Source organism: Gopherus evgoodei, chromosome 3 (assembly GCF_007399415.2).
Source record: "Gopherus evgoodei ecotype Sinaloan lineage chromosome 3, rGopEvg1_v1.p, whole genome shotgun sequence".
NCBI lineage: Eukaryota > Metazoa > Chordata > Testudines > Testudinidae > Gopherus > Gopherus evgoodei.
In genome coordinates, this window is record NC_044324.1 from 76,858,214 (window position 1) to 76,930,302 (window position 72,089).

General features: G+C 44.0%; 1 protein-coding gene across 1 annotated transcript; it reads left to right on the forward strand.

Annotated features, from left to right (window-relative positions):
- Positions 1 to 13,070: 13,070 nt before the first annotated feature.
- On the forward strand, positions 13,071 to 51,822 carry HTR1E (5-hydroxytryptamine receptor 1E). Its single transcript, XM_030554216.1, has 2 exons — positions 13,071 to 13,522; positions 50,365 to 51,822. Exon 2 carries the CDS (start codon positions 50,546 to 50,548, stop codon positions 51,638 to 51,640), a length of 1,095 nt encoding a protein of 364 aa, XP_030410076.1. The 5' UTR covers positions 13,071 to 13,522; positions 50,365 to 50,545; the 3' UTR covers positions 51,641 to 51,822.
- Positions 51,823 to 72,089: the final 20,267 nt, after the last annotated feature.

The window sequence follows — 72,089 nt, forward strand, 5'->3', positions numbered from 1 at the left end:
GGAAGGGGGAGAGAAAGGTTATTTCTCTCTGTGTTAGGATTACTTTCTCTCTCAGGGAGAGTCTGGGAGGGGGAGAGAGAAGGAGTGGGGAAGGTGGATTTTCCTCTCTGTTTCAAGATTCAAGGAGTTTGAATCACAGTGATCTTCCAGGGTAACCCAGAGAGGGGAAGCCTGGGAGAGGCAACGGTGAGGGAAAGGGTTTACTTTCCTTGTGTTAAGATCCAGAGGGACTGGATCTTGGGGGTCCCCGGGCAAGGCTTTGGGAGGACCAGAGTGTACCAGGCACTGGAATTCCTGGTTGGTGGCAGCGCTACAAGTACTAAGCTGGTAATTGAGCTTAGAGGAATTCATGCTGGTACCTCATCTTTTGGACGCTAAAATTCAGAGTGGGGAATTATACCATGACATAGTGTGCAGCGTGTAGGATAGATAGATAAGATAGAATCCAAAAGCCAGTGAGGCTTTTATTTCTCTCCCTGCTAGCTATCTGCAGGCAGACTGAGGTTTGGGTTTAGAAGCAAAAGCCAGTAGGATTTTTTCTTTCTCTTTCCCTGCTAGCTGTGTGTAAAGCAGGCTAGAGGAGATTGTTTTTAAAAGCAAAGGTCTGCAAGTTTTTTGGTCTCTCCCTTCTGAGTACTCTGAAGGCAAAGGCATTAGGGTTTAACAAGGATCTTTGTTAAACAAAAGGACTCCAGTTGTGAGTCACCATACACCAGCAAAACACATTTGCAAATGAATGGTTTTTTTTCTTTCTAACTCTGTCGGGATAGCTAGTTAGAAGGAGTTAAAAAATAAAAGACTCTGTTGCTAAGCAACCCAAATAAGGTAACAGAAAAGCAGCATTTCAGGCAGTAAACACCAGAGGGTGCCCCAACACAAGAAAGCAGAAACCATGACTAGCAAGGACACCCTGAAACAGGAACGGGCAAAACTGGAGGCAGAGGCACAAATCAAAGATGTGGACCACAAGCAAGACATGGAAAAGAAACAAAAAGAACTAGAAATAAAACAAAAAGAGATGGAACTGAGAGAAAAAGAAATGGAGCTGAGAGAAAGAGAAAGAGAGGCTACCCACAGGAGAGAGCTGGAGATAAAAGAAAAAGAGAGGGAAAGAGAGAAGGAAGAGAGGGAAAGAGAGAAGGAAAGGGAGAGGGAAGAGACAGAAAAAGAGATGGAACTGAGAGAAAGAGAAAAAGAGGCTGCCCACAGGAGAGAACTGGAGAAAAGAAAGAGAGAGAAAGCATGAACTGGAATTGGCGCAGGCTAGGCAGCATGCTCCAGCCAACCCTAACTACCCTTCTCCAGTTATTGTTCCACATCCCAAGAAATTTCCCACCTACAAGGCAGGTGATGACACTGAGGCCTTCCTAGAAAATTTTGAAAGGACCTGCCATGGGTACAGCATCACTGAAGACCAGTACATGATAGAGCTGAGGCCACTGCTCAGTGGACCCCTACCAGAGGTGGCGGCTGAAATGCCTAAGGAGAACATGAACGATTATAAACTTTTTCAAACCAAGGCCAGAATCAGAATGGGGCTAACACCTGAGCATGCCCGTCGGAGGTTCAGAGCCCTAAGGTGGAAACCAGATGTGTCATTCATCCAACACACCTACCACATTGGAAAGAATTATAATGCCTGGATATCAGGAGCCAATGTTAATTCTCTGGACGACATGCACCTCCTAATACAATTGGAGCAGTTCTTACAGGGTGTTCCTGAGGAAATAGAAAGGTACATCCTAGATGGGAAGCCCAAAACTGTAACTGAGGTGGGGGACATTGGAGTCAGATGGGTGGAAGTGGCAGAAAAGAAAAAAGCTACTATCAGGGGAGCAAATATCACAGGGGTCACACCGACAATAAACCCTATACCCGAGGGCAACCCAAGACCCCACCTACAACCCAAGGAAAGCTGCCAACACCCTATTCTCTCACCTCACTAACCTCCAGTAACCCACCTCGGCCCAGTGACCTGACAGCTGGGTGCAGCTTTAAGTTTAATGAACTGGGACATACAAAGGCCAACTGCCCCAAGAATGCCAATCAAGTGCAGTTCATTACATCACCATCACACCAAAGATCCCCAGGACCAGATGCCTCTCAAATACCCTTGGAGCAAAGGGAAATTTTGAGAGTGGGCGGAAAGAAGGTTACCGCGTGGAAAGACACAGGGGCACAAGTGTCAGCTATCCACTAATCCTTAGTGGACCCCAAATTCATCAACTCAAAGGTCCAAGTAACAATTTACCCCTTCATGTCACAGGCTGTAGACTTGCCTACAGCTGAACTGCCTGTCCAGTACAAAGGCTGGTCAGGAATGTGGACTTCTGCAGCCAATGACAATTATTCCATCCCCATGCTACTGGGGGAAGACTTGGCCAACCAGGTAAAGCGGGCCAAGAGGGTGGGAATGGTTACACGCAGCCAAGCCAGGCAAGCCTCCGGACCCATCCCTGTTCCTGAAGCATCCACAGAGGCCCCGTTTGTGTTAGCAGAGACCCAGAGAGAGGTAGTGGACCCGGATCCCCTGCCTACGACTACAACATCCACAGTACCTCCAGTCCCAGACTCGAACCTGGAAACGCAAGCAGCATCAGAACCATTGCCAGCACTAACGCCAGCGCTTGCAAATGCATCTTCAACCCCAATGCCAGCGGGCACCAGCGAACCTGAACTGGCAGAAGCAGCAAACAACCATTCCCAAGAGGCTCATCCAGAGCCTGAAATACCACCTGGTGCACCAGCGGAGAGCGGTTCATCAGCCACGAAAACAACCCCATCACCTACATCGCTTCCCGAAGGACCAAGCCCAAGTCCACAGTCTAAGGAAGAACTGGTGTCTCCAGCCTCCAGGAAACAGTTCCAGACTGAGCAGGAAGCAGATGACAGCCTTCAGAAAGCTTGGGCAGCGGCACGGAGCACCCCACCACCTCTCAGCTCTTCTAACCGATCCCAGTTTGTTATAGAACAAGGGCTTTTATATAAGGAGACTCTTTCTGGTGGACACCGGGAAGACTGGCATCCACAAAAACAGTTGGTGGTTCCAACTAAGTACCGGAGGAAGCTCTTAAGCTTAGACCATGATCATCCCAGTGACCATGCTGGGGTGAACAGAACCAAAGACTCCCAGAGGAAAGCAGTACATACTGACTTTGATGGACTTTGCTACCCGATGGCCAGAAGCAGTAGCTCTAGGCAACACTAGGGCTAAAACTGTGTGCCAGGCCCTAATAGACATTTTTGCCAGGGTAGGTTGGCCCTCCGAAATCCTTACGGATTCAGGGACTAATTTCCTGGCCGGGACCATGAAAGAACTGTAGGAGACTCATGGGGTGAATCACTTGGTTACCACCCCATACCACCCATCAAACCAATGGCCTAGTCGAAAGGTTTAATGGAACTTTGGGGGCCATGATACGTAAATTTAGTGAACGAACACTCCAACGACTGGGACCTAGTGTTGCAGCAGTTTCTCTTTGCCTACAGGGCTGTATCACATCCCAGTTTAGGGTTTCACCGTTTGAGCTTGTGTATGGCCACAAGGTTAAAGGGCCATTACAGTTGGTGAAGCAGCAATGGGAGGGGTTTACACCCTTTCCAGGAACTAACATTCTGGACTTTGTAAGCAATCTACAAAACACCCTCCGACACTCTTTAGCCCTCGCTAAAGAAAACCTAAAGGATGCTCAGAAAGAGCAAAAGGCCTGGTATGACAAACATACCAGAGAGCGTTCCTTCAAGGTAGGAGACCAGGTTATGGCCTTGAAGGCGCAACAGGCCCATAAGATGGAAGCATCATGGGAAGGGCCATTCACGGTACAAGAGCGCCTGGGAGCTTTTAACTACCTCATAGCATTTCCCAATTCCTCCATAAAACCCAGAGTGTACCACGTTAATTCTCTCATGCCCTTTTATTCCAGAGCCTTACAGGTTTGTCAGTATACAGCTGTCATAAACAGATAGTTAAGGGTTAATGTCTCTTTTACCTGTAAAGGGTTAACCAACAGGGAACCAAACACCTGACCAGAGGACCAATCAGGAAACAAGATACTTTCAAATCTCGGTGGAGGGAAGCCTCTGTTTGTGTTTTTTGGGTTTGGCTTTGTTCTCTCTGGGTCCTGGAAGGGACTAGATGTGCAACCAGGTTTCTTGCCAATCTCCCTGCTACAGTCTCTTATATATTCAGAATAGTGAGTATTTAGTAAGAAAGGCGGTTATAGTCTTTTGATTGTTTTCTTATTTGCAAATTTGTATTTGGCTGGAAGTATTTTAAATTGTATTTCTGCTGAAGGAGGCTTTTTCTCCAGTTTCTATAAGCTGACAGACCCTGTAACTTTTACCATCTAAATTACAAAGATGACTTTTACTTTTTTCTTTCTTTTTTTATTAAAAGCTTTGTTTTTAAGACCTGTTTGATTTTTCCCCTTGTTGAGGCTCAAGGGAATTGAGTCTGTACTTAACAGGGAAGGGGAAGGGAGGGGAGAAGGGGGAATCCCTTTGTTTTAAGATTCAAGGAGTTTGAATCACAGGTAATCTTCCAGGGTAACCCAGGGAGGGGAGGTCTGGGAGAGGCAACGGTGAGGAAAGGGGTTTACTTTCCTTGTGTTAAGATCCAGGGGGTCTGGGTCTTGGGGGTCCCCAGGGAAGGTTTTGGGGGGACCAGAGTGTATCAGGCACTGGAATTCCTGATTGGTGGCAGCTTATCAGATCTAAGCAGGTAATTAAGCTTAGAGGAATTCATGCTGGTACCCCAACTTTTGGACTCTAAGGTTCAGATTGGGGAAAGATACCAGACAACAGCCCAGGGAGGAGATGATGCTGAGTGGCCTGATAGTGTCTACCATGAAGGAAAAAGTTATAGTGGCATGGAAGAGGGGAACCTCTCCACAACCTGGGAACGTCTGCAGCAGCAACAAATCAAGGAGTTGATGCACTCTCCCGTGAAAGTTTCCCAAAATCAACTGGCTAAAAATTGTCCTTACAATGTGAAGAATCTTGTAGTTGTACATAATTAGTAGCATACGTAAGGGTGCATGTGTTTATTGATCTGTTTATTCTAGAGAGAAATCACTGCCAGTGTGGTTCCACACTGTCAGCGATTTGGGGGGCATGTCATAAACAGATAAGTAAGAGTTAATAGAACAGAAGTACTTCATATCTCTTTTGCTTGTAAAGGGTTAATAAGGATCAGTGAGCCTGGCTGTCACCTGACCAGAGGACCAATCAGGAGACAGGATACTTTCAAATCTTCAGGGAAGGAAGTTTTTGTGTGTGCTGTTAGTTTTTGGTTGTTGTTTTCTCTGGGTTCTGAGAGTGACCAGACGTGCAACCAGGTTTCTCTCCAATCTCCCTGATACCGGTTCTTATAGATTCAAAATACTAAGTACTAGGTGAAAAGGCGAGTTAGGCTTATGTTTGTTTTCTTTATTTGCAAATGCGTATTTGGCTGGGAGGAGTTCAAATGTGTATTTGGCTGGAAGGAGTTCAAATCTGTATTTTGCTGAAAGGATTTTAATTTGTACTTGTATACTTAGGCTGGGAGGGTATTCCCAATGTCTATAGCTGAAAGACCCTGTAATATATTCCATCTTAAATTTACAATGATAATTTTTACTGTTTTTTCTTTCTTTAATTAAAAGCTTTTCTTGTTTAAGAACCTGATTGTTTTTTTATTCTGGTGAGACCCCAGGGGACTGGGTCTGGATTCACCAGGGAATTGGTGGGGAGAAAGGAGGAAAGGAGGAGAGAGAGGTTAATTTTCTCTCTGTGTTAGGATTACTTTCTCTCTCAGGGAGAGTCTGGGAGAGGGAGAGAGAAAGAGTGGGGAAGGTGGATTTTCCTCTCTGTTTTAAGATTCAAGGAGTTTGAATCACAGTAATCTTCCAGGGTAACCCAGGGACGGAGAAGCCTGGGAGAGGCAACGGTGAGGGAAAGGGTTTACTTTCCTTGTGTTAAGATCCAGTGGGTCTGGGTCTTGGGGGTCCCCAGGCAAGGTTTTGGGGGGACCAGAGTGTACCAGGCACTGGAATTCCTGGTTGGTGGCAGCGCTACAAGTACTAAGCTGGTAATTCAGCTTAGAGGAATTCATGCTGGTACCCCATCTTTTGGATGCTAAGATTCAGAGTGGGAATTATACCGTGAAACAAGGCATCAAAAAGTGAATGATTCTTGTATTCTCTTGCAGGTTGCTTGCTGAGAAGAGTCTAAAAGGATCTACTACAGCTCTCTCTTCCTGGGCACATTTCCTAGCAACCCTGAATTAATTCAATATGGGCATATGGTAAGCACCACAAGAACCCAGTTACAGTATCCATCTACCATTACAGGCCACTTCAACACCATCACAAGGGGACCTGCTACCTTTCTGCCTCTGTTCTGGATCCCTGAGAACAGAGCTTCAAAAGTACCTCTACATTTTCAGCTTGAGCAGACATACCCAGGGTAGCTCTGATGGAGCTAAAGCTCTCAAAACCACAGTGTAGCCATGGTGGTATAAGGAGCAGGAGGGTCTAGCCACCTGAGGAGGATCCCGTCTGAAATCCTTGGTGCTTATTTGGGAGGCTAGCCCCACCTGCTGCTGTGGCTACATTTCTACTTTTAGCATGTTAGCTCAATCAGCTCTAGCATGCAGATGCCTACCTGAGCTGGGAATTGCACCTCCAAGCTCCAACACAGAGGAACCTTAGAGCAGCCAGGCTAGCTTACTGCTACCCTTGGCTGAGTGTCTGGCACCCTAGCAGGAGCACAGAGTGTCCAGCAGAGACTGACCTCGCCAGGACTGGACTTGCTTTCACCACCGCCTAGGTACATTTAACCCCCATGGAGGTTACAAGTGATGGAGCAATAAAGATTCCAATTGCCAAATGGCATTCTCAAAAGAAAACTGAGTTCATAGTTTGACCAGCTATCCCCACGGTCTGTTACTGTCACAGATTTCTCTACTTCTCCCACTCCTTCCATGCTTACTGGCCATATTTGGCTATTATTTGAGCAAGTTTCATCCCATCCATCCCTCACAGTGGAGAGAAGGCTATGGTCTCATATCTTCTGTTTGAAATAAGTATGACGTTTCCAAACACTACTATGTATATAAAGAGCAGAACGTCTCTAATGCTGTTTCAGCTTTCCCCTGACTTCACTTGGCAGTATACCACTGAGAGATGTTTAAATTTCAGACAATATGGGCGTGAAACAGAACAAGTTGAACCCTGGGCTGTTTATCAAAGGACAAATTCTGTCCATAGCTACATAAATGTTGCTCCCCCTGATGTCAATAGGAACTGCACGAGTACCCATCGGCTGACTACCGTCCTAAAGTGTTGTATAAAACACTTTGACAATTTAATCCTTTATATCCATCAAAACATGATAATTTCATCACAAATTCAGCTATATCAACTTGAAACAGATCCTGTAATGAAATGGTAGAAAAAACAATGGGTAAGCAAGGGTAAGCGGAAATGTCTAGACACATACAAGTAATAAGAAATTGATCAAACTACGAATACAACAGGGTGAAATAAATTAAAATAGCTCCAAATCATTTTTTAGAAAACTGTACAGGCACAAAAAAATATGCTGAGTAAAACAAAGCAGGCATTACTCATTGGTTCAATTACAAAGTAAAGGGGCATTTTTGTTCCAGGTACAGTTTTTATTCTTATCAAACATGAATACAAAGTTATTTTCTTATAAAAAACTTATTATTTTTGTAGCTATTATAAGTATAGCTATGTTACCTAATGTTCTTATTAATTTGATCTTTCCTATCTACTTTTTAAAAAATTAAAGCAGATGCTAGTCCAGGAAGGGATCTAACAATGTTGTTTAGGTGCTTTAGCCTGGTTTACACACTGACTCTAGAAATCTTGTTTAGCCTGTGCTAGAACACATTTTTTTTAAAAATGGGTCATATTCTCAAATACAAATCAGCTTCCACTGATTTCACTTCAGCTGAGCACAATTCAGCCTCTGAGTCCTGTTTCTGTTCTTCACTCTTCACTCACTCACTCTGCCACTCTTCACTCACTCACCCTTCAACTGAACTGTTGTTTTTGCCAGTGATATCATTCCCTACCTAGACACGCCCTATCTGGAGGATTAGGAACAGCGGCATAGATACTAAGTTTAGGGCTTGGCTACACTTGAGAGTTGCAGCACTGTAAACCCACCACCAGTGCTGCAACTTACTCACTGTCCACACCTGGAAGGCACATACAGTGCTGCATCTCCCTAGTTGCAGTGCTGGCCATACTCCTGCTCTGCCTCGGGTATAAGGATTGCAGCTCTGGTGATGCAGCGCTGCTCCGCAAGCGTGGCCACCAAAAGCACTGTAATTGGCCTCCGGGGTATTGGTAGGTATCCCAGAATGCCTGTTCAGCCACTCTGCTCATCAGTTCGCACTCTACTGCCCTGGCCTCAGGTGACCCACCCTTTAAATGCCCCGGGAATTTTAAAAATCCCCTTCCTGTTTGCTCAGCCAGGTGTGGAGTGCAATCAATCAGTGAATCTTTCCAGGTGATCATGCCTCCACGCGCCAAATGAGGTGTGGAGTGCAATCAATCAGTGAATCTTTCCAGGTGACCATGCCTCCACGCGCCAAACAAGCCCCAGCATGGAGCAATGGTGAGTTGATGGACCTCATCAGTGTTTGGGGTGAGGAAGCTGTGCAGTCACAGCTGCGCTCCAGCCGTAGGAATTACGATACCTACGGGCAGATCTCAAAGGCCATCCTGGAAAGGGGCCATGACCGGGAGGCGGTGCAGTGCAGGGTTAAAGTAAAGGAGCTGCGGAGTGCCTATTGCAAAGCCCGTGAGGGAAACCGCCGCTCGGGTGCTGCCCCCACGACCTGCCGTTTTTACAAGGAGCTGGACACGATGCTTGGGGGTGACCCCACTGCCAATCTGAAGATCACGATGGACAGTTCATAGCAGGGAAAGGAGAGGGAGGGAGAGGGGGAGGAAACCGAGAGTGAGGGTACTGGTGTGGAGGGAGACACCCCAGAGTCCCAAGAGGCATGCAGCCAGGAGCTCTTCTCAAGCCAGGAGGAAGGTAGCCAGTCACAGCAGCTGGAACTTGTTGGTGAAGGAGAATCAGAGGAGCGGGGGTTCCCGGTAAGCAGCTTTTATTTTCAGGGTGGAAATGTTTCGGGAGAGGAGGGAGGGTTAAGGCTGCATGCATGCATAGATGTGGAATAGCCCATTGATGTGGTCTATCACGTCGCAGTAATCGGCCTCGGTAATCTCTTCAAAAGTTTCTGCCAGAGCGTGGGCAATGCGCTTGTGCAAGTTTATAGGGAGAGCCACCGTGGTCCTTGTCCCAGTCAGGCTAACGCGTCTGCGCCACTGTGCCACGAGGGGTGGGGGGACCATTGCTGCACACAGGCAAGCTACATAGGGGCCAGGGCGGAATCCGCATTGCTGTAGAAGACCCTCCTGCTCTTCCCAGGTGACCCGCAGCAGCGAGATATCTTCCAGGATTAACTCCTGTGGAAAATGTTGGGAGAGTGTTCAGTGTAGGTCCCCCTGCAGCACTTTGCTTTCCTCAATGCAATGAAACCCCAGTACAGCCCTGACCCAATCAGTCCCCCTTCCCAGGTGACCCGCAGCAGCGAGATATCTTCCAGGATTAATTAACTCCTGCACTCATTCCCCGTTACTCACCATTTCTTCGCTGCTGTGTGTTCTCTGTGCTCTGGTTGGTACATGGAAAGTATGCTAAAGTGATACTGTAAACTCCTTCACTGTGATTATACACAATGGTGCCTCTCTGTTAAATGTTTCAATTTTTGTCTTTCTAATAACAGTGTCCTTGAATACCGCACTGGCTGGATCAGAGACTGCTGAAAGGCTACAAAACCTGAGAAAGAAGCCACAGAAAAGCAAAGAAGATATGGTGAAAGCAGTTATGAATCAGTCTGCCAGAGAGAGTAAAAAACTCCAGGAATGAAGGGAAAAAATGCAGCACTGGAGGGAAAGAGAAAGGCAGTAGCTAAGAAGAAAAGCACCAAGCAGCTGATAAGCATCCCGGCGCGCCAAACGGACTGTATCCAGTCACTCGTAGCCATGCAGGCAGAGCACTACCGTGCGCCCCACCCCCACCTCCCAGTCCCAAAGCTCTTTCCCTTGTGCCCCAATGTCAGCTCTAAACTCCCTTCTCCAGCATCCAGGTTATTACCACCAGCAGCTGCCCCCAACACCTGTACGTTCACCTACCAGCCTTGAGAACTACAACCCTTACCCTCTGCACTCAACCCCCATCACCATGGAGCATTTTCATCCTGAAGTGCAGCAGTCATTGCACAGCACTCCAGACAGGACATATTCAAACCTCTGACTGTACAGTTCACCACCCCACCCCCCTGCCCTTTTAGTTATTTTCTTTTCAACAAATGAATTCGTGGCTTTCAAAACAGTGTTCTTCATTGCAGAAAGTGTAAGATACCGTAGCCCAGTAAAAAAACAGGCACTGCAAATCATTGTAACCACTGCACTTCACTCCTGTGCAAGGCACCAAACATTACTGTTGGCTTTCAGCCTCAAATTCCTCCCTCAAGGCATCCCTAATCCTTGTAGCCCTGTGCTGGGCCTCTCTAGTAGCCCTGCTCTCTGGCTGTGCAAATTCAGCCTCCAGGCGTTGAACCTCGGAGGTCCATTCCTAACTGAATGTTTCACCCTTCCCTTCACAAATATTATGGAGGGTACAGCACGTGGATATAACCGCAGGGATGCTGCTTTCTCCCAAGTCTAGCTTCCCATAAAGAGAACGCCAGCACCCTTTTAAACGGCCAAAAACACACTCCACAGTCATTCTGCACTGACTCAGCCTGTAGTTGAACCGATCCTTGCTCCTGTCAAGCTTCCCTGTATACAGTTTCATGAGCCAAGGCATTAATGGATAAGCGGGGTCTCCAAGCATCACAATGGGCATTTCGACATCCTCTACTGTGATCTTCTGGTCTGGGAAAAAAGTCCCAGCCTGCAGCTTCCTGAACAGGCCACTGTTCCGAAAGGTACGTGCATCATGCACCTTTCCAGGCCATCCTGAGTAAATGTCAGTGAAACGCCCACGGTGATCCACAAGCGCCTGGAGAACCATAGAGAAATACCCCTTCCGATTAATGTACTCAGATGCTAGGTGGGGTGGTGTCAGAATAGGAATATGCATCCCATCTATTGCCCCTCCACCGTTCGGGAAACCCATTTGTGCAAAGCATCCAGAATGTCTTGCATGTTCCCCAGAGTCACGGTTCTTCTTAGCAGGATGCGATTAATGGCCCTGCAAACTTGCATCAACATGATTTCAACGGTCGACTTTCCCACACCAAACTGGTTCGCAACCGATCGATAGCTGTCTGGAGTTCCCATCTTCCTGATTGCAATAGCCACCCGCTTCTCCACTGACAGGGCAGCTCTCAATCTCATATCCTTGCGCCGCAGGGTGGGGGCGAGCTCCTCACACAGTCCCATGAAAGTGGCTTTTCTTATCCGAAAGTTCTGCAGCCACGGCTCGTCATCTCAGACTTCCATGACGATGTGATCCCACCACTCAGTGCTTGTTTCCCGAGCCCAAAAGTGGCGTTCCGCGGTGCTGAGCATTTCTGTTAATGCCAAAAGCAATTTATTGTCACGCGCATCAGGTGATTCGATATCATCGTCGGACTCCTCACTGTCATTTTGGAGCTGAAGGAATAGCTCAACTGCCAACCGTGATATGCTGGCGACACTCATCAGCAAAGTCCTCAGCAGCTCGGGCTCCATTTCCCACAGAAATCGCGCTGCACAGAAACCGTTGGGAGACTCACAATGGCGCCAAATGTGGACGGAAAAACAGTGACTGCTGGGATGTGAAGCGATGCACCACGGGGCGTTGGGACAGGAAGCAGAATGACCCGCACCCTTCCGACCCCTTCCCACAACCCACGGCGCCAAAATGGGATGAGGTGCTCTGTGGGATAGCTGCCCACAATGCACCACTCTCAACAGCGCTGCAAATGCTGCAAATGTGGCCACACTGCAGCGCTTTCCCTACACAGCTGTAGGAAGACAGCTGTAACTCCCAGCGCTGTACAGCTGTAAGTGTTGCCATACCCTGAGTCCTGTTTCTGCTCTTCACTCTTCACTCACTCACTCTGCCAACCCTTCAACTGAACTGTTGTTTTTGCCAGTGATATCATTCCTTACCTAGACACGCCCTGTCTGGAGGATTCGGAACAGCGGCACAGATACTAAGTTTAGATGGGAAAACTGGGGAGTATGCAGCCAAAAATCAGCTGAATTTGCAGGATACAGGTGCCAAATCAAAGTTTCCAGGATGTGTCAGGGTCCAGTTTTCTGTTTCTTTTGTTTAATAGTAAAAGCAACACTTGTTCTCATTTTGATGGTTCCTAATTTACAATTTCCAGGTTTCGGACCAAAATTTGGCTGGATCCAGATGCCAGCGCAGAGTTCTTGTGGTACTGCTGTGAGGAGGGGGTCCAAGTTTTTAAGAGGCAGTAGGAATGGCTAGAGACAGTCTGTGGCTTAGGCATGCCAATTTGGGGGAGAGAGTCAAAATCTAGCAGGACCCAGATAATGCATTTGTGTGCAGCTCATGTAGCTGGACCAAGAGTGGCTAAACTCGTTCCCCGTTGAAGCAGTGGATTTGGGGAGAGGGGATCCCCAAAGTGGTCAGGATCCTGCTGTCACTCAACCATGGATTTGCATAGGGGGACTGGAGTTGTTGGGTGCACTCAGAGCAGCTGGGCTGTTACTGACTTAAGAAATGGAATTGAGGGGGTTGGGGTAGGGGCTGGCAGGACCCTGCTTTTATCTTCCCCTCCAACCAAAAACCTGCCTCTCTGTCTGCGCTGCTCAAAGATTCAAGCGGGAGCTTTGCATTCTCTGCCCTGGGCAGCTCGGCTCTGTGCAGGCATCAGCGATTAACCCGGGACTGGCCCTGCCGCTCTCCTCCTACCCGTATTGGACGGGAAGCGCTGCCCCCTAGTGCCCACGGTGGGACTGGCAGCAGCTGGTACAGGCTGCCCTGGCAGTTCTCCTCGCAGCCTGAGCAGCTAGAGAGAAGTCAGACCAGCAGCGCCCCAGCTCGCTGCTCCTCTCCTCGCTGGCACTCACATACCCACACTACCTCTCCCTTTCCTCCTCCCGCTCCTTTGCCTTTTTGCGCCCCTCGGTCCCCTCCCCTTTGGCAGCTGGCTCCCTTTTCCAGCAGAGACTGGGATCAGATTACACTGCTACTTCCCAAGTGGATGTAAAAGGCTTCCAAAAACCTAACTCGCTGTAGGAAGCTCCATCAGCTGCTGGGCTGCACCCGCTGCTGCTGCAATGCCTCGCTCCTAGGACTGCTACAGAACTAGAAGATCCTGGGAGGTTCTGCTTGGAGGGATCTGGCTTTGGGAGACTTGAGCTGAAATCAGCAAGGAGAGGACATGTCACTTTAACAGCAAAACAGATCATGGGGTTGTGATGAAAGCAGCGCGACTCAAGCCAGCGGGAGCCTTGAAGAGCCTTGGTTTTCGAAGGTGAGTAACACGCAGGGTGTGTAATATCAAGCAGGTTACTGTAAAAAAATATATCTCGGATCGTGGCTTAAACAGTTGATACAGCAGCACTGTGTAATCAGGCAGCGTTGGGGGGTGTGCTGGTTGTCTGACAGCTGGAGAGCCTTCAGCACAAGACATTTCACTTGCTATAAAGTTCCTTATGTTCTTAGCCTTATGCTTTGATTTGTGAGGCGGGATTCGTGGAATTAATGTGGCATCTAAAACTCAACCGAGAAAATGCTACTGAAAGTGTGAAAGTTCCTCACTGGCAGGGAGGGAGGCTCCATGATCTAATAGGTTTTGTCCTTTCCATCTCCAAAGTCGGTGGTCCTGTGAGATGGGAGGTGTGAGGAGACTGCACTTCGATCATGCTGAATTTGTAACACCCGTAGCCGAAAAGAGTCGGCTAACTCCAAGTTAAGGGGAACACTGAGATCCTCTTAATTGAGTCACCCAGCCATGAAGCAATGGAATGTCATGTCAGTTTTACCTTGCAAGAACACTCAAGGGCACATGTGTTAAGGACGGCTTGTCAGCCTGGATAATTATAGTTGAACAGCGCCACTGTCATCTTGCTGCATTTTGAGAGAATGGTTAGAAGATTGTTGAATATAAGGTTGCTAGAAGTTGTAAAAATAATGTGTTGGATCCGTATTTAGAAAGAGAACAATGAATAACTATATCTGAATTCTAAACTAACACTTGCATTTCTCACATTGTACTCATACTATATATTTATCGAATATAGGTAATACATAGGGTTTCAGAGACAACATAGACACTTCTGTATGGAATGGGCACAAAACCAGATAATAGCTAAAAGTAATACAAGGTGGAAAGACACACAAAAAGTCCTGCATATTGAATTTTGCTCCAAGCAGTACAAATGGCTTTGTTTATTATTCTCACCAAGGGGTTCGGAAAGAGACATCAGGAGAGGATAATAATGGCATAGCTAATGGCCACCCCTTTGAAAGCACTGTGAAATTCTCTAGCTTTGCATCCATTCAGCTGCTGCAAAATACTACTTTGGTCACAAACTACAGGGGACAAGCCATCAGTCCACAGTTAGCCAGCAGGCTGCATTGCAATTTCCTTTGAGCTGTTTTTATTCCATTTTGTTTTCCAGTGGTGGCTTGCCTATTCTTATACCTAGATGAAGTGATTATTCAATATGAAAAATAAGTGGCAGTTTTCCTTTAATTGAGCATCCCTACCAGCATAGGTGCCAAGACAACAAAAGTGAAATAGCTGAATGGTGTGCCGCAGGTGAAAATACTGATACCATTGCTCTAAGTACACCTCTACCTCGATATAACACTGTTCTCAGGAGCCAAAAAATCTTATCGTGTTATAGGTGAAACTGCATTATATCGAACTTGATTTGATCCGCCAGGGCACGCAGCCCCGCCTCCCCAGAGCACTGCTTTACTGCGTTATATCCAAATTCGTGTTATATCGGCTAGCGTTATATCAGGGTAGACATGTACTTTCTGAGCCCTATCATCCACTTGAGCCATGAAGGAATATGTAGATGAAGAATGACATGCAAAAATGGTCCAAAATCTGTTAAGTCCAAAGGCCCAAAATGAACATCATCCCCCACTTCCTCAGACACTCTGGGGATCATTTCATGGTAGCACAGAATGGGGCAGAAGGGAATCTATGGATTTAGTGGGATATGGATATATACGGCAGAATCTGGACTGGCAACTATTTGTTTTACATTCAATATTGCCACTCCTGTATTCACAAATCATGAGTCAGACTCCAAAAATCATGAGTGTTTTAAGGTAAAATACATTTTGGTTTCTTTTTATTCACCTTCTGGTTTTTGAGCCCCTAGGGTTCACATTTTCAATCTTTTCTGACACGTTTAAAAAAGAAAGCTGAGATTATCATGTAGTCACATGACTCCAGGAGCTGGGGCTTTAAAAAAACAACACATATCACAAGACTGACAATGAAATCATGAGAACTGGCAACACTATACATCATCCTATGACAAATCCACAGAGAAATACTTCATGCCTCAATATGTATCTTAAGTACATGCTTAACATTAAGCACGTGCTTAAGTCCCATTGACCTCAATAGGTCTGCTCACATGCCTGAAGTTGAGCATACACTTAAGTGCTTTGCCTAACCAGGTCCTGAATCCTAATCCTATAAGCATTAATTTCTACTCCACACATTCAGAAGCTCTTGACAAACTAAAGACCAGGCACATATGGGACAGTATTGCCAGCCTGGCTGCATACAGAGCAGTACTGACCGAGGTTCTAGGAACTGTCATGAAGCAGCAAACCATCAACATAGACAATGGATTTTCCTTGCAGATCTTAGGACACATGAGGGTGTGGAGGACCATGTTGCTGACCACTCCCTGGGAAGGAAAACATTATCTCCATCCCCACTACTACAGGATTTCTTGCTGTCAACAAGCAAAGCCAGTAAATTGTCTCCTGCAGTTTTTCCTACATGATCTATCCCAGGAGATCTCTTATTTGGTAAAATTAATCTTCACTGTATACAAATACCAGTCATAAATTAATGTCAACAATCTAAATACCCGACATCTAATTTTAAAGGGACACTGTAGTGGGGCAGACTGCCCCACTCCCTGGGAGGATGGGCTGTGGCAGGCCAGGGAGCCTGCACAGCCCAGGAGCCAATCAGAAAAGGGCTTATGGGGAGCCAATCAGGGCCCAGATTGGAGGGAACCAATCAGGGCCAGGATCACCCATATATAAAGGCTGCCCAGAGCAGGTGTGGTCAGTCTGTCCCAGGCCTTTGACAGGGGAAGGTCAGACTCCAAGGGGGAGACGGGCCGGGCCGGGCCGGGCCGGCTCGGCTCGGCTCGGCTCGGCTCGGCTCGGCTCGGCGGCTCTAGCCCATAGCTGCCAGGCTGCAGGCCCTGAAGAGAAGGGCCTAGTGGGTGCAAGGGGCCATAGGAGAAGTGGATCAGGGGAGCAGACAGAGGAGGGGAAAGAAAGAGGACAGCGAGGCTGATGCCAGAGGGTCGCTGGGCTCGGACCCAAAGTAGAGGGTGGGCCTGGGTCCTCCCCCTTCCTCCTTGCAGTACACCCAGCCATTAGCTGTAGGGAGTGGCCATTATAGACTATGCCCAATCCCTGACAAGAGGGATTAGACTTTGGGGTGTGTGGTTGCACATGGTGGCCAGAGTGGAGGACTGCTGATCACCAATCCCCGGAAGGGGGTCCCGATGGACTAAGGGACACTGCCAGAGAGCAGCGGCCTTAAAGAGGACGCTGCTGAGCAAGGAGCAATGCGGGTCCAGCAACAGCAGTGAAGAGCAGAGGGCAGAACAATGGATGGGACACCACCAGGAGGGGGCGCTCCACTGGAATTGAGCTAATTCCTGAAATCACCAGCAGGAGGTGCTGTGGGTGGTGAGTCCCAACCTGTTTAGACACTATCAAAGCTGACAGGTCCAAAAGGTAACATTTATTTCTAAATCTCCTGATTCTGAAAAGGAAGCTATGAGCCCCTCTAAAATTAAAATTGGAACATTATTAAGCTGACTTCTATTTTCCACTCACCAACAATATATCTGGGATCCAGAATATATCTGTGATCCCTTTCAAGTCTCACCCCACTTTTCCCAGCTGCTCTGTTTTGGGGAGTGGACAAGATATTAAAAATCAGAAATACTGCTGACTGAAAAAAAAAATCTAATTTAAAGCATTTCACAGAGTTAAAAAAAAATCCAAGTTAGAAATAAAAGCAGTTCAGCTATATAGAAATGTCATCTGTATAAAAATACCCTTCTTAGAAGGGATTTGGACATTTTAAATGGTCAAGATACTCACTGAAACAAATTCACTATTGGCATTAGTGTGTGCAACTTTTTCATTCAGGGACCACATCTTCTTAGTGTCTGTAAGGATCTCACACACATTTGGGTACTTGTAACAGGATAGTCTTCTGCTGTCCTACCCTGTTAACACATGTCAGAAGAAACCTGCATAAAGCTGTTGAAATGTTGATGACTGACTCGTGGCAAGTGCAGCTCCATTCTCTCACAGAGAAGAGGAAGTCCCAGATGGAAATCCTAGGGCCAGCTCAGAGAGGAAGTTCAGGCTGAGGTTTATATTGTGTTATTGTTCTTGCATTCCCGATGAAGCAGCCAAAATCCAGGAAGGGAGCAAGTTCAGACACTGACTCGGGACAGACTAGGGACTCAGTCCATTCACAGCAGTATATTAATAACAAGAAATATTTTATTATGCCAATAGTGAATTTGGCCAACTACGTCCCTCCTACCCACTTCACAGCTGCCATATGTGATTCTAGGTTTGCTCCTGCATGCTTGTGCATTCAGAATGTCCACTGGAGCCAATAAGTATTTTGGCAGCTCTAAAAATACTGAGGCAAACTATTAGTGTATCTTTAAAGGCAGCTCTAAAAATACTAGATTGAATTATTAGTGCATCACTGGAAGAGGAATATGCTATTGCTAATTATATCTTCCCTAACTCTAATTGCTTAGCTTTCCTTACGTAACTACTTTTATAGATCTAATGGTAAGATTATTAACTTGGCTTTTTTAATACACTGTACATCTTTTCTTATAATTTGGGGAGTTTAGATGTATGTGGGTGTGACAAACTGGGAAAGTTCTTAATGTTTTCTCTGAATACTGTGTTGGTGCCTCAGTGTCCCCATGGCAGTTCTTAAGTATCTGGCAGAGCAAAGGGCCAGTGCACCTAAATGCCTGACACTCTGTCTCTTAGCAACTGATGGCCTGGGCCCCTCCTCTGCAAAGGTGCCAGCTGAAGCTGTTGGGGACAAAGGGATCAGGTGACCTCCTGGACCGGGAGAGGGGCTGAGCAGAGAGGAGGGGCTAGGGGGGGTTGTTAGTCTGGAGCTGGCTGAGGGCAGACGTGGGGGTCTGGCTCACTGACCCCCAGAATGGACCCGGCTGAGGGGTCCGGTTCTCTGTACCTACAAGCTCTGTTTTAGACCCTGTTCCTGTCATTGAATAAACCTCTGTTTTACTGGCTGGCTAAGAGTCACGTCTGACTGCAAAGTGGGGGTGCAGGACCCGGTGGCTTCCCCAGGACCCCGCTGGGGTGGACTCGCTGTGGGAAGCGCACGGAGGGGCAGAGGATGCTGAATGCTCCAAGGAGAGACCCAGGAGGTGAAGACATGTGAGCTTCTTGCCCTGAACAAGTCTGCTCCAAGGGAGAGGAGGCTCCCCAAAGTCCTGCCTGGCTTGGTGGGGAGGAGTTCCGGAGCATCGCCCGGTGACTCCGTGACAATGGGCCCAAGCTCCTTCAGGTCTATTCAGATTTGAAGATCTTGTTGCACACACTTTCATTGACAAGCTCATTTTCCCTGGATTGCAAAGATCTGATACAAACTACATGTCCTGACAATTAATAGGCCAATATACATCCCTCACATGTACCTTCACTGATGTGATATATTTTAGACCAGGTGACATCAATCCTGCCTTCCCCTGCCCTACATCTGTGAACATAGAGGCCCACAACCACTTCTTGTTCCACTGAGCAACATGATGTTGAGATTCAAAACAGGGAGCCCACAAACCCTCTTTTTCACAGAGTGCCAGAGGGCTTGCATGTACTCAGCTTATAGGGAACTAGAAAGGAAGGTAAGTGGAAGAAGTAGGAGGGGCCAGCACACCTGTGATTGTGGCATTGCAGTTTATACTCCAAACCCTATTGTAAAGAGAGTTTAAAATGAGTTTCTCATTTTTTTTAATGTGCAATGCAGCTTCATTTTACCTGTTCTCCTTTGGTTTCTAGTGAAATGCATGTTCTAACCAGCTATTTTATACGAGGTTCCTGTAAGATTAAGAGCCAAGGTAAAATAGTCCTATCAGAGCTAGACTTGTAGCCAAGAGTCTTCTCAGCAACACCATAGCAGGGAATGATTTTAATACAAGGGTGGCATTTACAGTAATAAAATTTCCATAATTTCATATCTGAGCTTTTGTTTTGCAGCTAGGCACACAATGGGCATTATACTAGGAAAACCAAAAGATATTATAGATGTCACCTTAAAACCATTATATATTGTGTGCATGTGATATCTGTTCTTAAAGAAAGGCTGTGTATATTTAACCCCAAGCAGATGTCGCTACCAAAGCCCGTCTTCAGTCTATTATATATGTTCTCTTGGAAATTGAATTTTACATTGATATGCACTACCGTCAATAAGCAAATCATGCAAGTAATTTTTATTTTGGGCATCTTAAGCAGATAGTGCATAAGCTGTCAGTGCAAGAAAGTCACATTTTATGTATTGGCCTTTGAAGAACCTTACTAGCTAGTACAGCTATAGCAACAAGTTTTCATTCTGGGCTAGATACTAGATACTATCTTAAGCTATTGGTAGGAAGAAGAAAGCTTCTATGTACATTATGGCTATATATGTATCACAGGATAAATTAATGCAGCATGAACTTTAAAGTGATGCTGAAAATGTATAGGCTTAAAGTTTCATTTACTTTGGAATTGCTAGAGTCTGATAGGGAAAGGCCACTGGATTTTAGGGGTCAGTTGATTTCAAAAGAGATTTGGGATGGGCAAGGAATGCAGGATTGGACCCTAAATAGCTAGGGCCAGATTCTCCCAGGATCCATGGGAGCCTAAGTCCATTATTTTGGAGGCTCTGTATGCTGGCAGCCTCCTCTTTCCCAGCAGTGTAGATCCATTAATCCATGCTGCCAAGAACTCCTCCTTAGCTGTGATGGCTCTGAGGGACCAGAAGAGAACTCAATGGAAAAGCTAATACAGCCTTCTGCCTGAAAGAACATGAAGCTGGAGGTGGGACAATGTGCATGTCCCCTCTCCTCTGACCTGACTCTACCCCTTTCTTCTGATGGAGCCTGAACCTTACCGAAAACTGTCTGCAGGGAGTGAGGGGGATGAGAGGAGGAGTGGATGGGACCTTAGCAGCCTCTTCTGCAGAGAGGAGGCAGGGTACACACACAGAGGACCCCTTCCTGCAGAGATCAGAATTAGCAGTTCAATGCTATTCACTGCAGAATTTAGACAGGCATTGTCACAAGTTTCTCCAAAGTGCTCACTCTTCTGAAAATGGGTTATCCAGCTATTCAGAGCTACTGTCGGACTGGTAGTTAACAGTTCTCCCTCAGGAAGTGGTGTCTGGAGGAGACCACAAACAGGTAGGAGCCTCCAGAGGAGCAGTGGAGGGCACAACTACCAGCTGCAGAGGGCACTTCTCCAAAAACAGCTCTGTAATCACCTCCCATTGCTCAGTGGGGCAAGGAGAAACAAGGCCACTTTTCCCCACTACCCAGACACCCCCCACGAGATCACTGAGCAGTGCTGGCAGCACCTTCCTTGTGCTCAGGTTGTTCATGCTATGGGTGACCATGACAATAGCCCACTCAGGCCGGCATCAGCTAAGGCACTTGATACTTCAGTCAAGGTAAGGTGGGCTCCACTACTTCTTGTCAATAGTTGGCTTTTTGACACGATCATGGAATTCAACTAAAACCTCCCTCACTGAAACAGTGGGAAGCACTCCTTGTAAACAGGTACCCATAAGAAATGAACAGAATTAATTCCCTCTCCTGTGGCCACACTCTCTCCTTAAAACCCATTGTAACATATTCCCATGACCTGTGAATGCTAACTCCAATTCGTATGCTAGTTTTTGCTCTAGAAATATTGCCACTATTTCCCTTAACTCCCACCAGGAGAGAAACAAACACTGAAAACACAGACACTTGAGAGATGAATGGAATCATTCAGGTGCTGAAGTGATGACAAAATGAAGACTTGTTCCTAACTACAAAAACAAACAAAAAAACCCAACTAATGAGCAGTTTTCAGATGTTCCATTTGGTAGCAGCATTAGTATCAATTATCCTCTTTTGGTAATATTACATCCTTTAAGGTTCAGTAATGTTGTCATTTCTCAATACTAATCTGACAAGCAAAGGCCTCTTCAAAAGCATTGTCTTACTGCATCAATTTCTAACATTTCAGGCTGTCGATTACTGACTGATATGTCGTACAGACTTCAGCACCTGACAATTCCACTAATCTCAAGTGTCTGTATGTCAACAATTTCTCTTTTGGTGGGAGTCTGGGATAAAAGCAACAATGTTTCCAGAGCTAAAAGGTATCATAAAGTCCTCAGGTCAGAGGAACATGTCAAAGTGTGCCGGGTAAACTGTGATGTTGAGTTTTAAGGAGCAAGCATAGCTGCAGGCAATTTAATTCCTTTTCAGTAAGGAATTAACACTGTGTCTGCATCAACACTGCTACTGCTTCAGGTCAGAGCCACTGTTCTAAACAATGAACTGCCATCCTCTGTATTTCCAAAGGTGAAAGATTGTCATTTTGGTATACTATGGTGCAAAGCCTGCTGGTTTTATAAGATCTGAGTTGTAATCCTAGCACAAACTTCTTTGGGCATTTAACAAGACCTAACACTTTCTGGGTCATTTGGTTTTCCCTTTGCTGAAACAGGCTTTTGCCAGCTTCTTCATGGTGCCCTTCATGGTATGAGCTCACAACTTCTGATGCCCTTGATCAGGTATTAAAACCCTTGCTTCGCTTCTGATTCAGCCTCTTCTGAGCTCCAAGTTCAGTTCCTTAACGGATCCTCACAACTGAATTGTGCTCCAGCTGAGATTTACAAAGCTGACTAGAGGATTTGGACACAAATGTGTGTCTAAATCTCTGAAATGGCTTTGAAAATCCAGTCTCCACACGCAACTCTAGTGATTTTAAATAAATTCATAGAATGACAGGACTGGAAGGGACCTTGAGAGGTCATCTAGTCCAGTCCTATGCACTCATGGCTTAAAATAAAAGCAGATTTTTAGTGGCACATTGCAGATGAGAACAGGAACAGAACAAAATAAAGTCTGAATAAGCATAACTATATTTACTCAGTGGGTCTTTATGTAGCCCTCTCCTGGAGCAGCCCTCCTCTCCAAGCTTGATAGTCTACTTGCTCCTTTGTGGCTCTGTGCCCCATCCTGGCAGCAGTGGGCTTTAGGCTCATTGTTCTCCTGGGGCTGATGGCAGGTGTTACTATTTGCTTACTGGCAATTGCAACTAAACAGGATTTTTAGTGTGTGCTGCCTCCACCTAGTGGCCAGATTTACAAAGGTATTTATGTGCCTGAAGAGACTGTACATAGATGCCTGGTGGGATTTTCAAAAGTGCCTAAATGAGATAGGCACTTAACTCCCATTGAAATCAATGAGAATTAGGCACCTTAACTAGTTAGGTGATTTTCTAAATCCCTATAGGCACCATCTGCAGGTCTAGGCATCTAAATATCTTTGTAAATCTGGCCCTTTCTTCTGCCTCAGGCAACTGAGCAGACAGATCTTTGAGGCCTCTCTCTTCTTTGGTATCTCCAAAGTACCAGGCACTACACTACTACCCCTTACTCAGATGAAAATATGGAGGCTAAATTATGTTGCTCCTATTGAAATTAACCATTTTTTTCAATGGGAGCAGAATCAGGTTGACGATAAGCACTTTTGAATCTCCCACCAAATGGGAATAATGTGCATCATCTTAAAATTCACTCCACCTACGCACTCCTTCTAAATGATTTGTGATGGACAGCACCAGTGCAGATTGCCAGTTCTTAAGCCAAATAATGTCCTGCTGTGCGATGCAGTACAGAGCCTGTATGAGTTCTGTGGTTGATGGAATTGAAAAACTGTGCTACCTGGTAAAGTTCTCAGGACTGTATAACATATATTTTAAAAGGTTACAAAATCCTGCATTTTTGCAGAAAGTCTGGATGATTGAAGGCCTAGTAGGCTGGCACTGTAATCCTGTAGGAGACATACATCTGATGTAACATCATCGTCACACTACATGTCGGAGTCATTCAAAGTGTGAGCTGCTGCTACACAATGGTCTTGAATGGCACAAAAAGAAATAGAAAGATGCATTTAAAATCAATTACGTGCTGAATGCCCCTTCTGATCTGATCAACTGGAGCATCCAGAATGTAATTTTGAGCTTGGTAAGGTTTGTGCAGGGGAGTTAATGAAACATTTTCAGGTCACCTTTAAGAGGCTGAAATACCCTGCAATTTACTTTACAAGCTTTTTAGAGTAATCTGTGTCTCCTTTATCCTGTCACACCAATCATTTGGCGTGATGATGGGCAATGGAAAAATGTCAGATGCTCCCAATAAAAACCAGTTTTCATGTGATGTACAAAGAGGAAATTCAATTAATTTAAGATGCAATTCAAAATAGGTATTGAAAAGGGTATCTGATCATCGGGAATCTACCAGTACATCTCCTGAAGGACATACAAACAAGATTTTAAGGTGTTTGGGGAAGGGATCATTTTTTTGTGTCTTTATGCAACACATTTCCTTGCTGAATGAGTAGTTCCATTGACTTCACCTGGAATTACCTGCACACTAAAAGTTGAGTACCTGCTTAAGTGCTTGCTCAATTGGGTCCACAGTGCAGCAAAGCTCTGACCCAAAACTCAGTGAAGTCAGGGGGAGTCTTTCCATTGACATCTATGGGCTTTGGACCAGAGTCCAAGAGAATATATTAGGGCAGGAGTTGGCAACCTGCAGCACGCGTGCCAAAGGCGGCACGCTGCTGCCAGCCGGGGTCCCAGCAGCCGCCCCCACTCAGCCTGCTGCTAGCCTGGGTGAACGGAACCCCAGGCCAGCAGCGGGCTGAGCGGGGCCAGCAACCAGGAACCCAGCTGGCAGGAGCCAGCAGATGGAACATTACACCCAGGTAGGGAAGGCTGTGCGTCCCCAAACAGCCTGCCCCCTATCTTCCCCCTCTCACTTCCCAGCCCCTGATTGCCCCCCTCAGAACCCTTCACTCATCCAATCCCCCCCTGCTCCTTGTCCCCTGACCACCCCCTCCTGGGATCTCCCACCCATCCAACCCCCCCTGCTCCTTGTCTCCTGACCGGCCCCTTCTCGGAGCCTCCATCCCTATCCTTCCCTCTGGCACCCCACCTCCCCCATCCAAGCCCCCCCTCTCCCTGTCCTGACTGCCCTGACCCCTATCCACACCCCCAGCCCCTGACAGGCCCCCCAGGACTCCCACACCTATCCAACCACCTATGTTCCCTGTCCCCTTACCATGCCACTCAGAGCATCAGGACTGGCAGCCATAAGTAGTCACTGTAAGTAGCACATTCCTATGGGGAGCAACTTAATACACTACAGTGATGCTGTATCCAATGTACTGTGGTTTTCAACAGTGTTGCTGTGGACGTTCGTTGCATTTTTTTCCTACAGTTACAATTGGGATGCTAGATACCAGTTGTTTTAGATCACCTTCAATGGAGATTTAATATAAGGTTTGGAACAACACCTATTAATGTAATACAACATAGCAATGGCCAAAGCTATGGTGAGACATAATAAAATGAGAATCTGAGCAGTGTAATGGCAAAATTTGTTCTCTTTTATGTTTTGTCCCTGTACTAATTTCCCAAGTGCAACTGCACTGATAATTTTTGCTTTGATTGAGGAGAGGTATCATCCAAATGAGAGCAGACAAGAAAATCCAACAGGCACTTGAATGAATCACAAAAAGGAAACCTTTCAGAATGATGTAGTCATTGATGACATCACAGTTCACGTACACAGAAACAAGAAAATATGCTTTAGGAGGTTCTCAAACTGTGGTCCGCAGACACGAGCTCCATTCAGGTGATCTGCGGATAGTTCCCTCTAAGGTGCGTGCCTGGGAGGCGGCACCCAAGAGAATGAAGGGCCACCCACCTAATTAGTGGAACCACGCAAGTGTGGCTCCACTAATTAGGTCCCTGGGGAAAACGCACATGTAAGGTGAGGCGGTGGCCTTGGGGGGCTTAGGAGGTAGGTGGGAGAGGACAGTGGGGTGAGAAGAGGGGGTGGGGGAAATGTAGGATGTGCAGGGCTGTGACAGCCAGAGAAAAAGGCACCTTTCCCCAGGTCCAGAGCTGCAGCTGCCGGGGAGAGACAGCCCTCATTCCCAGCCCTAGCTTGGGGGCTGCCACGGGTGGGGGAAAGAGGGAGAGACCCTCCTACTTCCCAGCCCCGGGGCTGCCATGGCAGGGGAGAGACCCACCTCATTCCCAGCTCCATCTTGAGGGCTTCCATGGCTGGGGAGAAAGGGGGAGACCCCTGTTCTCCTGACTCAGCCATCCGCTCTGATCATGCTTAGTCCCACCCCAATGGGGGTAAACAAAGAGTCCACTAAACTAAACTCAGAAAAACATAACTTTTCACCCCTAGCCAGACTCACTCCTCTGCTGTCTATTCATCCGTTCCCAGGCTCTGCAGGGTTGTCCTCCTGCTCTTGCACAGAGCAACACCTCTCAGGGCTTTCTCCCAGGTGGCCCAGCTTCAAATTCAGCAGTCCTTCTTCTGCCCCTAGTGTCAGCGTCACTTTTCCCAATGGCCAGTCGGGGAACCCACCCCCTTCCTCTCCTCTGGGTGCCCTGTGGTGAACAGCTAAGGTCTGCTCCCCCTGACTTCTCACTGCTTCCCTGGACTTCTTCCTATCTTGGCTTTCTTTCAGGCCCTTTCCCACAGCTCCTCCCAGGGCTTACTGTACCTCTGCCTCTCTCTAGGCCTTTCCTCCACTCTGTAGCAGTCAAGGAGGAATGGAACAGAACTTCACTTCACTTTACTTCTCTCCCTGAAGCCCCCTTTTCATCAAGGCTTCCTTCCCTTATGTTCACCACTCAGCTCCTCCCCCAGCTGGGCATTGTCTTCACTTGGGTCTGGCGCATCCTCCAGATACACGCACGTGCCTTCATTAAGCTCTCTAGCTCCAGCTAAGCCTTTTAGTGCCACTGTGCAGTATATACCCCTCATACACCAGTACATCTGTAGCAGCTGGAATTCACACCTTAAGTTAAACTGAAAGAACTACTCAGTGTAGACAAGGCAAAACACTTGGTTTCAAAATAAGACAGGGATGGAGGCAGTCAATTTGAGAACTCAGCAACGTATATATTTTCTCATGTGACAGTGACTGTAATGATTATTTCTCTGTAAGCTCAAAGGCGAGCATATGAACTGAGACACACACCCTGAGCTTGTAGTGTATACATAACCATAGAGGGCACTGCAGAACCTCTCATATCCATTTTCCCATGTAAGCTAATCAGTTATTACAAGTACCATATGAAATAGTCCTAAAACTTCAGCCTGGTTAAACCATGTTAGTCCAATCAATATTTCCCCAGTGGTGTGTCCCATAGCCTACTATTATTAGACTAACATAATTGAAGACCCTCTGCTGCCCTTGCATATAAGAATTCTGTGCAGGGGAGTGGCAAGAGCTACCCAGCAAGGGAGAGGAGGACAGCAAATAGGGAGGGATTAGAGGAGCACAGAGTGAGGTGATCTTATCTCTGCATTTCCTGAGCCTTGTGGGTTTACAACTTTAGTGCTGTAGACTGCAGGATTGATTTCACTGCTGGAGTGGGTGTCTGGCACCGAAGGCACTCTATGTTCCAGGGAAACTTTTCTACACCCCAAAGCCTTTTTATTCCTATTCCTGAGCTCTACCCAGGGCCGACTCCAGCGTCTTTGCTGCGCTGGTGCCTGGAGCCGGCCCTGGCTTTACCTTTTCAAGGGTTACCCAATTTACACCAGTATTGAAACCAAGTTTCAGCTATTGTATGTTGGAAAGTAATATTGTGTGAAAGTGGGTCTGTCTCAGCAACAGCTAAGTGCGCTCAGGATTTTTATTGCAGTAAGTAGCATCCAACAATAAACAAATGTATTTGCTTGTTTACTGGTATGCTCATTATTATTATAGCATGTAACAACTACACTGCATATAGTTTCTCAGTATTTTACTTACTAGGCTTATGGCAAAAGGTGATTGAAGCAGGGGTTTCAAACATGCTTTTTAGAATGACATCTCTGTGAAAAGGACTGTGTAAAAATGGTAGCTTCTTACTCCAACCCATCTGCACCCTGAGGGTATTCCAAGGGATATGTGTAGACTTTTGAAAACAAAATAAATGTTTGTTTTTAATTCTTCTTGCATTGCAGAGATAACATAGCTAAGAGAGAGTGTGCTGGATTCTTGCCCTTTTTATGCATCAATAGAATTGTTTTCTCAATTCTAATCAGTTACACCTGTGTAAACCCACTGCTGGCAAACAGGGTTGTACAGGTGTCACTGAGGGCACACTGATGTATGATTTTCAGATCCCAGGTACAGTTTGCTCAGTAGATAGTAAGAAAAAACCTCTTCCTGTGAGCTGAGCACATTTGATATGGAAATCAGTGAAAGACAAATATAGAACCTGGGGTGCCACTCTTATCAGAGTTAGTCAAATAGAAAATTGAGGCACAAAATTATCCAGAAAAAAAAAGTCAACATTTGCAATAAATTATTCAGCTGGCTCTTATCATTATAGTTACTTTCCAGAGCAAGAGTACTCTTTCAGTGTTTAAAAAACTGAATGAAAGTAATGTATTTCTATCAGTTTAGAAATCTAAATAAATAATCACCTGATGCCCATCTTGTGCTCTTATAAAATTTAAAATTCACATCATATACAAAACATAATATATGTAGGTAAGAATGAATCATACAGGCACTCTGCAGGGGTGTGATTTCTAAGGCACACTAAGTTGTTGTGCATTAATTGGTCTGTGCAGACCCTGCCAGTGTGCTTTAACGTTGTGCTGTTTAAACCACTACTACATTAAAGCTTTACTGCGCACCAGCAGGGTCTGCACAAACCAATCAAGGCACAACTCATTTGTGTGCTTTAGAACTCAGACCCCAATAAAGCACATTACCTCAAGCATTAAGGCAACCCCACTATTATGACATTCTCATTCTTTTTAGTGCCAATATTTATTTTCTGTATTCTTTTGTTTTTCAGTATTAAATACATTGTTAAATCAGAGTCAATATTGCCAGTTGTTTGTTTACTTCAGGAATAGCCCAGGTTGCTATTATGGAAGTCTTGGATTTGTAGAAAAAACATTTCTCTCTGTTCTAAATCCCTTTATATGTGGTTCTACACAGATGGGGTGAGATCCTGTGCTGTACCTCTAAGAAGCACAGCACGAAACTTGCACCCCCATAGGCAGGGGCGACTCCAGGCACCAACATGCGAAGCGCATGTTTGGGGCGGCAAGCCACGGGGGGCACTCGGCTGGTCGCCGTGAGGGTGGCAGGCAGATTGCCTTCGGCGGCATGCCTGCAGAGGGTCTGCTGGTCCTGCGGCTTCAGCGTACCTCCCGCAGGCGTGCCGCTGAATCAGCGGGACCGGGGACCTTCCGCAGGCAAGCCGCCAAGGGCAGCCTGCCTGCCATGCTTAGGGCGCCAAAATACCTAGAGCCGCCCCTGCCCAGAAGTATAGGCCATAGTGGCTTTAAGCCCCCTTGCACCCTCCTGATCCTGGGCTGTTCTGTCGAGTGGCCCCCTGTGAAACTTAAGACAGCCCTGGGGGCCAGGGTAAGTTACAGCAGCTGCTCCAGGATTGGCTATAAGGCAACAACGTTGTCCAGAATGTCCACAGTGCTACATGCTGCTCTCCAGTCCCCAACATTCCCCCCCATACCAGGGCTTGCAAAGGGCTCCTCATAAGACAGCTTTATCATTGTCTTCTAGAGTGTATCTGCCTGGAGAATTTTCCCCTAGCTGGAATTTGGAGCTTTAAGGACCCTTTGCATGGCTCCAGCCCCTTTACTTAGCATAACCAAATGCATAATGATGCATTTCTAACCATCAGAAGAGTGAAGTCTTCTAGGAGGAGCAGTGCGGGCACAAAACCTAACTGACTTCGAGACTGAGCTTGATAAGTTTATGGAGGGGATAGGCTGATGAGACTGCCTGCAATGCCGTGTAGCTGATCTGAGACTGCCAGCAGCAAATATCTCCTACCACTGGTGATGGGTCACTAGATGGGGAGAGCTCCGAGTTACTACAGAGAATTCTTTCCCAGGTGTCTGGCTGGGGGGTCTTGCTCACATGCTCAGGGTCTAACTGTTCGCCATAATTGGGGTTTAGAAGGTATTTCCCCCCAGGTCAGATTGGCAGAGACATGCAGGTTTTTTGCCTTCCTCTGCAGCGTGGGGCACAGGTCACTTGCAGGTTTAAACTAGTGTAAATGGTGGAGTCTCTGTAAGGTGAAGTCTTTAACTTTAGTAACTCAGCCAGAGGTCAGGGATCTATTGCAGGAGCGGCTGCGTGAGGTTCTGTGGCGTGCAACGTGCAGGAGTTCAGAAAATATGATCCCTTCTGACCTTAAAGTCTATGAGTCTAAAGGGGGTGGAGTGGGGGGTGAGGATCTCACCCTTACTTATCATGGCTCTGATCCTGCAAACATTTGTGCATATGTTCACAGTTAAGTATTTGCATAAATATTTGCAGCGTCAGAGCCTATATGGATGCATGATAAAGTTAAGTGGAGTTAATCCAGATATACACAAGTTAAGTGGTATTAGTATCGGGCCCAAAGTGTCTGCTAGTAACTTACCCTGTCCAGAGGGCTTGCCCAAGGCCTATTATTACCACAGGAGACCCACTTAAGCCCCAGTATGAGGACGTCACACTTGGTCTAAAACCAAAAACAACTTCAGTATACGGAATATTGCATCCATGGCAGTATGCCATTCAACTTTTAGTATTACGATACTCAGTGTTGCCATTCTCATCATTTTCTTGTGAGTTTTGCAATATTTGTTGTTTTTCTTAAAGCCATAGCACCTCAAGTCATAATTTTGTGGGACTCTGATAAGGTGACCAGATGTCCCGATTTTATAGGGACAGTCTCGATTTTGGGGTCTTTTTCTTATATAGGCTCCTATTACCCCCACTCCTGTCCCAATTTTTCACACTTGCTGTCTGGTCACCCTAGGCTCTGAGCTTTCTTTTTTTTTTTAAAAGTAAGTTTCTAGCCTTTGTGGCTATGGAAAAAACAGGAACCAAGTGCCCCTCCAGGCTCAGAACCCAGAAGGCAATGAAGAATCCAACCTGTATTTTTTTTAAATCTCATTTTTTAAATTCAATCGCATGATTTTGGGGACTGGATTCATGATTTCTGAATGGTCAGGGTTGGCACTGTGGAATACATTAAGCATAATTCATTTTGATATTTCTTTATGGTTTATAGTTTCACTGTGTAAAATAGTAATAATGATCTCGGGCTCTTCCTGACAGGCTTGGAAGGAGTTGATTTTTATTGGCATACATCAGTAAACATTGATTTCACACCCACACACACACAAACCGACAAACCTATTTCCAGCAATAATGACCAAAATTAGACAGACAAAGTAAGAAAAATGCTGTTTGAGAACGGATTACAGTTTGATTAAAGGATATTTACTTTGTACATTTTGACGTGATGTTGACAATTCGTGTTTTAAGTTATAAAGCTTTCACTTTTTCAATCTCAACATCTACTGTCATTAAATAATTATTTAATTTCCTGCAACTGTGAAAACTTATATTGATAAAAATGGGGGAAAAAGGCTTACTAATATTGATATGATCTGTAAAAATTATGAAAGAATAAAAATTGAATTCTGCCATGTCTGCTGCTGGACTAAAGGCACAGAGCTTTAGTTCTCCCAATTGGTCATTAATTGCTGGGAAATGCCCTTCCTATCAGTTTTTATTCATGAATCTGGTTTTCATTTCAGACTATTTCCTTGTCTTGGTATCACCACCTCATTGCTACATCATTAGTGTCCCAAAGCTAAATTGCTCTGGCCCTCCGCGGACATATGGGGCCTTGATTTGCAGAACTCAGGCCTGTCTGTATTTTGTGCATCTGTTTGACGTGTGTTGTTGAATGTGCATGTGCAAACTTAGTATTTTGCATGCACATGTGACTGTCTAGCCCTGTGCATCTTCTGCAAGCGCTTTATGCAATACATCCACCTAATAGTCTATGCAGGGCTGGAGTCTGAAAATTAGGTGCCCCATGAACATTTTTGGAGAGAGAAGAGAGCATGTAACTGCATCCCAGGTTATTTTAGGACAGTACTTAGCACAATAGGACCTCACTCTTGACTGGGGCTTTTCTATGCTACTACAATATTAATTATTACTGGTAATAATAAAAAATATAAACAGTTATACCAATGTTTAAATTGGATTTGGCAAAGAAAAAGAAGTGAAGGGGGTTTCATATAGAGTCTGATCTTGGGTCAGCTCAAACAACATATCAGTTTTATGGTTACTTCATGGGGGTAGTGGTGTTTATGGTGGTATGGTCGCACGAAAATCTGATTGTACTGCAAGTTAACTTTCCCATGATGGCAGCAATGTTCAGGATAATGTAGCCCCGCCCAGCATCTCGTGAGAAACTAGATAAGATGGCAACGAGTACACAGCATACAGGAAACCAAGGTATTTGTGGGCATCTGCAAAATGTAATTTACTTGAAATCACTATTGTAAAATGAGCTGGGACAAGATGTCTTGTATGTTCTGTAAATTCAAATGTGTTTCTGCGCCACTGATTTTCAGTGCGAAAGATGACAAAACTAATAACGCTTGAATATAACAAAAGGGTTTCTGTTTTAAGCCAAAGCTGCATGAAGCACTTCCTTTGAATTTCACAGCATTTTGCAACTCATAGACAGTGTTTTAAAGCTGTAATTCATAAATGCAATCCATTTCTATGTGGAGCTGGGAAATCTTTCTCTGTTGGTTATGGTCAGAAGAAAAAAGTAGAAATGCAAAATAAAGTCACTCTCCTTTGTGTGTCTCCTATATAAATATTAATTGTGTACTATACTGAATCTTAGGCATCGTACAGGGGCTAGGTCATTTTGTAGAGGTTACAACAGAGGTAGGCAACCTATGGCATGCATGCCGAAGGCAGCACGCAAGCTGATTTTCAGTGGCACTCACATTGCCTGGGACCTGGCCGCTGGTCCGGGGGCTCTGTATTTTAATTTAATTTTAAATGAAGCTTCTTAAACATTTTAAAAACCTTATTTACTTTACATACAACAATAGTTTAGTTATATATTATAGATGTAGAAAGAGACCGTCTAAAAATGTTAAAATGTATTACTGGCGCACGAAACCTTAAATTAGCGTGAATAAATGAAGACTTAGCACACCACTTCTGAAAGGTTGCCGACCCTTGGCTTGCAACTTAATGATATCAAGCAAGTAAGGACATTAAGGAAAATATTAGTTCATTTTTACTTTTTCAAGCATATTGAGTGACTCAACTTTTTTAGAACAAGTGTGCTGCAAACTTTTGAGAACAGAGACTTGCATTTGATTAGAAAGATTATTATGGTTGAGATGTGATTTCTAATCTAACTTCTCTCCCTACAATTCTTCAGTTGCTTAAAACATTCTGAAACAGACTCCTTTGGGGGCTGGAATTTCCCATGTTTGGTTTCAGCACAAAAGCCTTAATTTTTTTTTAAGTTTGAACAAATATTTCAGCTCCTTCAGTTATATGAACATGGAAAAAATACACTTCTCCCAGATGTTACAAGTTAAAATGTTGGGCTTGCATAGCTCCAAAGTGTCTGAAGCTAGAATCTTCAAACTTACTGCATTTTATATTCCCTACTGAGGAAGGACAAACAAGGAAAGCTGAAAGAAATCAATTCTGTAAGAAGATTTTTAAAATGAAAATCCTAATACAACAAAATATGCCTGTGTCTTTCTGCAAGGTTATTATTCTATTCTGGATTCTATTTATTAGACATTTGACACTGTAGAACACATTTTTTTTTCCACTGAGAGTAGTTTGATTTCAAGAAGGAGTCAAACCGTTCCTTGTTGGGTGCTGGGATTGTGGGCCAGTTTTTCAAAACATGGCCTCCATTTTGGCAACATCCGTCTGTGGGCACAAAAAACTGTGGGTGCAGTTAATGTCACTTGGCTGTGGAGGTACTTGATTTGAGGTTGCTTTCATCCACCATGGCCCTGGGGAACCCTGGTGATCAGTGTCCATACTTGAAAGTTGTATGGATGTTCGGCCTGGTAAACTGCCTCCTAAGGAGTCTCAGGACCATTGTTCAGATAATGCACAGCATGGGATCCACTACTGTATACCCCACTAAGTTATCTCTGGCTGCAAAGCTGAGCAACTTGGGAGTCAATGCTCATCAGTGTATGTTATATGGGGCAGTCACACAAATTTCAAAGTTATTAAATTCAGCCCTTGTTGGGGGTTCTTCAGTACGGGGGCAGGGGGTTGTTTTGTTTTTAAAGACTTCCTCATATGTTTGATCAACTCAGGGTCAAATGGGGCAGTACAGTTTTAACAGTTATCAAACATACTCTGCATTTATCAAAAATTATTTAAGGAACTGTTTGGTCAAGAAGAAAAATCATAATAATCACCATATTTTCATGATATTTTGGAGGCATTTACTGGTAGATGTTGGTATGAACTTATTAAGATGGGAAAGCACCCGGCACTAATTTAAACATGAATTCCTTTATTACGTCCAAAGGCCAAATAGTATTTTATACCAGTGGTTCTCAACCAGGAATCCAGGGGTCCAGGGGGCTCCAAGCACATTTCAGGGAATCCACTAAGCATGGCCGGCATTAGACTGTCTAGGGCCCACGGCAGAAAGTCAAAGCCCCGCTATGCAGGACTGCAGCCCAAGTCCCCAAACCTCACCAACTGGGGCTGAAGCTGAAGCCTGAGCAACTTAGCTTTGTGATGCCCCCTGTGGCATGGAGCCCTGGGCAATTACCCTGCTTGCTACCCCTTAATGTTGGTCCTGGCTGTTATATGCAGAAAATCAGTTGTTCTGGCAGAGGTGAGCCATGGAGTTTTTATAGCATGTTGGAGGAACCTCAGAAAGAGAGGTTAAGAACCCGTTTTATACATTTGCGCTAAACATGGCTAACAGCTTGAAAATAGGCAGTCACTACCCCTAATTCAATAACAAAGTATTCATAAGCATGTGATCAGTACACTTATAAATAGGCCAGACCTAGGGAAAACTGTCTCATCATAGCATGCTCGGGCATGATCAAGTAGGATCTAACAAAGAACTTTCAGATTCACGGCTCTCTTTGTACCCTGCAGTTAGCTTGCTCGTTTTAGCAAAAAACTCAATTTGAAGCAGTTCTTCCTTGCTGTTTTCCTTTCTCCAAGGCCTTTCTTTCTTATCTCCTCCTTGCTTACCAGTAGAACAGTGGGAAAGTTTGTGCTTTTTTTTTTAAGACAGTTTTCCATTGTCTTATTACTGTAGCTTTTCACTTTTATCAATTACTTTTTGAACCATTTATCCTTCCTACTACAAATAAGTAATACTCACAACCTTCTTTACTTGCTGATTAGAGTCTTTTTCAGCTTACTAGCCATAAACTATAAAGCAATTATTTTTAACCACTCTTAATATCACTTTAATTCTTTGATTTCCTAACTATCTCTACAAAACTAGAGCATGCACTTTATAAATTTTTTAAATCATGTTCAATATTATAGTGCATTAATGAAAAATACAGCTTTAACTTTGGCCTTGATCCTGCAATACGTTCTGTGCAAGTGAGCCCCTGTATCCATGTAGAGTTCATTGCAAGATCGAGGCCTATCAGCAGATTGGTGTAAAAGAGGATGCATGCCCTGACCACTCCTTTCCCTCCTGTCTTCAGGGCCGGCTCCAGGCACCAGCCAACCAAGCACGTGCTTGGGGCGGCGCAGCGCTCGGGGTTGTTGGGGAGGGGGGTTGGTTCGGCGGGGTGACGCTGGAGCGTGTGTTTTTTCATCCGGGCGGTGCTCGGGGGGGGGTGTTTCAGCAGCATGTCACTTGGGGGGACTGGGGCTTCAGGGGGGTTCTGTGGTGCGGCACTAGGGGTGTTTGGCAGCATGGCGCTCGCGGGGGGGTGTTACGGCGGGGCAGCTCTCTTTTTTTTTCCTTTTGCTTGGGGCATCAAAAAAGTTAGAGCCGGCCCTGCCTGTCTTGTACCTCATGCCCCTCCTTATTTGCTTTCTGAGGTCAAGTAAGCTTTGTTTGCACGTGATTAAAAATACTCATTCCAAAAACTATTAAGAACAAGAAATGTATAACAACCATAAACATTACATGCACACTACATACATTTAACATGTCTTGTGTTCTCAAATTTAGTGTCCCACATGCAGAGACAAGGCATAGGTTTATTAAGGTTATTTATTTGTTAACATAACACAGCTCTAACTCTGAGTTTCTCTGGCAAAACAAGAAGATTAACATCCATACTAGCCTCTCGAGTTGAGTACAGTGGTAACTATGGTCTCAAATTCAGCCTTGTAGCAGGATGTCATGTGTTCAACATATAGTCTTCTTTGTTCAGTACAAATAATACACTGTGAACAAGTATAAAATGTTTTGTATTGTCTCCACTGTGATTCACGGCTATACCTAAACAATACATTAACTGAGATGTATAGTGGCAAAAGCTATACACTGAGTTTCAGTTGGTCCATCTTTCAGCGCATGGGAGAACAGTTTTCCCTTTTTACCAAAAACAATTAGGCTGTGGGCCAAATATTGTCCTCTGATATACATACACTGCTCCCTCACATCAACACATATAACAGAAGGCAAAACTTGGTTCACTGAGTTTTATTATATCCTTTAAAATGCTGCTTAATCTTTATAATACAGTGCCTGTACACCTGTCACTACACTATAGCTACACTGGAACAAAGGTTATCCTTACCGGATGGGGGACTTTGTCCTGGGAAGCAAAGTCCATGAAGATTTGGGGGTTGTGGTGGATAATCAGCTGAACACGCTCTCCCACTGGGATGCTGTGGCCAAAAGAGCTAACGTGATGATGGGATGCATAAGGAGAGGAATTCTGAGTAGGAGTAGAAAGGTTATTTTACCTCTGTATTCAGCACTGGTGTGACTGCTGCTGGAATACTGTGTCCAGTTCTGCTGCCCAAAATTCAAGAAGGATCTAGATAAAGTAGTGAGGGTTTTGAGAAGAGTCATGAGAACGATAAAAGAATTAGAAAACATGCCTTGTAGTGATAGACTCAAGGAGCTCAATCTACAGCTTAATAAAGAGAAGGTTAAGGGGTGACATGATTACAGTCCATAAGTACCTACCCGGGGAATATCTAATAATGGACTCTTCAGTCTAGTAGAGAAAGGTATAACATGATCCAAATTGAAGATAGATAAATTCAGCCTGGAAATAAGACGTACATTTTTTAACAGTGAGAGTAATTAACCAGTGGAACAGTTTACCAAGAGTCACGGTGGATTCTCCATCACTAACAATTTTTAAATCACAATTGGATATTTTTCTAAAAGAAAAGCTCCAAGAAGTATTTGGGGGAAGTTCTGTGGTCTGCATTATAGAGGAGGTCAGGCTGGGTGATCACAGGGGTCCCTTCTAGCCTTAGAGTCTCTGAATCTACTAATGCATTTATGCTGTAATTATATTGTGCTTTTGGATAACAAATTACCACTAATTCATATAACTGGCTGGTTAACAACATGTCTGAATTATTTATTTTTTTATTTGCTTTGATAATATCACATATTTTTAGATTTCAGGTTCACTAACTACATTGTGTTTACACTGAAATTACTGCAGTCACGTGGGCACCCTAGCAGTTATCTGAGTGTAGTAGCAATTAAAAGAATCAAAGTGTGAATATCATTTAATTACAGTGGAGAATGGGCACTTTTAAAAAGTTTATTTTTGTTTTAAAGATAAAGGTTTCAGCGATATTCCCTATATTTACATGTGGACTATCACTAGAACTAGTAATCTCTAGCACCAAAATTAATTTTAAATTATTCAACTATAACTGCAGTGTCATTATAGTCATTGTATTATAACCAAAATATCTTTGTGTGTAGCCAACTTCAATTATGCTCTGATGAGGGTCCAAAGGATTAGGTGACCTTTGCTGTTAAATAGCAAAAATAGCAGCTGCTATTTTGGATATATTTTTACATTTATAAAAACTTTAATTTACAGAGCTTCCCATTTATTTTAAAACTTTGTTTTTATTAAGAATGTTGTTGGGCACTGCACTGAGGAAAGGACTGTAAAGCCTTTTCCACATTGCTACATCAGTGTGAGCTGATGTAACTCCACTAATGTCAGAGTTCTAGCAGCTTTACAACAGAGGAGAGAATCAGATCCTTCCAAAAGAGCAGTAGCAAATGAAGGCGGAAATGTGTTGCATTCCACAGAGTATGGAATAAGGTCTACATGCAAGTTCTTGCAGCCCTATATGAACTGCATCATCAGTCTTTTGCCTGTGTTCATGTGACAAACTGTGTTTGCATATATAGACATCTATCTTAGCACTTTTGTATCAACCGCGACAGTATCTGAATGCCTGGGATTGGCACCTTAGGCAATGATAGCACAGGTCTTTAATATTTAAGCTAAAGGTAAACTCATCAGTAACACATCTGTCTCAATCTTTTTTTTAAGGGTATTTGCTCTTCCTTTGGGTTGTCAGTAACTTTATGACCAGAAAGGTCATACTGCAAACTGAGAGGGGAAATATCACCTTACTCTTCACCTAGCACCATTGGCTTCACTGGCATATGGTGGTATTCAGTGTGAGTAGGGCATCACAATGTGACCCTTTACCATTACAATAGAGTCAGCAATGAAACTATTTTTATTTGCAATAGTCACTTTTCCTCTTTCAATACAACCTAAAGCCATTCCATGAGTTAGCTGTGTTGTTTTAGCCAACCAACATTGGACAGAGATTTGCTAAGGTTTAGTCCAACACTCAGTGCGGTCAATGGAAGTCTTTCCATTGATTTCAATGGGTTTTGATTCAAATTCTAGCACAGTGAAACTCAGACAGGCTCGCGAGCCGCAAGTGGCTCTTTAATATGTCTGCTGTGACTCTTGGCAGCACATAATATTAAAACACTGATTTCATTAACAACCAATCAGGATGCTTTTACTGTGTTAACCAATTGTAACTAATAAAATAATAATACTTGGACATTTTTCTCTGTGAATCATAGGCACCGACTCTGTGGGTGCTCTGGGGTTGGAGCACCCATGGGGAAAAATTAGTGGGTGCTCTGCACCCACTAGCAGCCAAGCTCCCCTCAGCCCCCACCCCCCCTCATCCCCCGCTGAGCTTGCCGCGTCCCCACTCCTCTGCCTACCTACCAGCGCTTCCCTCCCGCTGCTGCCAAACAACTGTTTGACGGTGTTAGCATGCTTCGGGGGTGGGGGAGAGGGAGGTGCAGGAACGTCGCCTACTCAGGGGAGGAGGCAGGGAAGAGGTGGGGCTGGGGCGGGGATTTGGGGAAGGAGTTGGAATAGGGGCAAAGAGGGGATGGAGTTGGGGCATGGATTTTGGGAAGGGGTTGGAATGGGGGCACACAAGGGGTGAGAAGAGGCAGGGCAGGGACAGGGCCTCATGGAAGCGGGGGGGGGGTCATGCACCCAGGGGATAGAGGGGAAGTCAGCACCTATGCTGTGAATTATATAGTGTGTGTGTGTGTGTGCGCGCGCGCGTGCGCATAAACTCTGGCTCTTTTGGGCAATGTGGATCACTAATTTGGCTCCTGAACCAGAGGTCTATGTATCACTGTTCTAGCACATTTTATATATAGGCTTAGCAGAATTTGATTTGTTAAAATTTTGATTGATAATCATGTTTATTTTAAGCACTTTATTTGTATCTATTTAAATTTTCAGTAGCAGGGAATTATGGGGGGAGTCAGACAGTGAGGGGAAGGGTCAGACAATTGTATAATGACAGTAGATTTTAAGATTAGAAAAAAGTTAAAGCTTTAGAACCATTAAAACACAAACTGTCAACATCCTATGTCAAAATATACGAAGTAAATATTCTCAAATGAAACCCTAATTAGTTCTCAAGCAGCATTTTTCTTACCTTGTCTATCCATAAATGTCTATTATTGAGAGAGAGAATTTTTCTTTGGCTTGCGTGTGTATAATGAAATCAACATTTGTCAACATTTACCAATAAAAATCTAATCCTTCCAAGCCTAATAAGAAGGTTTAACCTTTCTAATTTATACAGTTGGAGCTTTTAAGAATTGAACAGCATGTGTAGATCTAATAAATCATGTGTTAAAATAGTCCTTCAACCTCCTGACACAGAACAGTAAAGCTATCATAAAGAAACAAACATTGACTTTAAAAACAAGGCATACACAGTGACATTTAGCTGGTACAAAATGATAGTCTCCATGTAAATCCAAGCAGGACCATTTCCCCAGAGCTGAATATATGACATTCACTGGTTCTGAGGTAAATATTTGTGTGTTCACCATATCTCTAACCAGCAGATAAGAAGTGAAGTGGAAAATGAATTCACAAGAGAAGGTTCCCACATTAAAAATGTATATGTCATTACCATTTTGCCCACAAAGCTAAAAGCATCTGGGGGATTTGGGATAGCAGACTAGGATACATTTCTTCTAGTAGTTGGTGGTAGGGTGATCACCAATCCCAAATTGGATGGGACAGTCCCAAAATGCAGAGTTCAAGTTCCAAACCTAGACGGAATGATTCCAAAACAGCCCCCCTTCCCCACGAGGCCCGACCCCTGCTCCTCCTCTTCTCCCCGAGTACCCGACCGCTGGCCAGGCTAGATGCTGAAGCTGGGCCATAGTAAGAGCCGCCCAGGTCGCTGTGGAGAGCCATGGACCCTCCACCTGCCGTGGGTGGCACAAACTGGGGGGTGGGGACATGGGCCAGGGGTTGCTCTTGGGCACCTCGGAACCCTATCCACAGCAAGTGGAGGGTCCGAGGGTCTCCATAGTGGGCCAGTCTCTCTGGACAGGCTGACCAGGAGGCTTGGCTTTGGGGAGGGGAGAGAAAGGGGGGGCATGGAGGCTTGGGTGGAAGAGGAGGAGCGAGGGCCTTGGAAGGGGTGGGGCTTCTGCATGTGTCCTGCTTTTGCCTTTTCAAAGGTGGTCACCTTAGTTGGTAGCTTAAATTGAAAATAGCTCACATGACTTTAGTTCTCACTCCTGGTGTCATGATCCTAACACACAAGCTCAGCTATAGTGTAAGGACTCAATCCTGAAAACACTTGTGTTAAAGTTTTCAAAGGTGCCTGAGTGACTTAGGAGCCTAGGCCACAGTGACTTTCCATGAGATTTAGGCTCCTCAGTGCGTAAATTACTTTTGAAAATGGGACTTAGGACCTTTTTAAAATGTCACCATTAGTACTGGGAGCAGTGCTTACCAATGGGAGTCAGTCAACCACACTAGTAAGCAGTACATCTGTAGTAAGTGGCTGAAGGACTGAGCCATCAGCTGGTGCCACAAGTTGTCATCATCATCATCAGGTTCCTATTATGCCTCTGGCATTTAGGGCAATGATGAAGGTCCTCCATTCCTGTCTTTCTGGCAAATCTTTCAATCATTTCCCAGCTGTACCCCAGGTTTTTCATCTCTGCTTCCACAGCTCTTCACCATGTTTTTGGGCAGCATCATTTTTCACTTGCCTTCAGATGTCCATCTTATTGCTACTCTAGTGATGGAATCAGTTACCACTGAAGCACATGACTGATCCATCTCCAATGCCTCCTGGCATTGATGGTGCTCAGATCCTCTAGGCTGCACTGTGTCAATAGAACTTGGTTTGAGATTGTTCTGGGCCAAAAGATACCATAGAAAGGAAATCTCAGTGATTGTAATAACTGGTGTGTATCACAGTTTATGCCAAGCAAAGTATTGTGTAAGATCATAGTCCAGCGTATATCAGAGGCAGTTGATAGCATTCTCAGAAAAGATCAAGCTAGTTTTTGGAAAGGGCGTGGACGCACAGACCAGATTGTCACTCTATGAAACATAATAGAACAGTGCTTAGAATGGCAATGGCAACTCTACATAAATTTCATAGACTTTGAGAATGCTTTGGATAGCATTCACAGGACCAGCCTATAGCACATTCTGCGGGCATATGGAATGCCTTTCTGTATAATCGTCATCAACAACTTCTATTTCAACTTTACATGCAGTGTTGATCACAGTGGTGCCACAAGTGTGTGAGGCTTAATTCATTTCTGTAAAGTGCTTTGAGAACTCTGGGTGGAATGATATATAAGAGAAGACTATTATTAGTGACAGAAACTCGTTCCACCTAGTAACTCTTGCTAGAGATGATTTGGCTTCCAGAAAGTTTAATTTGATGGCTGCCTTTCAAAGAACTAGAGGAGAAAACTAGGTTTTTAAAGATGCTCCACTGATGTGGCTTAACCAGGGGCTGTTGAACCACATTTGCTTTTAGAAGAGAAGAATAACCCTTTAATATGTTTCCTTCCACTATCCATGATTGCACTTCCACTGTCTCTCTCACGCATCCCAGCACGTATTGGTTTAGGCCCACGCAGGTGCTTTGCTCAGTAAATAGAAAGCACCTGGATCTCTTCATTCCATCAGAAAGGCTCCCAAAAGTAGGGAAACAAACCTAAAAATTGTACTATTCTATTCTGTATAGGTTCTTGTATCATTCTCCTCACCATAGTATCTGAGTGTTTTCCAGGAGTGTATTAAGTGAAGTGACTCACACCTATCATGAGGGTTTGATTGCACTAAAGTTGTCATACAGATTCAGCCTCTTCCTCACCTCCAGAATTGTCCTCTCTAACTGAAGAAGGAGAAATGTTGGCCTCAAAGTCCAAAAAGTTGGAAACAGAACCCCAGCATAGATTGTTTCCTCTAACTTATTTAGACAACAGGTTATGCAAAAATAGTAAATATTTTTCATTTGTTTTCCTGAAATCTTCAAGAAATAGTGTGATCTGCATCAAAGCATGCATTTGTGTATACTTTTCAAATCTTCGTTCAACAATAGGACCATTAATGAGTGGAAATGAGTCCTTGTCACTCAAAATTGTCCCTATTATTGACCCTAGAGAGGTCCACTGAATCGTTCTTGGATTGATCTGTTTACATCATGAACAAGAGCACGTCTCCAGAGAACAAAGCAGAGGCAAAGTTGGCAACACACAGACAATGTGTGGCTAAACATAAGAACATGTGTGACTGGGCAGTTTCTTTTTTCTATGCATTAATATCTGCTGCCAAAGGATGTCATCTGTATATAGAAGCTCCTCTGTTATTTCTGAAGGCACAAATGTTTGTAATATCCTTAATTTTGGGAGAAGGCTCTCTGAGGCAGGTAACTGATGGTAAGCTCCTTCACCCTGTGTCTGGTTGACTGACAGATTCAGTCGCATCCAGATACTGCAGTGAAGGGACTCTCACTCCCCCCGCAAACACACACTTCAATTGAGGATCAATAGATGTCAATTTCCTTTCACAGAAATTAATAAGAAAAGAAATGTAATCTTGCCTCTGGGTGCATGGAGCGAGAATGCACATGGACAGTGATGTGAGTTACATGTGCATACTGAAGAGAAAATAAACCCTTTAATGTCTGCATTCTCACTCTGCAATTTAAATATATTAGCCAACTGTCCTTTAACCACTGTGCTCCAGACATATCAGTCAAATATAGTCTCCTCTGATCAGCTCTGTACGTAATGAAGATGATACTCTCTCTATGATGATACTCTCTCTCTACACGAAGGGAGTTCAGAACTTAGCTGTCAACCTCTAATATGCTCATTATTTGAGCTGTCCTCCCACCAATATTTCATCTGATTGCCGAGCTTAGTCAAATATTCAATGAATAATCTGAATGGAATTTTGAACAGGAGGAGGAAACATTATGGAAGGCCCTGAGGACCTGCCAATCCTCAATATATTGTCTGTCTTTATTGGCTCTATGAGGGGGAAAGTGTTTTTCTTTTCTTTGTGCTTCTAGAATCAAATAAAAAAAGTGAAAAATGTAATGTCAGGACATTGGAAAACAACAAGGCAAAAATAACTGCAGATCTCATATTTTGAAATGTCAGACTTTCAACAAAAGCTCTGCTTCATTTCTTCACATGTGAGCACCTGCACTACCCAAAGCAGAGATTCTGTTCCCCCATCAACATCTTCTACATTCACAAGTTTTCCCGGAGGAAGGTTTCCTTTCATTTGTTTTTAGACCGCCATCGGCATTACAAACATACAATCTGACACAAACTTTGGAAATTCCAAGGCAAAAAAAATATTGTTAAACCAAAGTTAAGCTTTTAAGTAAATAAAACCTTAAGGAATGCAGATTAATTATATAGTATAGCTAAACACACAAATATCTGCAAGGTAGGAAGTTAAAAAAAGATCATACTTTAATAATAAAAAAACTGGCCGTATTGAAATGCAGTTAGGGTAACACAACCACCTTAACTTTGGGTTTTGTTTAAAAAGATATTAACAGTGTAACAAATCCATGGCTAACTAGCCACTTGACAACTGTCACTATTGCACACAACAAGCATTCAGTACTTCATGGAAGAAGCTGGATAGAAACAACATCTTCCTGCTCAGAAAAATCATAGGCCTCCACCATTTGTTTCAGTAGTATAGGACCTATCGCACAATTGATCTGTGTTAATTCTGTCCAGCAGATGCCACACACTTCATCAGTGCATTACAAAAGAAGAGATTACATGGAACCAGTTTTTTTCTTTTGATTTGAACATTACTCTTCAGTGTTCACAGCCTAACCACTACAACAGTGTGGGTTCATGAGAGATGACATTACTTTTCATATTTCATTTAGTCAAACAAAATATTTTGTATGGTGAAAAACAAGTTAGAGTTTTAAATGTTTAAAGTCAGTAGTCTAAGGTGTTATCAACAGAAGTACAGAATTATTTTTAAATGATTTTTAATCTGACAGTCTTTCTAGCTAATCATTAATAATGGGGCATCTGCTGTACTTATCTACTGGCAAGGTGGATATTTTATCATCTGTGAAGAATTGTATTTGTTACATACAACATGAAATCTGTGGTGAATGTTTGTCAAATTGCAGCTCATCAGTCTGACAGGCTTGCCTGAGATTTACTGACATTTTCTTAATAGAAGCAGGTAAAAATGAATACTTATCTGTGAATGATAATTGTGCTGCTGCCCATGGGGGAAAGTATAGTTTGAAGAGCAATAATAATTATTGTTTCTCATTTGTATGTGAAGACCTGCCTGGGAAAAGTTTACCTTTTACAGTGGAGTTCTTTAAACAACTCTCTAAAACTGGTGTTGTGGACTTCCTTGTATATTCTTTCAGTGACTCCAGATCAGATTTATTCGGGCCTGCACCAGTCTAATTACAGGTGCTTTTTTATACCGATTTAGTTAAGCCATTGCAATATTCTGTGTGGATATTCCTGAATCAGTTTAAACCTTGCTTACATCAATTTAGCTTACACTGATTCTTTAGGAAATGCAGCTACATTGATAGAAGCCTGGTTTAAATTGACTTAAAGGTCTCCATGTAGGGATTTTATATCAGTTTACATGAATCAATTTTTAAACAGCAGCTTACATGTAGACCTCTGTTTTTAAATTTACTAATTTCCAGCCCAGTGGATGTGCTTGGGATCTCAGTTCTTTGTGTCTTGTGCATCATCTCCAAAAAGGATTCTGTTAACCGTAAAGATTCATAATTTTGTTCATGATGGAAAAAAAATCCAGCCCACGTTCTCACAGCTGTGTTAGTGCTGCAGGGCTAACAGGAGTTACACATTAAAAATGTTGACTTTTGTCAGAAAAGTAAGCAAATATAAGCTTGAATACGCATGTGTTTGACTACAAGGGGGCAATTTTACATAGTCAATTTTCTCAACATAATTTCTGTTTAAAGTTTTTTGTTTCAATACTTAAAATTCAATGGATGCACATACAGACCTGTATAAAGCAGGTGAATATTGTTTTAAAAGGTTTGCACATGTGACAAACTGTGGCTGCATGCATATGCTGCCTTTGTCAGCAAAGATGGAAGCCAAGACTTTCACTGCTAAAGTCTCAGAAAACTCCTTGGCTGTGCAGTCAGAGATCAACCACTAGAGGGAGACATGCTCACAAGGATTAGGCCAGTGTGTTAAATACTCCTGCTAGACAATTTTGCCCAAGCATCTGAGGTTAACGGAAGTTCAAATCCTGATTGGGGTGCTTTTTTTTTTTTTTTTTTTTAAAGAACCATAGCCACATACATACATATCCCATGCTTGTCAGTAGGTTTAAACCTGGAGCCTTCGGCACCAGAAATACAGGCCTGCTACTTCGGCACCATAGCGGGACTTTGTTTTTTTAATGTTGAAGGTCCAGGCTCAGCTCCCATTGACAACCAGGCTATCTGTGCGTTTGGCCACAGTTTGCTACATATGTACCCTGGGTCCATGTAAACAGTGCTTTGTATCCATCTAAAACAGATATAAACAATTAAAATCATATTTTAAAATAGAGAGGGACAGACAGAGCATGGCAAATGACTACACGTAACAGTTCAAATTCAAGGAACAAATTAAAATATGGTAAGGATTTCATTTTAAAAATGGGGCTTGTCATAAGATCAGCAGTGAAGGACCATAGAGAGAAACCAAGCGTATATTTAGGATGCTAGCTCTGTGGAATAGTAGTGACAAAAATAGGGCAGCACATTGCCACTCAATAATGAAATTTTGTAAATTCTGCAAAAAGTGCCTAGGCTCCAGTAGGTATTCCATAAGTCATTAAAATTAAAATATAAATGATGTGCATTAACGTAATGTGTTGTGATGATACCAAACCCAATTGCTTCTGTCTTTTACAGATGATAGTCAGTACGTCCTCATCATTATATAAACACACAGTAGCAGGCCGCACAACACCTGAATTATTATGTACTGCATTGCAGCAATTTGTGTACAAAGAGTGAATATATTGGCGATAGTCAAACCCCAAAGTATACAGCCCTTCAGTATAGATAACCAGCCGGAAGGCCAGATGTTCCTCCAAACTGCTTTATTAAGGCTGTGCCCCAAGGCTTTGGATTTGCACAGTGTTGGTTCAGTTCGCCAGTTTGTACCCTAAAAAATTTAATGTGAAGGCTAGGACCCGACGTTCACTATGGTTTGTGCAAACTCAGTGTGTTTTGCCACTGACTTCAATAAAAGCAGGTTCAAGCCTTCGTTGCAAAAGATTCATGCTGCCCTAACCTGGAGTCTCCATAACTGAGTTAGACAGCTCATGAAGACAGGCTCTTGTGAAATTTCTGATACATTTCATTGATCTAGCACAAAAATAGCCTCTCTATTTATTACGCTCCTGCAGTTTTACTCTACAGTAACGTAAACCACACCAGACGGTCTCACAGCTTGTTTTCATTTTCTCTACAGAACAGTAGGCCCCAAAAATCTCCCACTATAAGGAAGGTGGGAATAAGATGCAAATTTACAGGGTTAGCTTGCTTTACACCCTGACTATCCCCATTATCCTAGCTGCTGCACAAAACTTTTCCAATACTATTTGTTCAATATGAGGGGAAAATACTCTATACTGTGCAGTCAATTAAAAAGGCTATTGTAGCATGACTCCTGTAGCTTTCAACTTTATGGAAGTCTAAAGAAGGACTAATACCCTAGAATGTAATACATTTTAAAAATCAACTGCTTTCAATTAGGCTAAGCAATATGACTGGCAACTAAAAAGCAAACTGAGAAGACCAGCATGGGTTTTTCTGAAACAGAAGTGTCTCTGAATTTCTGGTTCACCAGAAAAAAAAAGTTTTTAATGGTTTTGTTCCGATTTGGAGTGAAACCAAATTTCAAAATATCATTTCTCGTAAACTGGAAATTCCATGTTTTGGCCAGTGCCAATATTAAGATTTAGTTAACATGTTATATCACTTTGAACAATAGAGTGCTATATAGGTGCTAAGCATTATTTTCCACAAGATAAAATCATATTTAAATAAAGCAGCAATATTTCCTTCCCATTCACAGGTTCAGTCACAAAAGGGTCAGCAGGATAAAGTACTCAAACCAAGTCATGTTGTAAGGGAGATGCTTACACTTCAGATTGATCCAGTACTGCCAAGGGAACAGAGATGTATTATTTGAGTACTGTGTACTCATAACCTAGAGGTAATTTTAAAACAAACTTCAAGGGAATCTGGACTGTCACTCTGGACAGATCCCAAGACAAAAATTGCTCATCTGAGAAGATGACAACTTTGGGGAGCTTTGAGTATGTGAACCACTTTGAGACAAGATAATGGGCTAGATTCTCCATTTTAAGTGGCACCCCAGGCAGCATAACAATAGCACAAAGTGGGTGTACAATGCTACCAAATCAGAATGGTAACGATTTACATGCACTTCGCACTGCTGTAGATGAACCCAAGGTGCAGGGCCGTGGAGAATCTGGCCCACTGTATCAAAGCAAGTAAAGAATTTTAGAAAACTTTAGACCGGCTCCAATCTAAGAACCACTGGGGGTGGAAAGACGGATGAGTGGGAGGGGATACATATCTGGCAAGGAGCTGCGGCTCGGGGAGAACTGAGGCTGGTTTGGCAAAGAGATTGGGACTTGGAACATGGAGACTGGAACAGGGAGCCAGGGGGCAGAAGGGAAAACAGACTGGACAAGGAGCCAGGAAAGGAGAACTGAGATTGGTTGTGCAAGGCAACTTGGGACAAGGAATTTGGTAGGAGGTTCAAACTGGGACTGGCTGTGCAAGGAGACTGGGACTGGGCTGAGAAGACTGAGGAGTGGAGACTGGGACTGGGTAGGTGAGGAGAATGGGACAGAGTCAGGGCAGGGAAGAGACAGGACTGGGACAGGTTGGAAGGGAGGGAGCAGAAGGAGTCAAGATTGGGTCCAGGCATCTGTGTCTGTCTTTGTGATGGGGTTTTCACCCCACACATGCTGGGAAAGGGCCTGAGATGTCCATTAACCTGCCTGTTCTCCCCTGGAGGGTGGGCCAGGCCTAATTTGAAATAAAGCTGAGCTCAGGGAGAGCAAGGTTGTCTCCACATAGAGCAGGGTGAGCCCAGTACAATGGGGTGGGTGAAGGCTCTTTGCATTATCCCTCTCTTGCACAGAGAGGGCAGCCACATTCTGGCCTCAAACGAGCACAATCAGTTATCTCCAAAGACTTGTCTTTTGGCTTATTGCAGCTAACAATCATTTTAACCCAACCACACCACGAATCTGCTATGTGAGCTTCTAAGACTCTTGTCACACTTGTTTTTAATGAAGAGAACTGACTTTTTATCCAGGAGTAGTTATATGACAGAAGACTTAGCTTTCGGGAGATCTCTTTTTTGCTTTCATTTAGACCAGTGGTTCTTAAACCTTTACTGCAGCCTGCATCCCTTTGGTTCTCAAACTATGTTCTCGCACCCCTTATCAAAAATCAAAATATGTTCTTGTACCCCTTAAACCTAGATATATTTTTGTTTGTACATTACAGTAATCGTTAAATGTATAATGTTAATAAATATATAGGTTTGATGAGACAAAGTAGTTATACTTACATGCCTGTGCTTAATTTGTGTTTTCGATGATTTACCTTCTAAAAAAATCTGGCATGTCTTGCACCCCCAGAAAGGGCAACTCACCCACGCCCAGGGGGTGCATGCACCCCAGGTTAAGAACCATTAATTTAGATCAAACATTTTAAAACTCTTCCTACTTTGTTTATGTACAACACATGATATTATAGATCTGCTTTCCACCATTAGGATCAGCTGCAGGTCCTGCTGATGTCAGTGAGAGTCTTTCCATTGACTTGATTTAATGGAGCAGGCCTTACATTTGCCATGTCCTCTGTATTCAGCTTAATTATAACTGGTACAACAAAGCCTTTTAAAAAGCCTTCCTGGGAATTTAGAGCTGCCTACTGCAGCTGTTACTAATGTAATCCACATACCTTCTGGGTGTAGTGCTGTGTCCCATCTAGTGGCACTGAGACCGCTTAGGGATTAATGAATCTGCTATAGCTTTAGCTAAGGGCCACATGACTTTTAACTCATTCAGTGGAGACTCATAAACTAAGCTCCAGAGATCCCAGGTTTGATCCCGATGACCGGGGTCTGTCAGTGTTATACTAACAGCAAATTCAGTCCTGCACATTATGAGTACACGGAATTTTCACTGACACCAGTGGGCTTGAGATGTAAAAGGAATATGGCATAAGGTCTGCAATCTGTAATTGTCATTTGAACTTTTTCAAAATAAAATAAATACTAAAAAAAAAAAATTTTCGAAGTAGGATCTTGAGATTTCTTGGTGCTTGTCATCTCACTGGCTTGTGTGACAGTGAGAAGAAGTTGATGTAAACCTCAAAGCAAAGGCATATGCTTTTTGTCTCTCCTCCAAAGGCATGCACAGTAAGATGTGTCAAATATCAGCAGTAATTACACAAAAATGCATAGCCTCTTAGCAACACTAATGTGCTGTGTGAAGCTCAATACTTGTTATGAAACTTTAAACATTTGTTTGAAGGCTGCTTGTTATAAAACAATCTGGGTTTCTTTTTAAACATGCTGTTTCCAGAATATTAAAGACAGACATGAATATGAAAAATGAATTGAAATCTATGAAAAGCCAGTAAGTATTAGTTGAACTGGGTTTTTGTTTTAAAAAAAGGTATGCAGGAGTAATGCATTTTAAGACAGCAATTAAAGTAACAGGATAGATTTTCTCTACTCATAATGTTTTGGAGTGTGATTTGCAAGTAATGAAAAGAACCAGATTCTAAGAGGGTGTAAACTGGCATAGAGCTACTGATGCCACTGGAGATACACCAGTTTATACCAGCTGAGTATCTAGCCCCAAAGTGTTCTTTGGGACTAAGCAGTAGCAGGAAAAGTGAACAGCAACGAGGGATAAATGGGGGGGAGGAAGATGGGGGGAGAAGGAAATTACCGACATTCTCGTTTGAGGCAATAACATTAAAAGACTAGGGTTTTTACAGAAGAAAAGTTGGATTTTTCTACATTGATTAACTGATAATTTTTATCTTATAGGAACACTGGATGTTCTGAGCAGAAGGAAAACTGGATGTTTTGAGCTGATCTAGTGAAAATTGGTCATAAGTAATTTCACGTCTGAAGCTTTTCTCAAATGGAGGAATTTTGAATGGGACCCATTATCATCTAGAAGTGGCAGCCTTTTTCTCTGTGTATCCTGGGGCGGGGGGAGGGGGGAATGAATTTCACTAACTGCACAACAGAAGCCAACGTGGCTGTCAAACCCAAAACAGTCACCGAAAAGATGCTTATTACCCTGACCTTGGCCATAATCACAATTTTGACTATGCTACTGAACTCTGCTGTAATTACAGCAATTGGCACTACCAAGAAACTACACCAGCCTGCAAATTACTTAATATGTTCATTAGCTGTGACAGATCTGCTTGTTGCTCTTCTAGTCATGCCCTTAAGTATTACATACATAGTGATGGATACATGGACACTGGGATACTTCATCTGTGAGATATGGCTTAGCGTTGACATGACCTGTTGCACGTGTTCAATTCTTCATCTTTGCGTCATTGCACTGGATAGATACTGGGCGATCACAGATGCTATCGAATACGCCAGGAAAAGAACGGCAAAAAGGGCCGGACTTATGATAGTCACTGTGTGGACTATATCCATTTTCATTTCGATGCCACCTTTGTTTTGGAGAAATCACCACAGCGTCACAATTCCCAGCGAGTGTCGCATTCAACACGATCACGTGATCTACACTATTTACTCCACTTTTGGGGCATTTTATATCCCCTTGACGCTAATACTGATCCTCTATTACAGAATTTACCATGCTGCAAAAAGCCTATACCAAAAACGGGGGTCAAGCCGCCACCTAAGCAACAAGAGCACCGACAGCCAAAATTCTTTTGCCAGTTGTAAGCTCACGCAGACGTTCTGTGTGTCAGATTTCTCAACATCTGACCCAATCACGGAATTTGATAAAATACACGCATCAGTGAGATTTCCTCCTGTTGATAATGACCTGGAGCTGGCTGGTGACCGTCAGCAGATTTCCAGTACACGGGAACGAAAGGCTGCTCGCATCCTGGGACTGATCTTAGGGGCTTTCATCTTGTCGTGGTTGCCATTTTTCATTAAGGAGCTTATTGTGGGCCTGAGTGTTCGCAAGGTGTCTGCAGAAGTAGCTGACTTTTTGACATGGCTTGGCTATGTCAACTCCCTTATCAACCCTCTGCTATACACTAGTTTTAATGAAGATTTTAAGATGGCCTTTAAAAAGCTTATTAGGTGCTGGGAAAATTCTTAAAAGCACCTAAAGGTAGATATGACGTGACGCCCTGGCCTTAAGAATGAGTAAAATGCGCTGAATTTGGTAACATTTTGCTTGGAAAAGGGGATTTTTGTGTTTGTCTCTATGCTTGACTTCTCTTTGGCCTGTAACTTGTTTTGCTGTTTTCTACCTCTCGTGTTATTATGGTACATAGTTTCAAATAAATTTTATTATATTGAGGCACAGAATTCTTGAGAAAATAAACTAAAAACCCCAATTATCCATTCATTTTTAAAATCTTATTTAAGCAACAATTTAAAAAATACATATTTATAAAACAAATGGTTGAATTAAGTTGCACTATGACATGGAGGCTTATAATCTATATCCACATATGAGTTTATTCTTTACCACATAAGTACTTATCACTAAATGAGCGCAAAGTGAGCTGTAAACCTGTAATGTGGCATTCAGAGAAAACTGCTTATTTTCCTTCTGAATGAATGGTAATTTTCAGCTTAGTTTATTCCCAAATAAACCTGCTCAGAACACATTTGGCTCTCCTCACACAGCTGCTAATCTGGAGTGAATCCAGATAACAGAGCAATACTTGGCTCATTCCTTCTAAAAAAAAGGAGCCTGGCATATACTCAAAGAAAACGTCTTGTTTTAGTTGGTGCCTCTTTAAAGTCACACAACTAGATTCACACAGCTAGGGAATCCAGCTAGAGAACTGGTCCTTATTACTGAAGATCCTTCCTGTGTGGGGAAAAAGAGTGGAGGTGCTGACTGCCATCTATTTTATTGTCAGAAGCCCTGGTCTTGTGGGCTAGGGCCCCCAACATGGAGACACCAGAACAACATCTGCATTCTCTTTCCTCTCCTGAATCACTTTAGACATTGTGGGGAACAGGAGACTTGTATATAGCAATCCTCTGAGCCATGGTTGCAAGACCACATCTGTGGCTCCTGTTCCCAATTCCCTCCATTGGGAATAGAACCCTGGAACCCTTGTATTGTGCCCAGAAACAAAGAGACCAAAACAGCCAATAATCTACTCAAATACCTTGACAGGTTTCAGAGGGGTAGCCGTGTTAGTCTGTATCAGCAAAAACAACGAGGAGTCCATGTGGCACCTTAGAGACTAAGAAATTTATTTGGGCATAAGCTTTCATGGGCTAGAGCCCACTTCATTAGATGCATGAAGTGAAAAATACAGGGGCAGGTATAAATACGTGAAAGGATGGGGGTTGCTTTACCAAGTGTTAGGTCAGTCTGAGATAAATCAATTAACAACAGAATATCAAGGGAGGAAAAATAACTTTTGAAGTTACAACTAACAGCTAGTCTGCTGTTAATTGATTTATCTCAGACTGACCTCACCCTTGGTAAAGCAACCCCCATCCTTTCACATATTTATACCTGCTCCTGTATTTTTCACTTCATGCATCTAATGAAGTGTGCGCTAGCCCACGAAAGCTTATGCTCAAATAAATTTCTTAGTCTGTAAGGTGCCACAAGATAGTCTCATTTTTCAAATACTTCACAATACAGACAACACTATCACTTGTCTGCTCAGCTAGCCTGTTCGGACATCCATCTTCCCTTTTACATGCAGGGCTCAAAAGGACAATAGGCTCTTCTCTACCCATAAGCAGAGAACATTTGAGTTCCCTCAGGAAGTGGGGAGGGTCTGGTACTTCCCTGTTTGTTGATACAAACCACTGCCAAGCTATTGTGGCCATAGCTAGCACAGTCCAGCTAACAAGGCTGGGCACCAATGCCATTAAGGCATATCTGACTGCCCTGAACTTGAAACAATCGATACTTTGCTGGAACTCCCTTCTTGTCCTATATGGACTTGGTCCCCTTGAGGATGGCACTGGTTGTCATCACAATGCTTTCTGACTCTGAAACGTCTCCTGCAGCTGCCAAAGCAGGGATCTTAAAACTTTTTGGCACTGGCACCAGGGAGTCAGACAACTGTTCCTGGGCTTGACTCCCTCCTGGCAGGGCAGGGGTGCTAATCAGATGACCCTATGCTAAGGGGGCCACTGTGTCCACTGTTTGTCCCTAGGGCTCACACATCAAAGAAGGGTGCCCCATAGAATAGAATCATAGAATATTAGAGTTGGAAGGGACATCAAGAGGTCATCTTGTCCAACCCCCTGCTCAAAGCAGGACTAATCCCTAGACAGATTTTTACCCCAGATCCCTAAATGGCCCCCTCAAGGATTGAACTCACAACCCTGGGTTTAACAGACCAATGTTCAAAACACTGAGCTATCCCTCCCCACTTCTGACAGCACCTAGCCAACAGACCCAACACACCCCTAATGGCATGTTGCTCTCAGTGCCTGGGTGAAGGTAGGGTCAGATTCTCCCTGTGAAGGGCTAGCGATGGGGTCCTAAAGGGATGAGAACCTTGGCTGGGAGAGGGATTAAAACATTTGGCTTCTCCCTCCCCACTGCCTGCCTCAACCGCAGGATCCATCCCTCCCCGGTGCATGCTGCGTGCACAAGCCACATTCCAGAGGAGAGCATGCTTGGTAGCTACAGGGGGAAGAGCTGAGTCTCTTGGGTTCTATCCCCTGGACAGTGTCTGCACCAATCCTTTCCTGTGCCAAGAGGGCCAAGTGCAGCCACCTCACACTGCTGCAGGGCTCGGCTGCCAAGTCTGGAGGCACTAGAGAAGAACAATGGCCCATCACAGCAGTGCTGGCACCACAACTTACCCCTCGGTTGCTGGCATTTTCCTGAAGGAACCGAGGAATTTGTTTACATGCAGATAGACTCTAAAGGTGTCCTTTTGACAGAGGCTCATGCCTTGGCCATTGTGTCCATACTCCCTCCTCAGATGGTGCTTAGAGCTGCACTCGCTGGCTGAAGGGCTCCGGCTGGGTGGGGGTTGCGAGCAGCCTACACAGCCATGCCTCTCCAGTTATACTTCCTACTAGAGGGAACCTTTCCAACACTGTAATGCAGGGACACACACACACACCCGCTCTGACATGAGAAGGAGAGGGGAAAGGGACTGAAGTGGCTGCACTGGGGAGAGGTGTTTAAATCAAGAAATTACTTTTGAAAGTATTAGGTGGCCTGTACTGATACTTGTCTAAAGAGACAAGTAGTGCTGGAAGATAGAAAATTTGCTAATCATTCTTTTACAGCAGCTGTTGTAGGTATGCAGAAGGCTTCCAAAACAGATACAAAAGCTGTAAAATTCAAGAGCTAGACAACATTAATTTTTATTGCATCCTCTTCCCTCCAGCAACTTACTGCAACAACCACTCAAACTACCAGTTAGTGTTAGGTTTAAGATTTTATTTAATTTTAATATTCTGAGATAATAGTAAAAACAGATGGAAACATTACTTCCACATTTTCCTGTTAAATAATGACTTAACATTCATTGCCAGCTGACTTGAGATTTCCTAATTAAGTCATTGGCTAAACACAGAGCTACATTTTCTAACAAATGATGAAGACACCACATTGATGAAGACATCCTGTACGGGAGTTGTACCGTGTGACTGGAGAATTGCTAACATAGTTCCTATTTTTAAGAAAGGGGGGAAAAAAGGTGATTCGGGTAACTACAGGCCTGTTAGTTTGACGTCTGTAGTATGCAACATCTTGGAAAAAAATTTGAAGGAGAAAGTAGTTAAGGTCTTAAGGACATTGAGGTCAATGGCTATTGGGACAAAACACAACATGGTTTTACAAAAGGTAGATTGTGCCAAACCAACCTGATCTCCTTCTTTGAGAAGGTAACCGATTTTTTAGACAAAGGAAACACAGTGGATCTAATTTACCTTGATTTCAGTAAGGCATTTGATATGGTTCCACAGGGGGAATTATTAGCTAAATTGGAAAAGATGGGGATCAATATGAAAATTGAAAGATAGATAAGGAACTGATTAAAGGGAAGACTACAATGGGTCATACTGAAAGGTGAACTGTCAGGTTGGAGGGAGGTTACTAGTGGAGTTCCTCAGAGATTGGTTTTGGGACCAAAAGTGGGAATGTGCTAATAAAGTTTGCAGATAACACAAAGCTGGGAGGTATTGCCAATACAGAGAAGGACTGGGATATCATACAGGAAGATCTGGATTACTGTGTAAACTGGAGTAATAGTAATAGGATAAAATTTAATAGTGAAAAGTGCAAGGTCATGCATTTAGGGATTAACAAGAATTTTTGTTATAAACTGGGGACGCATCAGTTGGAAGTAACAGAGGAGGAGAAGGACCTTGGAGTATTGGTTGATCACAGGATGACTATGAGCCGCCAATGTGATATGGCCATGAAAAAAGCTAATGTGGTCTTCGGCAGCATCAGGCAAGGTATTTCCAGTAGAGATAAGGAGGTGTTACTACCATTATACAAGGCACTGATGAGACCTCATCTGGAATACTGTGTGCAGTTCTGGTCTCCCATGTTTAAGAAGGATGAATTCAAATTGGAACAGATACAGAGGGCTACTCGGATGAGCCGAGGAATGGAAAACCTGTCTTATAAAAGGAGACTCAAAGAGCTTGGTTTGTTTGACCTAACCAAAAGAAGGCTGGCAGGGAGATATGATTGCTCTCTATAAATATATCAGAGGAATAAATACCAGGGAGGGAGAGGAATTATTTACGCTCAGTACCAATGTGGACACGAGAACAAATGGATATAAACTGGCCATCGGAAAGTTTAGACTTGAAATTAGACAAAGATTTCTAACCATCAGAGGAGTGAAGTTCTGGAACAGCCTTCTAAGGGGAGCAGTGGGGACAAAAGACTTATCTGGCTTCAAGACTAAGCTTGATAAGTTTATGGAGGGGATGGTATGATGGGATAGCCTAATTTTGGCAATTAATTGATCTGTGACTATTAGCGGTCAATATGCCCAATGGCCTGTGATGGGATGTTAGATGGGGTAGGATCTGAGTTACTACAGAGAATTCTTTCCTGGGTTTTTGGCTCGTAAGCCTTGTCCACATGCTCAAGGTTTATCTGATTGCCATATTGGGGGTCGGGAAGGAATTTTCCTCCAGGGCAGATTAGCAGAGGCTGGGGTTTTCACCTTTCTCTGCAGCTTGGGGCACGGGTCACTTGCTGGAGGATTCTCTGCACCTTGAAGTCTTTAAACCATGATTTGAAGACTTCAATAGCTCAGACATAGGTTAGAGGTTTGATACAGAAGTGGGTGGGTGGGTGGGTGAGACTCTTTGGCCTGCGTTGTGCAGGAGGTCAGACTAGACGATCATAATGGTCCCTTCTGACCTTAAAGTCTATGATCCTCTGATTTTCCCCACAAACACACACACACACACATACCCCAACCAAAGTTGAAAACATTTCTATGGACTGTTTATTTACAACAGTTAAACTAAGCATTTAACTTGATTGGAACTAATTGATGCAAATAAAAAACCATTCATTAACATGGCACCACTGTTTTGTAACTTCATTTTATTGGTCTCAATCACCGTTGATTTATAAAGGGGTGGAGAAGAATTGAGAAGTTTTTGCTTTGTGATTGCTGCAACCATTGCTTTGGATACCTCCCTCCAGTTCCATCCTGGATGCTCTCCGGTTAGGCTTCCAGCCATTCGACACCACTGAAACTGCTCTTATCAAGACCTGTAATGACCACTTCATCATCAAATCCCAGGGCCCTCACTTTATCTTCATCCTCCCTGACCTCTGTGCTGCTTTTCACACTGTTAATCACATCCATCTTCCATCAAAATCATGTCCTTCTGTTTTCATTATACTGTTCTTGGCTGCTTCTCTTCCTACCTCTCGTGTGATTCTTTCTGAATCTATTTGGTCGGATCCTCTCCCATTTGTCATTCCTACTCTCTGAGGGGATCACACAGACCTGTTCTTGACCCCTTCCTCTTCACTGCCTAAACTTTTCTTTGGGTGATCGCTATTTACACAGCTTCAACCACCATCTTTACACCACCAACTCACAAATCTACTTTTCCACGACTGACTCTTTCTAACCAGTCCTATTTCTCAGCCCATCTCTCTCACATCTCCTCCTGGATGTCTCTCTGCCACCCTAAGTTTAACCTGGGCCAAACAATGCCTCTCTTTTCCTCCCAGACCTTCCCAATGCCCCCAGTATCTTCCATTGTTAACAGTATTACAGTATAACAGTCATTCAAGCCTGGTCAGGCATACAGAAGAAAGCAAATTCATGATGAACTCCAAAGTAGCCAACTGGGCCTTATAGTCCATAACAAAACAATATTTCTCTTGATTTTAGGCCCCTGACTGGATCAGGATAGGACAAGGTTCTAGCTTCACGCAAAGCTAGCCCCTAGCCTAGTAGAAGCAGCCAGCCCTTTTTCTCTGGCCTGCTGGATTCTGATTGGCCTCTTCCTGCTCCCAGCCCTTCTAGGCACTGGAGGACCAGCTCTCGCTGTTCTGCCTATAGCTGATTATGGGAGGCCTCTCTAGACAACCTCTGGAGATCCAAACTCACTATTCTTCCCTTCCAGCAGGACCCCTTTTTCTGGAGGGGTGCACCAAGAGGGCAGAGCCTCTGGCAGGGGCAGCAAACACATGGGTACATCCCATCACACAATAGTACACTGAAGATTATCCTGCTGATCTTCTAGGAGACAGAAATGATGATAAGCCTGCACCTTTAAGAGGCAGTTAAAAAGAAAATCCCTGCCCGAAAAAGCTTCAAGTATAAAAGGCTAATTGTTAATATCTTATTACCAAGCCCCTGAGTCACCCAGCCCCCCACAGTTGTCATATACTATTTTTCCACCTACGTGCAGCCTTTTTCCTATACATTTAACAAGGAATGAAGCAAACTACTGACAAAATCACCTGGTTCATTTTGACACTAGATGTTAAAAGAACAAGTATTTTTAGTAATTCTATTTCCTGCTTTTACAGACCATTCCATTTTATCTGTATTTAGTTTCCATTATCAGAAAACAAACAGTACTATAGTACTGAGGGGAAATATAATCTTCCAGTACAAGCGGAGAGATTGCTTGTGTGCTTTGTGTAGTCTGTTTAATCACTTCAAATGTCAATATCAGATATGCTGTTTTAGTTCACATTTTACACATCTAAGTGATCTGTGGGAAGAACTATCTTAAATGCTTTATTGCTTCAGTGGACATAGTAGATATAGTGTTATCTTTTATTAGACTAGCCAATAATTTACAGGCATGCATTACATAAGAATCCAGCTGAAAACAATATTCCCTTTGTAATTACTATCTGTTTTACTCCTGAGGCCCACTCATTTTTAAAAATGTATTTAGTTGGCTAAATCCTAGTTTATCAGCTGGAAAGTTATTCTTTAAGGTGCCTATATATTACCCTGAAGATGAACATGTTACACTGACAATATCTACTTGTTTTTCCACAGGAACTTTTTCACTTCTTTATAAATTACACGATTGTCCGATGTGCTAAAAATATTTGTTCCCCGTCTCCCTACAATCTAATATCACACTTGCAAAACTCATTTCAAAATGAATTAGGATTGAGGTGTCTGATCATATCAACAAGACCTTGTGACTAAATCAGTAAGATTTAACATAATTTAACTTGGGCTCTAGCCAGACTATGTAATTCAACAAGGACCACTACTTAGTCATTGTGGATCTGATCCAATGCTCACCGAAGTGACCAGAAAGAATCCCCTTGACTTCAGTGAGCATTATCAAGACTTGGAAGCATAGTTTCCTCCCAATTATGCCATCTCTCATCCTACATTTTTCATGGGCAGGATCTTCAGATGGCATAGCTGCACTGAATCAGTTGATTTACACCTGCAGAGGATCTTGCCTAGTGGTGACTGGAGTTTACTTTATATATTCATCTTCTTAAATATTTCTACATCTATTATTCTGAGTAAAAAAATATAACTGGATGACAATATCAACCCTTATTTTTATGATCTAAAGAAAATATTGCTTTCACATCTTCCCCTCAATCACTAATCACACTACTCTCAGATTCTTTGGAATCTTCTTCCTCCTGGATTTTCATACACTCCTAACTTTTAGGAGGAATAAACCATTATTAATTATTTTTATTACAGTAGCATTTAGGGGCTATAATGAAGGACCAGGGCCCCATTGTGCTAAGCTATCACATGCTAGCTAACCCCTACCTGCTTCCTATTGTAGCTACTGGGTAACACCATGCATCTTAATTTCAAGCAGTGGAATTGCAGGTTAGGATTAGGTTTGTGAACCCAAACTGTACTGAAGAGTTGCTGTGCATATCCCATAATATCATGTAGTTTTCTGAAAAATGACACTATTTCAGTGGTAGCTAAGTGATCACTGTACACTGTATGTGATTTGTAAAATGCTTTGTGATCCTTTAGAAGGAAAGGTATAATAAATCATTAACACTAACAGTGGATCACCATGACCCCATAAGAGCTCACTCTCTGATACTTCATAGATTAGTAGGGCTGGAAGGGATGCCAGGAGGTTACCTAGTTTAATCCCTTGCTCAAAGCAGAACCAATCCCCAACTGGCCCCTTCAAGGATTGAACCCATAACCCTGGGTGTAGCAGGCCAATACTCAAACCACTGAGCTATCCCTCCCCCCCAATTTTTGTAGACAGAAATTACAGCTCCTCTTGTGTTGCCTTCTAAGGCCTTTATCTCCTGACACATTAACCCGTCCCTGACTGGTCTCACTTCCTCCTCCAAGGTCAGATTCTTTCACTTCCCAAGATATTCAGTGAACTTGATTGCAGTGGGAGAGATGAGAAACTCTCAAATTCAAACCTAGCTTTGAATCTTTTGTTTCTTCCCATGTGCACATTTTGCTTTCCACAAAACAAACCCAATAAAACAGGGCAGGTAATTGTAACACATATTGTCCCACTCCAATCATCAGCATCATGCTGAAGAGAAAACATACAGAACAGCTACTTCACATTTTGTTGAGTAATTTGTCATGCAGGAAGTTACTTCGATTAGGCACAAGCTCCCACGTTCTTGGGGTACTCAAATCTTTTCAAGTACTGTATCTTATGACTATACATGGACATTTTTGGATTAGAGGAGTTAAAAAAAAAAAGACTGTCCTTTCAACTACACTTTATAAATCACATCCCTTTCCTCAGTTCAGAAATAAAATCTACCTTGGGGAGAAGGAGGGGAGAGTTCCTTTGTAAACCATTGTTTTATACTTAGATGACAGTTTAAGATGGAATGGCGCAACTGCCAGCTATCAGTTTTTAAAAGAGCACAAAGAAATTCATCCAAGACATCACAGGGTACAAGTCTTAATTATTGGCAATTAACAGAGGTGACCTTTCCAGGAGTCTAACAAGAAATTATTGTTTCCTTCCAAGATTATCCACAATAACTTGCTCAAAGCAATAAAATGGTCCAGGCAACTGATTCTCTCTTTGTGATACAACCAGAAGTAATCTCACTCATTTATAACAGAAGCAATCTGACAAGCTACTGGAGTGCATGGATAAGCCCAGACAGGCTTATTTTTCTGCTATATAACAAATCAGCCTCACACACTCTGAGAATTTTTCCCATTAGCTTCAAGTTTACTGGTCTCTATTATGGCTTTCCTTTTATGTATGTACATTTTAATGCTATCCATCATTTTGTTATTCGCACACTTATATTTGAGGGATACAAGAGTTATTGCTACTTTTTTATTTTGAATTACAAGGAAGCACTTTTTTTTTTCTCCTTTGTTTCAGATGTCAGAATTTCTTTTTGTGACTAGCTATTTAATCTGAAGCAGCCAGGGGGGAAAAAGTCCTTCATCTAAATATGGATTTGGTTGCAGACATTTACTTAGGATTGCAAAAGTGGTTCCCAGGCATAGATGACTTTGTCTGGTGCTTATATACAAGTCACAATCCTTTGATTACACCACAGCTGTTGTCCTACTCTCTGGTAAAGAATGGTATATCTGTACCCGCTGTATTTTCAACAATGGTCAATAAAAAAATTGTGTTCTGTCCTACAATTTAGAATAGCACATTTCCCCCTTTCCTCCTCTTCAAAACACTTTGTAAACAACCACTCAAGTGTGTTAGCATTTTGTGGCCTGACCCACAACTGTCTTATCCATAGCTAAGGTGATAGCAAGTTTTCCATTATTTTGTAGTTTAAAAAGAAAACATAAGTGTAATTAATTTTTTGAAAAATACTAATTCTTCCTTCCCTTGTGCCCCCAAGGATCTGAATTCTCCTGCTTGTTTTCTTCAGGATCTCACACCCAATAAAACATTTCTTCCCATCATCCTTAGGTACTTATAAGCCCCCCATTACTGTAGTATCTGAGCGCCTCACACTCTTCAATGCGTTCATCCTTACAACACACCTGTGAGGCAGGAAATAGCTTGACAGAAGGGGAAGTAAGGCACAAAAGGACTAAGGTCACACAGGAAGTCTGAGGTGGAACAGGGAATTGAACTCAAGTGAGCACCTGATCCCCTGGAATAGCTGTCTACTTTCTACTGTAAGCATTCATCTTCAGTGGCATTAGTCTTTGCCCCATGAAGTCCCCATCTTGGGCTTCACCCAGGAGAACTGACGCTGGAGGCCAGATGTTGACATATGAGCTCTGCAACTAGCTGCCTCCTGTCTGCTGGCCCTGCTGCTCCTGTACTATAGTAAGTCAGACTAGGAAAGGGAGAATGGAGGAGCCAGTAGAGGCTGCTGCCAGCTGTAGAGAAGAAGCAGTGGCAATGACCCCAGGCTGAAGAAGCTAGAAACACGGGACTCTAATACAATGTTGTCTCTGCAGGGGTGAAGGTGTAGAACTCCTCTTGGCAGTAATATTTTCACAATGGATCTCCATGAGCTCCCACAGGGCTCTCCTGCCCATTGCTGCATGGGAGAGTTCCTCACTTAACTCCTTAGGCATGTAACCTCCCCCCCCCCCAAGTACCAGTGGAGCAATAGTAAACCATCCCACTCCCATTGTAAAATGCCTCTGCTATATATGAGCTCTGACTGTGAGATCTCATTGTCAGATCTCCCCATTTCCTAAACCAGGACAATGAAACCTGCTTCCCCACCACCCTCCCCCTGAGAGAAACATAACAGAATGGGAGATTTAGACCTTTTTAAAAAAGGAAAGTATGTGAAATTCTCTGTTCCTTTTAATTCTGTCTGGAAACAAGCCATTATCCTAATACAAACATCATCACTAGTTTGTTCAGACTAGAGGGTTTATTGACAATACATACAAGTATGTTAAAGCTACTAAGAGTAAACACAGTCCATACACAGTAAATCAAAGCAAACAATGGCAATGCCAGCTAATATTCCATATTCAGTCAATTACAAGGTTGCACTGACAACAATTAAAGAAAGAATCAATAACACCTACTACAAATCATAACCATTAATCCCAGTGTGCAACAGCTGGGGCTTGGTAGCATGATTTTCTAATAGGTTTCACATCAGTGACCATGAGTCTTGACAACAGCCATTGCCAAGTACCTATTGTGGCAGAGCTCTGATCTTGTCCTCATGGGTCACATGCTTCTAGGCGATTTATGCTAGCCTCAGTGGCTCACCGCAACCCTCTACGTAGCCCTTCTCTTTCTAGGGCCAGGGTTACAGTCTACTGAGTCCTTTTCATCATAGGCCAGCAAGGAGGTTGGTAAGAGAACTCCCACAGTCTCTGTTGTCTCTAGGGCTTATTTCAGAACCGTTTAGCCTCCTGTCCTGACAGGGGCCTGACTTCCCCTCCCAGGAGATGTTCCTGTAGTGGTGGATTGGGGGGAACCCAGGTCCACTCTCTACTCCAGGTTCTGGCCCGGGACTCTAATGGTAGCAGTTGTTGGCAGCCAACCTTTCACTGCCAGAGTTGCTACGTTTTCCTGGGCCACTTCCCCACAGCTCTCTTGCTTCTCCCTTCTTCACCCTTATCTTAGGGGTCCCTTACCAATGGTTTGAGGGTGTCTTCATTAACCAGCCCTTCAGCCGTACTTCCTCTACTCTGGCTCTCCCGAGTCTGACTGGAGTGAGCCCTTTTATAGTATCAAAAGGGCCTTAGAGTCAAGTGTTCACAGTACCTTAATGGACTCACCTGACTCTTTGCAGATTAATTGGAGTCAGGTGTTCTCATTAGTCTGGAGCAGCCCCTGCTCTGGTCAGTCAGGGAACAGAAAACTGCCAATCCAGTGGCCAGTATATCTGCTTTCTACTACTTTATTGTAACCTTCTACCAGCAGCGGCAGGTGGGGAACCCCAGTGGGACAGTTTCCATTCCACCTTAGTTCCGCGGCCTGCCAGGGGTATCAGTTGGCGACTCCTTCACGGGGCCATGTGCATGGGCATGTACTTGGCGCGGTTCACCCATCCCCAACACCTGCCCTTTTTGTGGCATGAAAGAGACCCTGGCGCACATTTATTTAGAGTGCGTCAGATTGCAGCCCCTGTTCCGGCTCCTCTTGAACCTTTTATTGTGTTTTTGGTTGCACTTTTCCCCTCACCTGTTTATCTACACACTCCCCATCCGTGGCCCCACAAAATCGCAGGATTTCCTTGTCAACCTCCTCTTGGCCCTGGCCAAACTAGCCATCTACAAAACCAGGGAGAGGAGGTTGGCCAATGGGATTTCCTGTGACTGTGGGGCCTATTTCTGCTCCTCCGTCCGTTCACGCACCTGGGCAGAGTTCCTCTGGGCGGCGTCCACTGGCTCCCTTGATGCCTTCGAGGAGCAGTGGGCGTTGTCTGAGGTGCTCTGCTCGGTGTCCCCATCAGGTTCCTTTCCTTTAGCCCTATGACCTCACTCCCGATCCTGTTTTTTCATTAGTTGTCCCCCATAATTATTTGGTGTCACGGACCTGTGGATCCTCCCTTTAGGCTGGGGGGAGGTCCTTCAGAAGTGGGCGGGCTTTGCCCACCCACCTCCTGGATACCAATAGGACTACTTTATTGTAACCTTCTACCAGCAGTGGCAGGTGGGGAACCCCAGTGGGCCAGTTTCTATTCCACCTTAGTCCCGCGGCCCGCCAGGGATATCAGCTGGGGGCTCCTGCATGGAGCTGTGAGCACAGGCATGTACTTGGCATGGTTTACCACTTTCCCCGATGCCTGTCCCTTCTGTGGCATGAGGGAGACCCTGGCGCTCGCATACCTTCAGTGCACCAGGCTGCAGCCCCTTTTCCGGCTCCTCCAGAACCTCTTATTGAGGTCCTGGCTGCACTTCTCCCCATGTTTATTTTTCTATGCACACCCAATCCGAGGCCCCACAAAGTTGCGGGACCACCTTGTCAACCTCCTCCTAGCTTTGGCAAAGGTGGCCATTCATAACACCAGGGAGGGGAGGTTGGCAGATGGGGGAGACTGTGACTGTGGGGCTGTTTTCCGTTCTTTCATCCGTTCAAGTATCCGGGCAGAATTCCTCTGGGCAACATCTGCCGGCTCTCTCGATGTCTTCAAGAAGCATTCAGGGCCGGAGCTTCCATTTAGGTGGCCTAGGCAATCACCTAGGGCGCAAGGATTATTAGTGGGCGGCATTTTGCTGGAGGGGGCAGCAGGCGGCTCCGGTGGAGGGTCCGCTGTTCCAGTCGTGCCTGCGGACGGTCAGCTGCTCCCGCGGCTCCAGTGGACCTCCCGCAGGCACCACTGCGGCAGCTCCACCGGAGCCACAGGACCAGGGCGCGGGGCCACGAAATTGCCATGCACCTAGGGCGCTAAAATCCCTAGCGCCAGTCCTGAGAGCAGTGGACTCTGTCCGGGGTTCTCTGCTCGGTGTCCCCTTCCGGTTCCTTAGTTTTGGCCCTTTGACCCCCACGCCTGTTCGTGTTGTCGCCTTTGTTGTCCTTCAAACTCAGTTGGGTTCTGGTTATTGTGGCCCCTCCTTAGGCTGGAGGAGAGGCTTTTAGCAGTGGGCAAGCTAGTGCTCGCCCACATCCCAGTACTCAAAAGGACTACTTTGTTGTACCCAACTGACTTGGGTCTATCACATTATCGATCAGTCATCCAGAAAAAAAAAAAAAGCACACACACAAGGGCAGATCCTCAGTCCAGTGGCCAGCCTCAGTAGTTCTAGATGTTGATGAGAATTCCTTCCTTCTCCTTCCCCACTGGGAAATTGCGTGGCAACAGAGCCACTCCACAGTTCTTACTACAGCTCTGAAATGCAATTGCCCCAGTGGCTCTGTGGGGCCCCCCTCCACCGCATGGGAAGGATGCGTAGGACAGAATCTATGTAGCAGTAGATCCTTCAAGCCCTTTCCTGGTTTGCAACACGTGTGCTGGGACAAACAGAACCCACCACAGAACTGTGCTTTGCTCACGGGATGTGCACTCCCTACATAAGCTCCAAATCCTTGCCACCAAGGTGTGCAGTAAAGCTGTGACACACAGGAGAGCTGATAAGACACCAGTCTTTATTTCCAGGCTTTAGTCACATGACATGGGTCAGAGTTACAAAAAAATGAGTTCACCTGGCATATGGTAGGGGGCAGTAGCAACTATTGCTAGTGGCTACATGTTCCCTCCCCCACCCCCACGTTTTTCAAAATCAAATGCAAATAAAACAATGTCATAATTGTAATTGACCTTGATACTGGCCAAGAACAACAAACTCAAACTAATAGAGACAGTTAAACCACACAAAGGAAGACGTCTGGGCTGGCAGTCAGTCAGTGTAGAGCAATGGTTCCCAAACTTTAACAGCCTGTGAACCCCTTTCACTAAACTGTCAAGTCTCGCAACCCCCCTCCTAAAAATGAATATTGCCAGGGATTTTCTCCTTTACTGGAGTATAAATTATAAAAGCAGTGATCTTGGAAATATAAAATTTGTTTTTATGACATGCTTATTACACACCATTAATAATTATTTATCAATCATTACAGTATTTTTATTACATTATGAAAACAGCAACACTCTTCCAAGATCTCACTTTCATAGCTTGTATCACTTTGATTAAGCCTGTTATAAGACAAAGCTCCTATGTTTCATCAAGGAGTATCATGTGAAACAAGAATGAAAGTATTTAAGAAGCCAACTCAAAGAGTTCCTCCTACACAAGCATTCAGGTCTTGAGCAGTCCAGGCAAACAACGCACATTACAACAAAGTTTAAACTTGTTCTTCATAATAATTTTAAAAACAATACTAACTGCCTATTTAATTTTAAAAACAGCAAAAAATATCCACCTCCCTTTCCATTTTTTATAAGGAGTCTTGAAGTTTAAATCTCCTCAGTAGGGTGACCAGACAGCAAGTATAAAAAAAATCAGGACAGGCAGTGGGGGGTAATAGGTGCCTATGTAAGAAAAGGCCCCCAAAATTGGGACTATCCCTATAAAATTGGGACATCTGGTCACCCTACATCCTCAGTGTGATCTGCTTGCTTCGATCTGTTTAGCTCTTGGAAGTCCGGGGGCTCAGAGCTGCTGGCCTCATGGTGCCTGGAGTTCCTAGGGACAGCTCTGTCCATCATTAGGGAATTTTTTCCCAAGAACCCCCTGCAACATTTCGTGAACCCTCAGGGGTTCACAAACCCCAGTTTGGGAACCACTGCCCTAGAGAGTTTATTAGTGTATAGAAGTGCCTAGCATCTCCAACTGAGATTGGTGCCCCCTTATGCTGGGAGCTATTCAAACACACACACAGTAGGAGAGACCCCTGTCCCAAATCAAGGTAGACAAGACAGAGAAAGGAAGTTTTAAACCCATTTTACAGATGGGAAACTGAGACACAGAGATTAAATGACATGTCCAAAATCACACATGGAGTGAGTGGCAGAGCTCAGCAGTTAGGCCAAACATCCTGCACCCCAGTGCAGTGCCTTAACCTCAAGGAAAGCCCGTCTCTCATAGGAGAGAATTATTTGGCTCCTTAGCTTTCTGATAACATGTCCTCTTCTTGTTCTCAAAAGTATTGCTTCTGCAGTGGTTTGCTCAACCACTGAGGAAGTGTAGCTTCTCTCAACATAAGGAGACGCTCAGTGGTATTCTGGATCTTCTAAAAAAAAAACCCAACAAACAAACAAAAAAACCAACAGAGAGCCACCGTCCTCCTTTATTGTGTTTAGATGTCTTTTGTGCTTTATGTAGGAGTTACACCTGTGCATAGCTACACCATATGATTTTGGTGTGGAAGATATAGTTGCTATCTTAACAGGTTGCCAGACACTTTGTCAAACAGTCACTCCCACTGAGAAGTGGAAGAGAATATTTATATTTCAAGCATCCTTGTCACAGTAACTACATCAGAGTTTAGCTCAAAAAACTTGTTAGACATTGAAAGCCATTTTCTTATTTGAAATCTAACAATTTAGCCCTACGAGATATTAAAAATCACTCGAAAAAATCTTTAAATTATCTTTTTGAAAAAGCACCTCTTAAGTGCACCTACTATTTCACACTTCCAACAGCCCTCTAAAAATATGCATCCACTTGTGTGCAAAACTAAGGGTTTCTTTACTCGCAAAAGAAGTAGATTTGCAACCATCCATTTTGCTCACACAAAATGTAAGATTTGGGAATAGATCTAAAGCTCACTGAAGTCAATAGGAAGACATTCCACTGACTTTGACAGGCTTTAGATCAGGTCATTGGTGCATAAATGGACAACAAACACCTAGCTCCTGTATACGGATTTTCATCAGTAGATCACAAAGTGATTATGAAGGAGGGCTCTATCATTACCCCCATTTTACAGATGGAGAAACTGAGGCACAGGAAGGTGAAGTGACTTGCACCCACCAGGCCAGTGATTAAATCAGGACTAAAACTCAGTTCTCCTAAATCTCAATCCAGTGCCCCTGTACACTAGGTCAGACTGCCTCCCTTTTTTGCACCAGCAAAATAATCTAGGTATGATTTTGCAGGTCCAGTGAAACTAAGACATATTCTAGAATTGTGGTTCACCAACATTTTCAGTGTGCAGTCCTTTTCAGAAGCAAGAACCTGTTATGGCTGCATTTCCTTTCCAATCCCCTAGAAAGCTCCAGTTGTTCTGGTGGCTTGCCACAGACGACTGTTTGAGAACCACTAAGAGCAATAATGGACTTGATAGGTTAACACATACAAAATCACAGCTAATTAACTAAAAACCATAGCAAAACAGAGCCCTTGCCTAGAACAGGACTGTGCAAAACATTGGCCTGGAAGCAGAACACACCCCTAGTCTGCATAGACTTGCATTTTACTGTTTGCAAACTTTAGATGTTTTATACTTTTATGTTATACTTTCAAGAAGTAATCAGAACTCCATGGCACTCAAATCAGCATTTTTGAGGCTGCTTTGTCATTACTGAGATGACAGGGAAAACCAAACAAACCACAACAATAACTGATAACAGATCCATGTGCTGTACACATATAGACATCACAATCTTTTAAACTGGACACATGCACAGATAGAACCAGCATTTTCAGTTCCGGAATAACAAGTTCCTAACATATGAGCTGAAGGGAAACCTCCACAAGTGGCTGCAATACTAAGATTTTTATCCTCTATGGGCCAATAACCAGCGAGACAATTTCCCCTGAGCAGGGCTGTCATTCCATTCAGCATTAGACAGCAATGAAGATACACACTTAGCCAGTGCATTACAAGTATCCATGGATGTGGTATGGTTAACAAACAACAGTCTGTCAAACTAGTTTGGTTCATTTGAGTTCTAACAGGATTAAAATTTGTCTTTAGTTAAAAATTAACAGATTTTTTTCTCTTGTAGCTGACACTTTTGGGTATGTTTACTCTACCAAATTATGTCGATTTTATAGAAGTTGATTTTAGAAATCAATTTTATACAGTCGATTGTGTATGTCCCCACCATGCACATTAAGTCGGTGGAGTGCATCCTCACTACCATGGCTAGCATCGACTCACAGAGCGGTGCACTATGGGAAGCTATCCCACAGTTCCCGCAGTCTCCACTGCCCAATGGAATTCTGGGTTAAGCTCCCAATGCCCAATGGGGCAAAAACATTGTTGCGGGTGATTTTGGGTAAATGTTGTCAGTCTTCCCTCCCTTCCTCCGTCTGTGAAAGGAACTACAGACAATCATTCTGAGCCTTTTTTCCTGGGTAAACCGTGCAGACACCATAGCATGGCAAGCATGGAACCCGCTCAGCTCACCACTGCTATTGCAAGCATTGTAAACATCTTGCACATTATACTGCAGTATGGGCAGAACCTGGCTAAGAGACGGCAGCACGAGGACGATTGTGAGGAGGACATGGACACAGATGTTCCTGAAAGCAAGGGGTGTGGCAATTTGGACATCATGGCAGCAGTGGGGCTGGTTGATACAGTGGATCGCAGATTCTGGGCCTGGCAAAACAAGCACAGACTGGTGGGGCCAGATAGTGTTGCAGGTATGAGATGATTCCCAGTGGCCGTGAAACTTTCACATGCGTAAGGTCACTTTCCTGGAACTCTGAGTTGCTTTCTCCTGCCCTGAAGTGCAGGAATACCAAGATAAGAGCTGCCCTGACAGTTGAGAAGTGAGCAGCAATAGCCCTGTGGAAGCTTGCAACTCCTGACTGCTACTGGTCAGTTGGGAATCAATTTGGAGTGGGCAAATCTACTGTGGGGACTGCTGTGATTCAAGTAGCCAATGCAATCACTGACATTCTGCTATCAAAGATAGTGACTCTGGGAAATGTGCAAGTCATAGTGGATGGCTTTGCTGCAATGGGTTTCCCTAACTGTGGTGGGGCAATAGACGGAACACATATCCCTATCTTAGCACCAGACCACCTTGCCAACCAGTACATAAACCGCAAGAGGTATTTCTCAATGGTGCTGCAAGCACTGGTGGATCACAAGGGATGTTTCATCGACATCGACATCAACACGGGGTGACCAGGAAAGATGCAGGACACTCACATCTTTAGGAACTCCAGGCTGTTTGAGCAGCTGCAAGAAGGGACTTACTTCCCAGACCAGAAAAGTACTGTTGAGGATGTTGAAATGCCAATAGTTATCCTTGGAGACCCAGCCTACCCCTTGCTCCCATGGCTCATGAAGCCACACACAGGCAGCCTGGACAGTAGTAAGGAGCAGTTCAACTATAGGCTGAGCAAGTGCAGAATGGTGGTAGAATGTGCCTTTGGACATTTAAAAGCTCACTGGTGCAGTTTACTGACTAGGTTAGATTTCAGTGCAACCAATATTCCCATAGTTATTACTGCTTGCTGTGTGCTCCATAATATCTGTGAAAGTAATGGGAGAGATGTTTATGGCAGGGTGGGAGGTTGACGCAAATCACCTGGCTGCCAATTCTGAACAGCCAGACACCAGGGTGATCAGAAGAGCACAGGTAGGCGTGCTGCACATCGGAGAGGCTTTTAAAACCAGTTTCATGTCTGGCCAGTTTCATGTCTCACCTTCTAATCTGCGATAAACTCAGGGATGGAGATGCTAGGGGGAGCATGGAAACATTTACATCTGCAGGGGGATAAAAAGAGAGAGTAAAATTTAAGATGATATATTTCTGAGAACAAAAGGGAGACTCTTTCACAGTGAATCAAACAATTCACAGCAGACAGCACATGTGCTTTAGGTACAAGGTCACATTTTGCCGTTTATATTGAGCGCCTGCCAGTATGGTGACACATCATCACATGTGGCTGGGAAACAGAATTTGATTTCTAGGCAGCCATGGGTAAGCTAAAGGGTACGCGGGTTTGGCTTCTAACACCTTCATAACAACATGTGGTAACGTTTTCAAACTGCAGCGCCCTCCTTTCCCATAGCAGCAATACCAGTAGGGTATGCCATTTAAAAGGAGGGGTTGTGGATTTTGGGTGGGTGTGCAGCACACCCCTCCCCCCACCTCCGCTTGGCTATTTGGGATGATCCCTTCATCCCTCCCCCAACCATGTGGCTATTCTCCAGGATGATCCCTTTTAGCCAAGTGCAAACAGCCCGGCATGAACGGGGCCCTTTTACTGTTCCCTTACAAAAATTCCCCTATTTCGGCCAGGTGACCATGAATGATGTCACTCTCCTGAGGCTAACACAGAAAGATATAAACCGAATGTTGCTTGAATGCGACCAAAACCCAGAACCATTGGCCGCCATGCTTTGCGCTGCAATGATTCCAGACTACTTGCTAAATGTGGTAAAGTGTCCTACCATGGAGGATGAAATAAGGCAGCCCTCCCCAGAAACCTTCTGCAGAGGATTTCAGAGTACCTCCAGGAGAGCTTCATGGAGATGACCCTAGAGGATTCCCGCTCCATCCCCAGAAATGTTAACAGATTTTCCAGTAGCTGTACTGGCAGCGAATGCATCCCAAGTCTTCAGGGCAAATCAAACATTAAACACTATTGCTTTTAAATCCTGAACTGTCATTACAAATATGCACTCACCAGAGGTGCCTTCTCTGCCTTCAGGGTCGGGGATCCTGCCTTAGGAGGGTATTGGCTCCAGGGTGATGAAAAGACTGCTGGGGAGAATGGATTTACCACTTGCCTGCTGCACATTCTCCGCCTCCTCCTCTTCATCCACAAAATCCTCCTCTGTGTTGCTTG

Bases quoted from the DNA above. Each gene is read 5' to 3' on its own strand.
- HTR1E (XM_030554216.1), top strand. From the start codon at position 50,546: ATGAATTTCACTAACTGCACAACAGAAGCCAACGTGGCTGTCAAACCC.